Source organism: Erythranthe guttata, chromosome 6 (assembly GCF_056151865.1).
Source record: "Erythranthe guttata isolate IM_541 chromosome 6, IM_541, whole genome shotgun sequence".
Lineage (NCBI taxonomy): Eukaryota > Viridiplantae > Streptophyta > Magnoliopsida > Lamiales > Phrymaceae > Erythranthe > Erythranthe guttata.
This window is the reverse complement of record NC_142538.1, coordinates 18,403,023-18,461,013: the sequence shown is the minus strand read 5'-3', so window position 1 is coordinate 18,461,013 and position 57,991 is coordinate 18,403,023. Positions and strand designations below refer to the sequence as shown.

General features: G+C 34.9%; 9 protein-coding genes across 13 annotated transcripts; 4 read left to right on the top strand and 5 right to left on the bottom strand.

Moving 5' to 3' along the window:
• Window positions 1–433: 433 nt before the first annotated feature.
• Window positions 434–2,671, top strand: LOC105955526 (putative aquaporin PIP2-1). The gene is made up of 4 exons (XM_012979265.2): window positions 434–841; window positions 924–1,219; window positions 2,156–2,296; window positions 2,382–2,671. Exons 1-4 carry the CDS (start codon window positions 553–555, stop codon window positions 2,499–2,501), a joined length of 846 nt encoding a protein of 281 aa, XP_012834719.1. The 5' UTR covers window positions 434–552; the 3' UTR covers window positions 2,502–2,671.
• A 1,322-nt stretch (window positions 2,672–3,993) lies between these two features.
• On the bottom strand, window positions 3,994–15,581 carry LOC105955527 (vacuolar protein sorting-associated protein 53 A). 2 transcript variants are annotated; one of them, XM_012979267.2, is made up of 26 exons: window positions 15,258–15,581; window positions 15,072–15,145; window positions 14,518–14,612; window positions 13,736–13,792; window positions 13,432–13,582; window positions 12,289–12,359; window positions 11,955–12,079; window positions 11,548–11,708; window positions 11,294–11,435; window positions 10,719–10,782; window positions 9,901–10,083; window positions 9,756–9,797; window positions 9,268–9,372; window positions 9,111–9,170; window positions 8,587–8,664; window positions 7,822–7,929; window positions 7,677–7,742; window positions 6,902–6,979; window positions 6,679–6,812; window positions 6,506–6,599; window positions 5,923–6,000; window positions 5,658–5,720; window positions 5,061–5,129; window positions 4,893–4,988; window positions 4,305–4,636; window positions 3,994–4,216 (listed from the first exon to the last, which is right to left on the bottom strand). In XM_012979267.2, the coding sequence occupies exons 2-25, from the start codon at window positions 15,127–15,129 to the stop codon at window positions 4,346–4,348; spliced, it is 2,469 nt and encodes an 822-aa protein (XP_012834721.2). In that variant the 5' UTR covers window positions 15,130–15,145; window positions 15,258–15,581; the 3' UTR covers window positions 3,994–4,216; window positions 4,305–4,345. The 2 variants fall into 2 exon arrangements, with proteins under 2 accessions (XP_012834721.2, XP_012834720.2); XM_012979266.2 differs by having other exon boundaries at window positions 3,994–4,636.
• A 568-nt stretch (window positions 15,582–16,149) lies between these two features.
• Window positions 16,150–21,146, bottom strand: LOC105955533 (U-box domain-containing protein 35). The gene is made up of 11 exons (XM_088820129.1): window positions 20,781–21,146; window positions 20,302–20,423; window positions 20,071–20,189; window positions 19,716–19,942; window positions 19,157–19,211; window positions 18,752–19,031; window positions 18,541–18,642; window positions 17,899–18,321; window positions 16,937–17,713; window positions 16,754–16,841; window positions 16,150–16,607 (listed from the first exon to the last, which is right to left on the bottom strand). The coding sequence occupies exons 1-11, from the start codon at window positions 20,968–20,970 to the stop codon at window positions 16,591–16,593; spliced, it is 2,400 nt and encodes a 799-aa protein (XP_088676255.1). The 5' UTR covers window positions 20,971–21,146; the 3' UTR covers window positions 16,150–16,590.
• A 1,297-nt stretch (window positions 21,147–22,443) lies between these two features.
• Window positions 22,444–24,035, top strand: LOC105955532 (uncharacterized). The gene is made up of 2 exons (XM_012979275.2): window positions 22,444–22,796; window positions 23,836–24,035. The coding sequence occupies exons 1-2, from the start codon at window positions 22,550–22,552 to the stop codon at window positions 23,865–23,867; spliced, it is 279 nt and encodes a 92-aa protein (XP_012834729.2). The 5' UTR covers window positions 22,444–22,549; the 3' UTR covers window positions 23,868–24,035.
• An 888-nt stretch (window positions 24,036–24,923) lies between these two features.
• Window positions 24,924–26,465, top strand: LOC105955531 (caffeoylshikimate esterase). The gene is made up of 2 exons (XM_012979272.2): window positions 24,924–25,819; window positions 25,952–26,465. The coding sequence occupies exons 1-2, from the start codon at window positions 25,172–25,174 to the stop codon at window positions 26,303–26,305; spliced, it is 1,002 nt and encodes a 333-aa protein (XP_012834726.2). The 5' UTR covers window positions 24,924–25,171; the 3' UTR covers window positions 26,306–26,465.
• Window positions 26,466–28,062: 1,597 nt separating this feature from the next.
• Window positions 28,063–32,588, bottom strand: LOC105955528 (uncharacterized). 2 transcript variants are annotated; one of them, XM_012979269.2, is made up of 3 exons: window positions 32,506–32,588; window positions 29,120–30,577; window positions 28,063–28,770 (listed from the first exon to the last, which is right to left on the bottom strand). In XM_012979269.2, exons 2-3 carry the CDS (start codon window positions 30,537–30,539, stop codon window positions 28,397–28,399), a joined length of 1,794 nt encoding a protein of 597 aa, XP_012834723.1. In that variant the 5' UTR covers window positions 30,540–30,577; window positions 32,506–32,588; the 3' UTR covers window positions 28,063–28,396. The 2 variants fall into 2 exon arrangements, with proteins under 2 accessions (XP_012834723.1, XP_012834724.1); XM_012979270.2 differs by having other exon boundaries at window positions 28,240–28,770; window positions 32,509–32,588.
• Window positions 32,589–38,097: 5,509 nt separating this feature from the next.
• On the bottom strand, window positions 38,098–42,420 carry LOC105955530 (uncharacterized). 2 transcript variants are annotated; one of them, XM_088820128.1, is made up of 3 exons: window positions 42,320–42,420; window positions 39,273–40,736; window positions 38,098–38,803 (listed from the first exon to the last, which is right to left on the bottom strand). In XM_088820128.1, the coding sequence occupies exons 2-3, from the start codon at window positions 40,696–40,698 to the stop codon at window positions 38,430–38,432; spliced, it is 1,800 nt and encodes a 599-aa protein (XP_088676254.1). In that variant the 5' UTR covers window positions 40,699–40,736; window positions 42,320–42,420; the 3' UTR covers window positions 38,098–38,429. The 2 variants fall into 2 exon arrangements, with proteins under 2 accessions (XP_088676254.1, XP_012834725.2); XM_012979271.2 differs by having other exon boundaries at window positions 42,317–42,418.
• Window positions 42,421–42,815: 395 nt separating this feature from the next.
• On the bottom strand, window positions 42,816–46,195 carry LOC105971637 (uncharacterized). 2 transcript variants are annotated; one of them, XM_088820127.1, is made up of 3 exons: window positions 45,950–46,195; window positions 43,448–45,353; window positions 42,816–43,222 (listed from the first exon to the last, which is right to left on the bottom strand). In XM_088820127.1, the coding sequence occupies exons 1-3, from the start codon at window positions 45,965–45,967 to the stop codon at window positions 42,864–42,866; spliced, it is 2,283 nt and encodes a 760-aa protein (XP_088676253.1). In that variant the 5' UTR covers window positions 45,968–46,195; the 3' UTR covers window positions 42,816–42,863. The 2 variants fall into 2 exon arrangements, with proteins under 2 accessions (XP_088676253.1, XP_088676252.1); XM_088820126.1 differs by having other exon boundaries at window positions 42,816–45,353.
• A 1,128-nt stretch (window positions 46,196–47,323) lies between these two features.
• LOC105955316 (protein disulfide isomerase-like 1-3) lies at window positions 47,324–51,469 on the top strand. Its single transcript, XM_088820125.1, has 12 exons — window positions 47,324–48,206; window positions 48,706–48,835; window positions 49,010–49,175; window positions 49,248–49,366; window positions 49,460–49,540; window positions 49,705–49,791; window positions 49,933–50,007; window positions 50,093–50,161; window positions 50,290–50,370; window positions 50,467–50,601; window positions 50,918–50,974; window positions 51,083–51,469. Exons 1-12 carry the CDS (start codon window positions 47,656–47,658, stop codon window positions 51,248–51,250), a joined length of 1,719 nt encoding a protein of 572 aa, XP_088676251.1. The 5' UTR covers window positions 47,324–47,655; the 3' UTR covers window positions 51,251–51,469.
• Window positions 51,470–57,991: the final 6,522 nt, after the last annotated feature.

Here is a 57,991-nt window from a genome sequence, read left to right as displayed (position 1 = left end):
TTTTTTTTATTTTTTACCTTTTTAATAAAGAAATCCACAACCAACAACCAACTATATAGTTGTATTGAATAAATCTACACTCTGGTATAATAATACTATGACTTCTCACAATATAGAGGATACCTCATAATGATGTTCATAATTAAGAAAAACAATTATCATTTTTTTTCGTAAACTTTACCTTAGGGAGTTTTTCGTAATTTTGCCATATAATTTATTATAATTTGGGAATTTGGTGAATATGGATCGCACTAGAGAATAGGTAGCCGTTAAAACACAGAAAATGATGGAAAAGGTGGTGGGCCCACATCTCTCGTGGGTCGGTGGCCCATTGGACGGCCCAATTTCCACCTCATTTTAAATTAATAATATATTAATTAATTAACATAATCATATTACATTATTACTACTAATTATTCACTTAATCTTTTCCACCACCCATAAATACCCCCCACACCACCCCCCTTCTTTGCTTCCATACTCTCTCTCTCTCACTACAACTACACTCTCTCTCTTTCTCTCTCTAACTTTTTTCTCTCTCTAAGCGGCGGGATGGCGAAGGACGTGGCGGAGCAAGGCTCTTTCGGTGCGAAGGACTACCACGACCCGCCGCCGGCGCCGCTGATCGACGCGGAGGAGCTGACGAAGTGGTCCTTCTACAGGGCTGTCATAGCTGAGTTCATAGCCACTCTTCTCTTCCTGTACATCACCGTCGCGACGGTGATCGGGTACAAGAGCCAGGCGGCGGTGGACGAGTGCGGCGGCGTCGGAATTCTCGGCATTGCATGGGCCTTCGGCGGCATGATCTTCGTTCTCGTCTACTGCACCGCTGGAATTTCCGGTCTGTCGTACTTTTTTTTCTTTCTTTTTTTTTAATTTTATTTCCTAATAATAATTTTAATTAAATATTTATTTATGTGAAGGGGGGCATATAAACCCGGCGGTGACATTCGGGCTTTTCTTGGCCCGAAAAGTGTCGTTGGTGAGGGCGGTGATGTACATGGTGGCGCAGTGTTTGGGGGCGATTTGTGGAGTTGGGCTTGTTAAGGCGTTCCAGAGTTCGCTATACAAGAAGTACGGCGGCGGCGCTAATGGGCTGTCCGCCGACTACAGCACCGGAGTTGGGCTCGCCGCCGAGATCATCGGAACTTTCGTCCTTGTCTACACCGTTTTCTCCGCCACTGACCCCAAAAGGAGCGCCAGAGATTCTCACGTCCCTGTAAGAACTCACTTCACACACACACATAGTAACACGTGTGTAAATATATATATTTAAAAAATACATATTTCTAGTACGTGTAGATACACCACCCACTACGTGTGAAATAGTGTAAATCTGAGTCATATTAAGAAAAAAATGTGCGTTGCAACTTTGGGATGCATCTTTTCAAGAAATTCACTCCTCAAATTCTGTAAAGTGACTTTGGAATTTAGTACCATACACACATATGAATATATAGGCCCCCACTTTGTTGTATGTCACACTCTAGGTAATTTTATCGGGTTTTATTACATATTTTTCACACATTCGCATGTGTATCAGAACTTCTTTAGGTAATTTTATCGGGTTTTATACACATTTTACACACTTTCACATATACATCAGACCTTCTTTAGGTAATTTTATCGGGTTTATTATATATATTTTACACACATTCACATGTATATCTGTGATTCTATTATCATTGTGTATAAATCATATATATGTGAAAATATTTCAAGAAAAGTATAAAGAAAGAATGGAGTGCATTTAGTTTTTGTCATGTGGTATGAAAACTAGGTTGTCCTTTTGTTAATTAAATAATAATTACCACAATCCCTAAATAAATAAAATAACATGTTTGCTAAATTCCACAAAGATAATAATTTAATGGTTTAGAAAATCTTACGCATACGTTGTTTGTCATAAAAGTAATATAATTTAGTACATAGCGATTTTATTATTTTATTTTTGGAATTAATATAATAAATAATAATTTGAGAATGCCAAATAACCTCGATCAATCGCTTAAATAATATTTTGTTTCTGGTCCCGACTCGGTAAAAACATATTAAATTATTAGTTCAGTAATTTATTATTTCACTAAATTAATAGAATTTTTTATATTCGACTCTATTAATTTACAGAGGTTTAACCGTGTATACAAATATTTAGGTATTGGCACCTCTACCCATTGGATTTGCAGTATTCATGGTTCATTTGGCCACAATTCCGATCACCGGCACCGGAATTAACCCAGCTAGGAGTCTTGGAGCTGCAGTTATCTTGAATAACGATGCCGGGTGGAATGACCATGTACCAAAATTACTTGCATCTTTAAATCAATTTCATCTGGTTATTTAATTACATTTATTTATTTAATTTATGAAATGTGTTGCAGTGGATCTTTTGGGTAGGGCCCTTCATTGGTGCAGCCATTGCAGCATTCTACCACCAGTTCATATTGAGGGCAGGAGCAGTTAAAGCACTTGGTTCATTCAGGAGCAGCAACCATGTTTAATTATTATTAATATTTACTAATTATTCCTGTTATTATTATAATTTAAATCCCTTTTCTTTTTCTTGTTTTTCTTTTTTCATGCTTTGTTTTCGAGTAGAAGAAAAATGGAACAAGAGACGAGATCCTTTTCGTGTTAATTATGAATAATCGTTTTTCGTTTTTAATTTTAATCTTGTGTTTTTAGGTTTTAATTTTATGCATGTGAAATTAATATAGAAATTGTTAATGGACAAAAGAATATTCTTAATGACAAAAGAGACAACATATATACTAACAAAACCAATATTTAACCTGCTTAGCACAAGATCCAAGATAAACTACCTGCCAGGTATAACAATCATGCTTACTTAACTGTTATTTTTAATGCAGGTCCTAATCATCATCACACAAATTAAATGGGAAAATAGAGGGTTAATTAATTAGCACAAATTAATAATAAAAAATTAGGGTAAATTACACCAGCAACCCTGAAGTATGCTTAAATAACTTTAAGGTCCTTGTTGTATCGATAATTACACCCACCCCTGAAACTTAGTTAGAAACTCCAATGGCATAATGCATTGGATACATTATTCCGATAGAGTTCTAACGGACTATTACTTTTAGCTAGTGGTGAAGACAACGTAGAGTTTCTAGCTATGTTTCAGGGGTGAGTGTAATTATCGATACCACAGGGACCTTAAAATTATTTTAGCATACCAAAAGGGGTGCGGGTATAATTTACCCTAAAAAATATCAATAAATTAAAATAAATTTATTTAATAAACCGTAGATATATATATATATATATATATATAGGGTTGATGTTTCAGCCTACCTAATTAAAGACAGCCATAATCCATTGTCACAACTTGACAAAGATTTATGTAGTGGCTAGAATTATAAAGCACGGCCCCTACCTATTTAATTAAGTGCTGCTAAAGCAAAACTTAGCTTTGTGTCTTAGGTTAGGCTTTTAACATATTTATGTTAACCTACTTGCTAATAAAAGCTCGATATTAAAATGTGTAACGATAAATATTATTTCAAATTTCTAGGGCGTATTTCGACTAGTTTCATGTACGGTTCAGTTGCTGGTACGTACTATACTTGGATTTTAAGTTTCGATTACAGTTAACTCCCTACCTACACTGAAATGTCGGGAATACCCTTCACTTTATATATCAGAATTACAACTACACTTCATTTCCACTTAAAAAAGACGCGTGTTCTAATGAAACACATTGCAATACTTATTTATTTACCTCGAAACGTGTTTCAATATTTCTTTTTCGCCAAACAACGTTTTTCAAAGACGTGTTCCGACAAACATTTTCGAAAAAAATGTGTCCAACAACATTTTCGGGCATCAACACAAGAAGGATCTGAAATTAGAAGTCGGAGAAGAACGGAAACTATGTTCTGGAAAAACGTAAATTAAAGTATAAAATCTATATAAAGCAGTTGGCGAATATGACTAGCATACTCAACTTCTAAATATATGGACTGCACATGATACTTTTCAACTCATCAAAATGTTGCAAAAAAAGAGCCATACATCGCATATTAGTACACAAATAAATACATTCTTAAGTTCGCAAATAGAAAACTCGAAAAAAAAAAATTACTAATCAGGAAGCTGCATATCAAGAAATCCCCCAAAAAAAAAAAACTCGAGAGAAAGGAAAGGAACCTAACCAGAGTAGGCAAATGATGTAACTTCGTCACTTCCCATACTATAAAAAAGTTTCTTATGAGTAAATATAAAGACAATAAGTTAGAAAGATATTATACGGCACTCCAAGAGAGGAAACAAAACCTAACCAGAGTAGGACAAATGATGTTAACGCCTTCACGTTTTTTGATCAACCAGTGAAGAGCTTTCTGAGGGGTCCATCTTTACGGTCTCTGGTAGTTGACTCGGTCAAAGCTAGAATTCTCCTGATTCCGTTTGTGGCAGCACCTCTCCCAAGTGCAGCAGCTCTTGCCACTATTTCTTCCTTCAGAGGAATTATTCCTGCATTTGTCGATGGATTAGGTGCAATTGAGGTGTTAGATGTGGCTGGATTTGCTGTCTTCATGGATGGTTGATAAGCCCCTGCTCCACGTTTGTTATAATCGTCTAGTATGCTTTGTTGGTCAACCCTTTTGAGGCCCTAAAATAGTGATTAAATGAAAACAAAAAGATAAGCAAGAAGATAAAAATCTTAGCAAAATAACAAAATTATGATGCAAAATGTCGTCATTATACACCAGCAACGTAATATATATAAGATAAGAGGAACCCAAACTTTTCATCGAGACAAGCATGTATATGTCACGAGTTAGCGAAAAGGAAATATTTTGAATTATTGATTTAGAGTATTTGCTGAAAAAACAAATTCAAGAAAGTTGATGACGGGAGAGAAGAACCTTTAGATCGAGAATCCGCTGGAACTCTCCAGGTGTACCCTCAGGCAGCAGAGCACAATATGTATCTGCTACAGAGTCTATAGGGGACAGTATGACCTGTACGGGGAAAGGGTATGGATAAGCACCACTTTTAAGTAACACAAAAAACTTAGTGTAATGAAATTGTACCTTTAAGAGTGCTTCAGCTTTGCTCATTTCGCGGCTTACGAATTTTGAGTAGCCAGTAACAGCAGATACCTGTACAGAGAAACAAATCATTCGTTTTCAGGGCGTTCATCTCATCATGGTGAAAAATGATACCATAATTTAGAACCTTTTAAGACTGAAGTTTTGAAAAGGACTTTCGGAATTCAAAATTTTGATGTGGTAAAAGCAGAAGGAAGGGGAAGACTTAAGATTAGTATGCAAGTTTATAGTTGGTGCCGTTCTACTGACTTCCAGTAGCTCACACTCCACAGAAATCTACAGCAATCAGCCTTTAATCACTTAAGATATAAATTGCCATTTTTCAAGTTAAGTCTTTATAAGGAGATATCTATGCTTTATTTGGCCACTCCATGGATGAACAAGTAGGCGAAATTCGGAAGATAAGGATAGATGTGCAACTCCTACTTGCCTTCATTTGCAGAAAAATGATAAAAATCGAGAAAATAGTAAGCCCTTCAAAGATGACGTGACAAAACAATGATGTTTAAAACATGTTTTATTTTTTTGGCAGTACTAAATATAATTAGTGGCTGCCCTCTTTAGGTTCTGCTATCTTACCTGTTTTCCAAGGGAAGGAATTTCCAGAAGAATTGTTTTTACAGCTTGTGTATCGAGCAGCATCTGCATATTTTCAGAATATAAGTTTCATACTTGTAAATGAAAATAACAGCTAAATGCATTTTCGGTTCACTATACACTAGGACATAATCATTTGGAAAAATTATCACATAAAATCAGTTGCCTGCTGATTGAATTGCCATATGACCAGGTGAACTCGTGCAAAATATTGAAAGGAAACAGAAAGAGTTGGAATAATAAATACTTGTTGCGCTCCTGTCTCAGATATTTGCTTGCATTTGAAAATATTGAGGTAGAATCGTGGACCAAGAGATGAAGCAAGCTGCAAATATCAATACAAGAATGAGCACTGAATCATAGAAAATGTAATAGCGAGTGAATAATCATGGATCAGTTTCAGGCAATTGCTGTTTATTAGTAGTACATGTGCCTGTGAAATTTCCAACTCCAACTATGTAGTACTTGGTGAAAGAAAAGAGCTTTACTAATTAGTTACTCGGAACATGAAGACGAAAATAATGCAGCAATGATTATTTCTCTATTCAAACCCTCCCTTGCATAGCGACAGGAAGAATTTACAAATCTAACCTATTCAGATCAAACAGACAGATTTCTACAAAGTACACCCAGGGAGAGTAAATAGTAAGGGATCAAAAAGAAGTTCAAGTATAGTTTCAAGTAAATTCAATAGTTTAGAGAGCTGACGTTTTTTGGGAATAAAAACGTACTTGCACAGGAAATAAATAGTCAGCACCTACAAGTTTTGTACTCAGACTAAAGAGCAGCAATATAAGTGGATGAACAATAAAAAATAGTAATTTATTCACCTTATCAAGAAAGAATTGGAAGTATATAGGAGAAAGAAGCCTTCCAAGTACAGGAATGCTAGCACCCACAATTGTGTTTATGGCATTCACATATCTGCAGGAATAGAAATAAGATTATTAACAGATAAAAGGGCATATTCGGCTTCTCAGCTATTGACTTATGGGCATCTTACTCAGATTGGTCCCCAACATTCTCAAGCGTGCCCCAAGGAACACGTGTCATTGCAGCCATTTCAGCATCAAATTTAGTTTCAATACCATTTACAAGTGTTATCAATGCTTTTGTTATAACTGCTGAGAACTCGTCCTGCACCGTACAAACAGTAGCTTTATAAAATGTAGGCCTGAGAGAGAAAGGAACAGCGGTGAAACACAAACACGAGAATATTTTTTTACCTGTACTTCAGACATGTCAATCCTATCTGCGAATTGCGGATCAACTATTTTGGACACGTTTTCAGCCAACTCCTCTGACTGATGAATATAAAATAGGAATGAGTCTTATATAAAAAGAAATAAAAGGAAATAAAATCCGTGATATCACATTTAACCACTTTATTCTCATATGATACAAGACTAAAATCTACAGCAGACTTGTTGAACATCCAATCACTCCATATTATTGATCAATCAGAGAATACCACTAAAATCAATAGATGTTTTCTAATACAAGAAATCTATACAAGGTCAGACATCAAGTGCCCTGTTCACTTGATATTTGATAGATGAATGCCATTTACTCTAATAGAACACCAAATCTTTGCTGCAAGACCCAATTCTGCAGTAACAGTCACATTCGCCCGTAAAAGCTGCTGCTATTTTTGCTACAACTCTATAATTAGGAGAAGTGTAATCAATACTTACATCAAGAAAACATAAAGTTTACTTCCCAGACATCATTTGAGGTTCAGTTAGCAATGATTCAATGACTAATTGATGCAAACAATACATGGTTGAGAAGCCTGTCTTGAATGCATGAACTCCATGACAAGAAATCAAGATTCTCTTGCCACTAAAATCCTAAAGTTACTATTTGAGGTACTACTAACAAGCAAGCCTAGCTATTTGTGAATTACATCTTTCTGTATCTTGTGCATTTAAAAGCAATCAGCATGCTAGTTTACAGAATTAATTTGATCATGACCAATAAAGGTAGCATTTAGAAACGAACCGTCTTGTGGCAATATTCAGCTGTGTTAACTATATAACAGATAAGACGTTCATCCTTGTCAGATGTCTGCAGAAAACAGCCAGTCAGTGGGAGCATAAATAGTAAGTACAGCATAATATTATAATAATAAACAACAAAAGGGTACTTTGATTTGGCCATCCATCCCTGTGGCAGCTGCTACAATTCCTGTGCCACCCTTCGGCAATCTTGCAAAAAGTTTCGTAGCATATGCTTTAAGAATTCTTTGGAATACCTAGTTACAGAACAATGGAATCTCAGAATATGGACAATGGATCTATGTGATTGAAGACCTACAGTGGAATCATGATGTAAAAATGCTCTACAATTGGTTGGAAATACCTAGCTATAGAATATATGCAGAACTAGAACGTTGCCATGCATCACTTATTACAATAACAGCGTAAAGTTGAATATCTTTAAACCCTTGGAACAATCATAAGTAGAAGCTCATTATAGATTCATTTCAGTGCAACTAAACGAGATGACTGTAAAGACATCATTTCTTCATCAAAATCATGTGAGATATTAAGATTTTGTAAAGTTTTTATCTGTATTCCTTGATCTGTCAAAATCTTATTACAAGTTTCAATTTCAAGAAAAAGGTTATAAAAGTTTGCCGAACGAAGTTTGTCATGAAGCAGGAAAATCAGTGCTGACTTACATTGAAGGACTGAAATTATAATGAGCCTCTAATTGCCTTTCTTGGTTGGAGCAAGGCTATTCAATTAATACTAAAATACTAATTAAATGCAAAAAAGTTAAAAATCTGCATGGATAGCAACTATCAGGCTGGCCAAAATCTTTAATATAATAAATTATGCTTCTTAATCTCTAGAAAATTTTCATCTATTTTATCCATAGGCATATTAACATAAATTCAATAGCGCACCTTGAACAAATTAAACAACGTCTGGCTTTTTGTCAAAGCACTGCATCTCTTTAAGCTCCTCCTAATAATCAAAAAGACCTGCATAAAACAAGAAGCAAGGATTTAGTACACGTTAAATTATCACAGAATTCAATAAAAAGAAGTTCACATATTCAAATTCACATAATTTTATCAATGTTTTTGAAATTCACATATTCCATCAGCGTAATTTAAAAGGACAGTTGAGCCCTTACTTTCAGAAGTATGAGGACCTCGAACAATAAAATAATACTTCATTTACATTTTTGTCTTAATTACGGAGAAAATAGAGCAAGACACACAAAGAATGCATCGCAATATGTTTTCTCCAACCCCGTTATGAAAACAGATTCACTTTTTCTTGCGATAAAAAAAGGGATAGAAGAAGAAATAGTGCCTAGACACACATAAACAAAATTGAATAAACTGATATATCCTGACATGCAATAATTAAATGATTGTTTGTTTGAAAAACACCATAGCCACTATGTTTTCCTTTTCTTTACCTGCATACTGCTGGATAAAATATTTGTTTGACTTCCCTCTTCAATGTCCCATGTTTCTTCCTGTAGTATAATATACGAAGGAATGTTAGTCAGGAGCAAGTAAACATGGCAGCAATTAAAAATTAAGAAACCAACAAAGAATTACAATGACCAAGACCTGGATAAGTTTCTCCAAATGCTCCATAAGTGTCTTCTCTTCCAGTTCCACATATACCCCCAAATAAGCTTCAAAGCATGACGAAATGATCCCTCTAAAATTGAACTGCCAGGTAAATCAATAGCAGTCCACACAACATAAATTAGCACCTTCATTTTTAGGTTCATGTTAAAAATGAAAATCAAGCTGCATCCTCATATGAAACAGATGGACTTGTTGTAGCAGGTTGTAGAACAAACTAAAAAATACTGTTAAATCCTAACAACTGCCAAAAAAAATAAAAAAACAGTATGAGTTGGAAATAGAATCCAACTCCTCTCAAACAAGATATAAAATTCATGTTTACCTACTCAATTATCTAAGCCCATGAATGTAAAGATAATAAACTAATACAATCATACTTAATAGGGGGAAGGATTGTGTCTGGTCGTAAAAAAAATTCTGGGCATGCATTTGTTGCTCAAAAAAAATCATAAATGAGAAATTACCCCAGCACCAGGAACTGAAAAATCTTTGTAGCCATCCTTTTCCTGATGACGAAAATAACAATGTTAGGCAGGAGCAACATGATGTAGCATGTAGCTTTGACTAGTATCTGAGACTGACTAAGTCAAGTTACAAATTCATGCATACCTCATTCTCACTTCGGTTATGTGCACCAAGTTTTTTCTCATATTTCTTTCGAATGTCTGAAACAATCTGATTGTTATCTCCCACCATATCTTCTCCAATTTCATTTCCTGATTCTCTGCTATGACTTCCACCACCAAATTTCTCTGCTAATTCTTCCTCAAACTCTAGAGTACGTTGCAATGCCTACAAGCGGCCATCAGTTAGAAGCATCACATACGTAAAACTGCTAGATAAAGTATCATCTGGTGGAAAATCTTAAATCTATTTTTGAATTGTAAAATTTGGTAGATGTCGCTTGACAGGCAAAGTGTGCAACAAGCAATGCAACATAGAAAATATGCAACCTCAAACTTCTACATGCTGATCAATAGTTCCATAGAAAAAATAATGATTACGTGTAATCAAAATATTGAGATTTTTCACATGTATCATCATTGGTGGAGCAACGTAAAAGGCTACATTGGCAAATTTTTTGTATCTTTAGTTCCTCGCATCAACAGGAAAAAAAACAACGCCATGCAGATCTAAGAATATATAAAACTTATAAGGACTTACAACGGGATGAATAAACATACACTAGGGGAAGGGGAAAAAACATGATAAACCGAAGGCTAAGTTAAACACAGAAAGCACAAAGAAGCATACAGGTGATCCTAGACTTTACAGAATATATCCCCTGATAAGTCAGTATGCAAAGGCATCAATACAGAGCAAAAACTTCAATTTGGGAACTACTTCAATGAGTTATACACCATGCTGGCAAAGAATAATCAATTTGGGAACTACTTCAGGGAACAATGTATCGAAAAGGAACTGACCAGTAACAATATGCCAACATCTGGCTTTTCTCTAAGATTGTTCAGGATATCCACAATTTGTGTCCTGCGTAAAAAGAAACCCTACATGAGTTATTATGATATCGTCTAACTTAGAACAGTCTATAATATTTTGTCAGAAATAGAAGTGGTTGTATTTTATAGTTAATAACCTCAAAAAGCCAGCACACAACCATTCAACAAATTTGTTATCACCAACACTTATTCCATGAATAAGTCAATAAACATACATCCATATTAGCACATGATATAGTTAAGGACCCCACTCTCCCTAGAAAAGAAAAGAAAACATTTTTTTTTCTAGTAATAACCTCGCGGCATATCATGTGGTCCACTGGTCCTACATGATTTAGACCAAAATTATATATATAATTTGCTGCTACATGAGTTCCAATTCTCAAGCGTAGAAAAGGATGAGTAATTGCTTGAAGTTATTGCTAGATGTCATCATATGGGTCGAACTAGGATTTGAACTGAGGGGGACAGTTTGGCCACAATTTTAAGCACTGAAAATAAGGGTTTAACCTGTGAACTCAAATGAGAGATAAATCACCAACCTCGTCAACTTGCAGAACTGGATACATAGCAGATAGGAAACATGCCATGAAGATGGGAAAATTTTCCAAATCTCCTCATTGCTTCTTAGACGACGTTTGATCCATGCATATCTTCTTTCTGTTTTGTCCAGCTTTGCCAATTCTGCCAAGTATAGAATATACCAAAAATAAGTGATAAGTCATATGTCATCAAACTCAACTTCAGAAAAGATTGAAACTAATAACGGAAATTTACATAAAGCAATTAGACAAACCTGCCCCCTCAAAAATTTGCTGATATGAAGTAAGTTCCCTGCTGCAAAAATTCTTTACCAAGTCTTCCCTGACTGATGGCTCCAACGCATCAACAACTAGGCATGCATCTGATAGCTGCTGTAGTAAATTAGTTTCTTCAGTCTCTTTCCCTGTGCCTAAGCTGTGGAGAGAAGTTGGCAGGAGGTTTGACAAATTAACAGAGAGGATAAGGAGGGCAATAAAAGGAAGAAAGTGAAAACAAAATAAAATGGACAATTCATGTATCACATAAAATGAAACCCCACCAAATAATATGTTTAGGAAAGAATCCAACTTTTATTCATGTTGCTACTTTCATAAACTTGACTTTTGGAAATAACATATAAACAAGATTCTGCTCAGATAGTAAACTTCAGGTTTAACATACCTAGAGAAGTCCGAGAACACATGTGACTTCAGAATTTGTTTGATGCTCTTAAACTTCTCCCTAAGCTCTGTGATCTTCTCAAAATCTCTATAAGCTTCAAAATGGCTGCACAGCTGGTTGACAGCCTGAAATGTATCCACCAGCAATGAATTACAGGAAAATTTAAATTAGATTAAACATATTAGAATAATTTTAAGGATATGGGCATGATATTCTTAAATCGATAAATATAGAGTTCGACCCTAAGCTAAGATTCATGTAGCTGAAATGTGTGATCTGTGTGGATCAATGAATGGCAAGAAAGGATGCAAAACATGTGCACGCCATGTAATACCTCGAGCTGTGCAGCTGCCTCCTTGTATTGTCTTTTAGACGCCATAACTTGAAGTTGTTCTACAGCAGATACTGTGATAGATAAAGGCGAGATTAGTTCTCGCCAAACCGACTAAATTTTAAAAGAAAAAAAAAATGAGTAGCTACTATCTGATGTACTCTTTAAATAATACAAAGCCCGCATGTTTCTCAACTAAACAAAAATGCAGGATATGGATTATATTAGACCCTTCAGAAACACTCAACAGGCAGTTCCAAGTTTAAATCACAAGAATTGACCTCAATTATGAGTTATAAACTCAGCTTCTTCTAGAGCTCATGAAAAAACTACTCTCGCTTTAGTCTTTGCATGTGTTAATATATGAGATTGGCCCAAATGAATTTCCAGCGTGACAAAAAGAAAAGATTTAATTACATTTTTGCAGAAACAAATCAGATTTCAACAGAATAATACTTGGGCCTGTAACAAGTGATATACGAGGAAAGGAATTCACAAGTGTTAAATGTGAGATTGAAGAAAAGTTGTCAAAATGATGGTAGAATGATGAACAAAGAATAGAAATGCAGGGAAGGAGAACAAAAAAGATATGTTGATGGTGACCCATAAGCATATTTAGCTCTGTTTATCAGATCCCGATACCATAGTTTATTCCCGACATTCATATACATCTGTTAATTTTCCTTTCTTGGGCTCTACAACCAGAAATACTTGAACATGTATCTTGTTTGCTGGCATAAATAAATATAAGCTGACAGTTATCTTCCATGTTATCCATGAATTTCTCGAACCACTCAAAATCCATCAAAACTTAAAATGGCAAAATAGCAATCAAACTAATCCCGTCACTGTCAAAGCTCTTGACAATTGGTTTTGATAAACTGAAAATAGCAAGAGAAACAAAAGGCTCTTCCCAAATTGTCAAATACCAAACAAAAATGTATGAACAAAACATGAAACAAATATCTTCAGTCTAGGTGTATCCAAATGCTCAAGCATTAAGAGTTCAACAAGTAGTCAAGTTGGCTGTATTTTATCTAAAAGAACTGAAAAACTTAAAGCCCAAACATGACCAGATATACATTTTTTTTTATAAAAGAGCCAAAATCAAATTCTCCTCAAGAGAATCAAGAGTGGAAAACTAACCTAGCATAGTAAGACGATGAAGGGCTGTAATAGTTGTAGTTATATGCTTCTTCGCAAAATCCAGTTTCTTGATGTCACGGCATATTTCCTGAACCATCGTTTCACTTTGTTCTGCTTTGGTTTTTATTTCTTGCATTTTATGAATGAGTTCCTGGTCCACGTGGTAAAATCAAATTAGCCAACAAGCAGCACTAGAGAGAACCTAAAGCTGTTGTCAGAAATGACCAAGTTACAGTAGAATAAAAGGACTCTTGCTAAACAAAATTTCTGCAGGGTAACTAACTCATGAAAGAATGAGCAAAACCTGAACCGCATGAGTTGCTGCAGCAAGATCCTCACGGGCCTTGCTCCCTGAGTTACTCTATAAAATGAAATAGACATCGAACAAGTGTTACAACAATCGAACAAGTGCCAACAAGAGGAAACATTATTGACAACAAAAATTGTGTTTCTTCTACAAGAAAGAAGTCAATAGCACCCACCAACGTGATTAACTTGTATGCATGAATCAACGTGATTAAGGTCTATGCATGGATCAATAACAAAAAAATACAACTCATCGCCTCAAGTCAAGTAATATATTATCATCTATGGATAATCCAACAGAAGAAGTTGCACATCCTGTTTTTTACATTGAGCCAATAAGACTTGTAATATATATTAAACTTTTGAATTGGGATAGAGTTACCTGACTTTAAACACTCAGTTAACTGACATTTGCTAAATGAGTTAAACTCAAAGTTCAAACCAGTCCCAAATATTATGAGTTTGACCAACTTTGAAACTTAACCACTATGAACTAAAAACGGATATCGAGTGAGCTTACATGATCTTATCCCATTGAGCCACTAGTTTCTAGTAACTAGTAACATATGATCTCATGATTCGTCTATAGAATCCAAACAAATCAAATACTGCAAACCAGCCAGTGCATTAACGTTCTTCTGATACAAATTTTTTATGAGAATTATCCAATTACAGGTTACAAGAATGTAATTCAACCAATCCATCGACAATAAAAAAAAATAGAAGTCCTCCATTTTGCTGTTTCAACGCATACAGAACCAATTAAATAGAAATACTAACCTGCTGCCGAACGGCTGTCAAAATCTCAGCATCTACTCTACGAATTTCACTATGTATTTTTTGCATAAGGGGATCAACACCAGATAGAGAAGTCTCTGCAAATCAACCGGCATCCTCATCGTCAACAAGCAAATATCTTAAATTGCTAAGAAGTACAAATATGTGAAGGTTCAAGACACCACAAGCAAGACAAACTCTACCAATTTTATAAGCCAATTATCAGACAAAAAAATCTTCAATATCATTTTCAATTACATGACAAATATAAAGGAAGTTTTGCAAGAAAATTCACACTTCAGTTCATTTTTTCATGAATACTAATTAATTCTAAATTATTATCACTGTGCTTTGTTTTCCCACAGAGATGAAAAAAAAAACATCTATTCTATTCCAATTCCTAGAAGGCAAAGATTATGCACTCCACATGAATTCAATAATTCAGAAAGACAAAAAACCAACCAATTAAAATCGGAAAAAAAAAATCATCAAATGTGTAACATAAACATCTCAAAATACGAAACATAAAGTGCGCGTGTGAATGAATATCACGTGACCTGTTGGAAACATCTGGTTGATGAAATCCAGAGCACTCTGCTTGTCAGTTGTCGCCATTGTTCGCGAAGAGAAGCTGAAACAGATCATAAAAACAGCGGATAAGCAGCCATTGGATCTGAATCGTGCACTTAATCCGCAGCTTTACTGAATTTAAAAAAAAAACATCAAATTGAAAGATATACTACCTGCTAAATTATCAGTACTCGTTCGCGCCTGATAATCACAGAGTATCGGAACTCGAACGGAAGAGAGGAAGAAGATGATCGCTCTTCTTCAATGTCGGGCGGTTCGTGTGGACCGGTTTTGCTTCAGAAGGAGTGTTCATGAAGGTCCGGTTAAATTAGTAAGGTGGAATTTTCACTTCACAGTTCTATCCAAATTAGCAATTAATATTTTTACAAATTTATATTTATTTGTACTATTTTTTTATACAATTTGTGATGATTTAGTTCTTTTTAATTTAATTTATTTAATTTAATTTTTAAAATTATGGGTCAAATACGAAATTCGTAATAATGAATCGAGCATAAACGAATTTAAAATGTGATGCATTATTTAAAAAAAAATAGTATTGCATAATTAAAATAAATAGGGTAAATTACAAACACCCCCCTGAGGTATGGTCAAATTACAAAAAACCCCCTCTTGTTTGGATAATTACATCTACCCCCTCAACTATGATTTTTTCTTAGACCTCCACCTTTATGGTGCCAAATTCAACATAGTCATCTAGATTCCGTGAAATGTGATCTAATTTGTACTCTTTTTGTGTAAAAAATACAGTTTCCGATGCAACACAAACTGATATATACAAGCTAAAAATCACATATTATGATCATCTTGCTTCATAATGTAGAGTTTGAATGGGATAAAACGGGTACAAAAGTGATAATATTCCATATAATCTCGAAGATTCCACTAAATTTGATGAGTTGAGGGGGGTGGTTGTAATTATTCAAACAAGAGGGGTGTTTTTGTAATTTGACCATACCTCAGGGGGGTGTTTGTAATTTACCCAAATAAATATTATAGAATTAATTAGTAGCTTATAGTTTCCACAAATAAAAAGGTACATAATTTTATGAATAATTATTTATTTACAATATTGTTTTTCATACTTACAATTATTTGAATTGCTAAAAGCCTAAAACTAAAGCCATAAAAAGAAAAATTAATGTAACATGAACCATTAAAAGTGATTTTTTACGCGATAAGATCCCTACTAATGAATACAAGATCAAAATCTTTACAAGTGACGGAGTCAGTATATGGCCGGGGCCGTGGCCCCCTAAACACTTCCCGAAATCTCTATTAATTCATATGAAAATATTATGTAATCGAATTAAAATCCTGGCTTAGCTAGTAATATTACGTACAAGGATTATTAACAGCCATTAAAATCTTTACAATCCTCACTAATCTAAACATATACTACCATAATTACCAAGCTTCTGAGCAATTTTTCAGCCCGAGCTCACTTTTCTTCTACTATTAACCCAACCATGGTTAAGAGTTTTTTCATTCATCATTAGTTCCTGCATAGCAAAAAATGAAACTAATTTTAGAGATCATTTCTAATCCTTTACAACAAATTAGTGCATTCTAAATTACAATTTTTTTCACGCGTAACATTCAACCGAAAATTGACGAAAATACCCTCGGATAAAAAAACGGATCGTACCTTCTAACTTTTCCGGCAGCGATGCCGAACTTACACATTCGTTACCGCAACTATAAACTGACGGGAAATGCGGATCGCTCTTGACTTCCTGCACGAACGTTTTCTTTTTTCGAGTTATTTTCCAGCTCATTAATTTTTTTCGAGGTCCTCGAAATACGACCATATTACGAAAACAAAATGTACCTTTGTAAGAAGATTAGTAGGAGTGACAAAGCTATGGCTAGGAGAGGGATTTGCACTACCACCACCACCAACTAGAAAACATGCCATATTCTCTTCACCAACTTCTCTCAATTTATAAAGCTCGGGGACGACAACTCGGCCAAGATCGGGCCGATCTTTCCGCCTCAACTCGGCGCACTGAAGAGCCAGCTTCGCAAACACCATCGCCTCCTCCATAGGCCAATCGGGGACCGTCGGATCGAGCATATCCGCCAGGTTTCCATTCTCGATCGCCCGGTCAACGTGGTGAGTCAAGCCCATGGCCGGCTTGGCCGTCAGTATCTGCAGTAGGACGATCCCGAACGAGTAGACGTCCGACTTGACCCCGAGCATCCCGGTCTGCTGGTACTCGGGGTCGATGTAGCAGAACGTCCCGGCCGTCGACGTCATCCTGTACTGGGTGACGTCATCGGCCAGGGACGGCGGGACCAGCCTCGCCAGTCCCACATCGCTGATTTTGCTGACGTAGTTCTGGTCGAGGAGGATGTTCCCCGGCTTCAGGTCGCGGTGGACTAGCGGCTCGGGCTTCGTCTGGTGGAGGAAGTGGAGGCCCGTGGCGATCTCAGCGGCGATTCGGAATCGGAGCTGCCACGTGAGTGGGCGGGTGTTTCCTCTTCGGAAGAGACGGTCCTCTAGGCTGCCGTTGGCCATGTACTCGTAAACGAGGCAGCCGTATTCGGGACATGCCCCGAGGAGTAGGACCATGTTAGGGTGTCTCATGCAACTCAACACTTCAACCTGCATTACAATCAAAACGAAATATAAAACACATTCCGAAATAAAATGATCGAGAAAATCGGAATTTTGAAAAATGTATTTAACAAAAAACTTGTTTCAAAATCGGAAATTTTCGGTTCCAGTTTATAATCACCTAAAATATAAAATACATAATAATATATATACAAGTTTTGTTTTCGACTTACTTCTTGTTGAAACTGCGATCTCCCTTGAGCGGCATCGGGGCGCAACACCTTAACCGCAACCGGTGTATGATCGAGATAGCACTTAAACACCGGTCCATAACCGCCTTCTCCAATCTTGCGCGACTCGGCGAAATACTCGGTGGCCTCCTCGATCTCTTCAATCGGATACCTTCTATACCTCAAAGTCGCCACACTCAACACCCTATCCCCCTCTTCGGTCGTCTCGCGGAGCGCCTTCTGCTCCGCGATCACTCGTTTTTGCGACTCCATTTCCGCAATTCTTTGAGCCGCTTGAGCGCTCTCCAATGCCGTCTTGTACTTTGCCTTCTCTTGTTCCGCCATTTTCCGCGCTGCTTCTTCTGACGTACGAGCCTCCTCCAGTCTTCGCTCCTCGTCCATTCTCCACCGATGAAGCTCAACAGCCTATACAGTAGAACCTCGATATATTAATACTCAATAAATTAATAACCTCGCTTTATTCGATAATTTAATAATTCTCTAAACTAATAGAATTTCTCTACTCACGGGATATATTAATTTATAGAAGTTTAACTGTATTTATTAATTAATTTATTTACTATAATTATTTCAACAAAAACATTGTTTTTAGATTATTAAAAAAAAAAAAAAAATAGCTAGTACCTTTTGTTTTGCTGTTAGAGCTTCCTTACAAGCTGTGCTGTAAAGCTCCATTGTTTTCTGCAGCTCAAGCTTTAGCCTTTTCATTTCTGCTTCCACTTCATCCTGCATAATTTTTTTTTTTTGCGAATATTTATAATACGAGGAGTTTTTTTAATAATTTAAAGTAAACACAAGGGTGTTGAATGCAATAAACACGATTAAAACGGCTTACGTTTTCGAGCGAGGAAGACGAAAAATCCGTGCAAGAGCTTAGTTCGCTGAATTTGGTGGCCGAACGAGTCGATCCAAAACTACTGTCGGAGCTAGTCGAAATCCTCGACGAAGTTCGGCACGAATCAACGCTGTCGAATAGCATATTTGACATGGGATCAATGACTATACTACCCCTGTCTGTACTAGGCCTGTCTGAGCTTATGAATGATATATCAGTATCATATTCTGGCAGCTCAGAAAACATGTTTGGATTGTACCCTCTTCCCACAAAAGGTGACCTGTTTTAATTATTACAAAACCACATATAAATAAATTAATTAATCAATTAAATTTTATATATATATATATTGGAAGTATAATAATAATAATCGATATGGGACGGGGGTGTAACACGAGGACTTACTTGATTAGAAAATCGGTTTCGTCAACCGTGCTCTTTCGCGGTGTCCTTTCTACTCCTGTTCGAACAAATTTATATGTAGAGATTTATTATGTCAGTAAAAAATATACGTCATATTATCTAGAGGTGAAAATCGAACGAATCGGATCAGAATAAGCACTTTTGAAAGAAAAAAACACTGACTTTTTTTTTGGGAGTGAAAAACTAATCCTAATTATTTTACAAAAAAAAAAAAAAAGTCGGATAATCGAAAATTGGAATGAGAAAACTCGTTCCAATATAGGAAATTTTCGGTTCGAAATTGGTGGAATTCGGAAAAATCAAATGTTTGTCACCTATAATATTCGTATCATATAGAGTAATTTTCCGGGAGAAATGGAATCTTCGGGTGTATTTTCGTATCCTATATAAATTCCAATTCCGATAAAATAAATTCGGGATCGGATTTTTGGAATTCGGCATGTATAACATTGTTTCGAAATCGGATAAAAACCGCAAAAATTGGAAATTTTATTCCAATTTTGAACGTAATAGTATACTTAAATAAAATAAATAAAAATACCTCGCATGCTAGGGGTTTGTTTGGGGCGTGGCTCGGGTGGGGTAGGCTCTGGGGTAGTAGGTTTTTCGTGCATTTGCTGTATTTGATTAGTGAGAGGAGAAGCGAACGGTGCTAGACGAGACGCGTTTTTAACGGAGGAGATCTTCGATTTCGAAATAACGTAAATAGTGCAGAAATCGGGTGCCCCCTTCGATACACTAGTGGGAACATCTACCATCTTCAATCTTCTGCTACAAACAACATTTGTGATTATTTTTTTTTTTTGTTAGAGAATCTTTATTTTAGTACAAAAATAAATAAATAAAATATTAAAACATTTGTTAGTTTATGTTTGCTTAGAAGTAAGAAAACTCGCTTGATAAATCCGTGACGCGAGGCGCCAAGAACCAAGTTTTCGATCGCAGCATGAGCGACGTATTCCGTTATTGCTTTTGATATATCGGTGTCTTCAAGCACAACATCAAAGCATTGTATCTGTTATAAAAAAAAAAATTAAAAAAAAAAATCGGATTCTTGATATTCGAAAGAAAGAATATAAAAATAATAAAAAATAAAAAACCGAAACGTTACGTTTGTTTGAGCTTACATCTTTGCGAGTGCAAAAGCAATGGAAGGTGAGGAAAATCTCTTTCGTCGGCTTATCGAGAACTTGCTTGTTGACACAACCTGTTCTATAGAGACCATTAACACCACCAAATGTGCTGCAATCTGCATAATTTTAGGACAATGAAAAAGAATCATAGTAGTTGTTAGAAAACTCAAATTTAATTAGTGTGTAAGTAGAAAAGGATTTAATTTATATATATATACATATAAACAGATATGCATAAAATTCTGGCTCCGCCACTGAAAAACAAGCAGTTTCAAGGCTCTTACATTACATAAGACAAAATCGAATTAAGAATATATAATCACACATCACTAATACACAAACAAACAACACTTTATTTTTCAAATTCAGTCTTCCAAAATATAAGATTCTTCGAAAACGGAAATATAGCCGTGGGAAAAAGGGCCAACCATATAACCTTAAAAAATGCGTTAAGACAAGATACTTTTACGTACATGAAGCCGAAGAAGATCTTTGGATAACGTGAATGAGAATGACGGTTTGGCCCTTGTTGAGGAGATTCTCAACGGCCCATTTGATCGCATGCTGGCTCGATTTATCTTTGTCTATAGCTACTGCAACGAGGCCATTACGACCGCCTTTTTTCCCCGTATTATTAGTCCCCTTTGAGCTTTGAAGCCACATTTTTTCACTTTCATGGACAAAAGTTTCTTCTTCACTTGTGATTAATCATGTGTTGTAATAAAAGGTTCCCTTTCTTGTGTTGTAGAAAATGGGAGATGATATTTTTTATTTTTTATTTATTTATTATTATTATTTTTTTTTTTTTGGTTTCTTTCAGTTTTGATAGCTTAGAAAGTTTGTTGGTTAGAGAAATTTGGAACCATTAAGAAGAGAGCAACAAAGGGCATGCCTGAAATATCTCTATTTTCTATGAATAGCAGAATAAACGGCACCACTGCCTGAAATATCTAGGGTAAATTACAACCGCCTCCTTAAAGTAATATCTATTTCTGAAATAACTCCTTCTATTTTTCATAATTACGTTCCTCCCCCTTTAATTTGTATATTTCTTACATGAGCACCCTTTTGTAGGAGGTGGATGTAAGAAATTTACAAACTATAGAGGTTTGGGTGTAATTTCTTAAACATAACCTTTTTTGTACAATTACACTTTATTTCAGGGAGGTGGTTGTATTTAAGCCTTGTTTTGGGACAAGGATTGGATATCAACTAATATAATCAAACTTGGTGAAACATTTGAGATTTATGCTTTAAATCTATAATAAATAAAAAATATAAGCTTGAATTTTAATGAACCAAATATATGAAGGATATTTAGTTATAGTCTTAATACATATTACTAATACGCAATTCTGATTTTGTCTTTCGGATGAATTTTTAAAGCTAATGATGGTAATTTTATATTTTTTTTGGAATTCTTTTAGAATGTCAAATTCAAATTTATCAATCCTTTTGAAACTACAAAGTGAAAAATAAAAATCTTCTCGTCTACATATTTTTAAAAAAATCACAAAAATATATTTTACAAAAAACAAAAAGAATCATTCAGTTATTTTGTTATCAAGTATATTTGAAAATTATATTTTCTTTCAAAGATTTATACAAAATATTTTCACTAATTAATATAAAGATCAATCAATCGAATAATTTAGTGAGAAAAAAAATATTTTTTTAGTAAGAAATATAGTTTTTTCAATAATTATTTTTCGCATTTTGTACAATCGAAATTATTTTTCAACAAATTAATTTATTATTTTGCACCCTAGAAATTAAAAAAACTCATTAAAAATGAATTTACCCTCATTAAGTTTTAAATATTCAATTATGGTGGCATATGTGCACGATTTATTGTGTTTCAAGTGTGCAAAGTACTGTTAATTTTTTTCAAGGGTGCAAATTAACAAAATGCTACTTTTCAAGGGTGCAAAGTGGAATTAAGCCAACTTAAAATTGATTTTACCGTTGTCTTTGCCAAAAAAGCCAAAAACACCAGCTAATTCACTTAATACGTCACTAGTTTTGATATTAGCATCTTTAATTGCGCAATTAAAAGAAAATGACAGCTGCTAACCTACTGCAATTGGGGGTTTCTCTTCGACCCGTCAAACGCCATTAACGCCATCACTTCAAGTTTCAAAATTCGAACCATCCCCAATTATTTTTTTACATCGTTTTCGAAAATCCAAAAATTGATTTTTTTTTTCTTTTTTTTTTTTTCTGCAAAGATTTGCTTAGAAAGATGCACTTATGGCCGTCGATGAGGCTGAGGGACTCCTTCAAGAACAACTACTTGAAGAAACTCGAATGGAATCTCAGTCGAATGAACGATGAAAATCAGCAAGCAAATCGGTCCGACGGCAATCAGCAGAAGCTGTTGGAAACTGATGAAAATGGTTCGGAAAAGTCAGCGTCTAGAGGAATTGGTCTTATTTGCAGAGAGGTCCTCATGATTCTCTCTTGCTGCTACTGCTGTTTCTGCTGCGGAGGTAACCCTAATTTATTCTGTGTGTTTTTAATTGAATAAAGTTGATGAAGGTGAATTGAATTTTGTTTGTGCACACCAACTGTTTGTTGATATTACTCTGGGTATGTATGAAAACTTCATGAAATGCGAAGTTGGACCATTCGAGTTTTTTCCGATTATTCTTTCAAATCTCGATTAAATATTCGAACAAGGTTGAATAATCGTGAATTAGCTTCGTTTACACTCCTAATTCTTGCTAATTGCTTTGTTCACGCGTTATGATTTAGAGGTTTCTCGTAGTTATATGTAGGTTGTAGGTTGTGAAGAGATTAATAAGTGATCACTAGACCATCGTATATTCAATAATTATTCCTTTTGTTTTATAACAACGATCGCACGTCTGTCTAGCTTAACGTTGAAAATTTATGTCGAAGCTATGTATGTATGTATGTATGTATGTATGTATGTATGTATGTATGGACACCTAATAGTGAACTTGTGGGAAAAAAGGGCATTGCCCCGCCATATGAGAATGTGTGTAGAAGTGTTTAACGGATCTCGATATTTATCAATCATTAAGTCACGGGACCAAATGAATAACTATTGTTTTAAGTGGGGTTACGTGTATAGAAGTTCGTTTGTTGCCTGATTTTTAAGTTTATTAGCCCCCAAAACCCCACTAAAAGTTCGTTTGTTGTTCTCTGCGAATACGAATACGAATACGAGAGCAACTTTGAAATAACTGATCAAATGGGATCTAATTTGGGAAAATGACTTGAGGTGTAAGTCACTTAATTAGAAGATGTTATTTTTCAACGGGGAGTAGAATAGTGTTTCGATGGGTTTTCGGTAGAATGATTACGAAGGTGAATAAACTCATCATATCTTCGTTTCTCTGTTAATCTTTACTTCACTTGAAATAGACAGACAATTGTTCTAGAAAGCGATGGGTATTTCATTTAGTGTTCTATATGTTTGTTCTAGTTGTAATTTGTAATCGTATGTGCTAACTAACAATCGGAAAGTGCGATCTTAATAATTACCTTTTTGTCCTCCTTCAGCTTGTATTGAAGATGATGAAGAGAGCAGCTGAAACAAACAGCAGTAATGGAAGTTTGGACTTGTACAGATTTGTTGTATTCAAATAGATGAATTTTCATATTGTAATATTTGGGGATTTTAATTTTGGATTTTAGACCTAATATTTTATAACTTCTTACTGGTTTGTGGGTAAATAACACTTACCCCCTTGTGGTTTGAACTTTGTGCACATGACCCCTTGTACTTTCAAAAGTTTCATCTTCCTAATGAGTGTATGATTATTTACCAAGTGGAATCCTATAGGGGTTATGTACTTATATTAAAACTGCATGGGGTCATGTGGTTATATTGAAATTACAAAGGGTCATGTGCATAAAGCTCAAACCACATGGGGGTTAAGTGTTATTTACCATTTTTTATTAATAAGTTGTTGTTGCCGGTAATATCACAAGGGATTGATGTCACTAGGCTCACTACATTCAAAAAGTATGACTTCTTACCTAATTTCACAAGTTAATTGTTTGCTGATAGTAGTTGAATTATTGATTTTATGGGTAAATTACAAACACCCCCTGAGGTATGGTCAATTTACAAAAAAAACCCCTCTTGTTTGGATAATTACATCTACCCCTCAATTATGATTTTTTGTTACACCTCCACCCTTATGGTGTCAAATTCAACATAATCATCTAGATTTCGTGGAATGTGATCTAGTTTGTACTCATTTTGTATAAACATACAGTTTCTGATACACCACAATTTGATATATACATGTCAAAAAATACATATTATGACCATCTTGCTTCAAAATATAGAGTTCGAATGAGATAAAACGGGTACAAAAGTGATAATATTCCATAGATTCCACTAAATTTAAGGAGTTGAGGGGGTGGTTGTAATTATCCAAATAAGAGGGGGGTTTTCGTAATTTGACCATACATCAGGGGTGGTTGTAATTTACCCTTGATTTTATAGATGCGTTCTACTGTAAGTTTTCAAACCTAAGGGGATCTAGGTGTAATTTGTCCTAACCTCAGGGGGCTATGTGTAACTTCCAAAATTAGGGCAATTCAAAATTTGGGTATAATTAATGCGAGAAGGCCCATGCTGGGGGTTGCAACTTGCAACCACTTATATTTCCATTCGATGAAAAAATAATAATAATAAAAATAATCAATAATTAGGGCACCTTCAATAAATTATGTTCCAGTGCACTCGGTTACACCAGATCATTCCTCCAACAAGAACCAATAAAGGCCGATTAACTAAGCAGCGTTAGTTTCAATTATTCACCTTCCTTCCTACCTTACAGCTTCTCTCTCTACTCTTCTTTCTCTCTCTACAATTTACAAAACAATGTCGAAGTACAAGCACCCAATAGCAGAAGCCAACGAGACGAGCCCGTTCGGCTCGCTGAGTCAAGACGAGTTCTACGCCCACCACTCAGTGAGCCACGGCTCCGAGTACATCACCAGCAAGCAAAATTTGAAGCTCTTCACCCAGTGGTGGGCCCCACTGCAGCCCGCCGGCCCGCTCAAGGGCGTCGTCTGCGTGGTGCACGGCTACACCGGCGAGTCCAGCTGGTTCGTCCAGCTCACCGCCGTCCACGTGGCGAAGCACGGCTTCGCCGTCTGCGCCATCGACCACATGGGGCACGGCTTCTCCGAGGGGCTCGTCGCGCACGTGCCGGACATCGACGCCGTCGTGGACGACTGCATTTCGTTCTTCGACGGCTTTCGGGCGAAGCACGCGCCGGATTTGCCGGCGTTCCTGTACGCGGAGTCGTTGGGCGGGGCAATCGCGTTGCTGATCACGCTCCGCCGCGAGGGGATTGTGCCGGAGAGGGGGTTCGACGGCGTCGTTTTGAACGGGGCGATGTGTGGGATTAGTAACAAGTTTAAGCCGCCGTGGCCGCTGGAGCACTTCCTTTCAATTGCGGCGTATTTGATCCCTACCTGGTGCGTGGTTCCCACGCGCGGCTCCTTGCCGAACGTCTCCTTCAAGGTAATTTTAATCCTTTCTTTCAGATTTAATAAATTTGAGTAATATATTTTGAAATTAATTGGATAATTACTGCGGAAATGAAGATATATATATATTAATTGAATTGTTAATTAAATTAAAAAAAATAAAAAGGTGGATTGGAAACGAAAACTGGCACTAGCAAGCCCTAGGCGGCCGCTGCTACGCCCACGCGCCGCCACAGCGCAGGAGTTGCTGAGGGTGTGCAGAGAGGTGCAAGACAAGTTCGCCGAAGTAGATGTCCCGTTTCTGATCGTGCACGGCGGCGGCGATATCGTCTGCGATCCAGCTTGCGCGGAGGATCTCCACCGCCGCGCCGCCAGCAAGGACAAGACGCTGAGGATTTATCCCGAAATGTGGCACCAGCTGGTGGGGGAGCCGGAGGAAAATGTCGAGCTCGTGTTCGGAGAAGTCGTCGATTGGCTGTTGACTAGAGCTGACCGCGCGCCGGTCTCGCCTCCTGAGTGAGACGAGAGGAGGCGCGTGGTGATCGACGGCGGTGAGTATTTAATTAATAATAAATAATAATTTGTAGGTGGTTCACAATCACCATTGCCGGAAAAACTCAAATTGCCTGTAACAATGGACAATGTATAAATTTATCTTCAAATTTCTAGTTTTGTAGCTACACCACTAATAATGCATGCAAATTGCAATATGTGCACTTTACTATAGTAAAAACCGAAGGAATCGGATTGAAATTAAACACTTTAGGCCTCGTTTGGTTATGAAAATTAATCATTATTAACTAAATAATTGTACATTGTTTGATGTATGATATTTTCAATGACTTATCGAGTCGACCCGCCAATATTACGTGATCATGACTTATCTTGCCTTTTAGAAGATTTTTTTGTTGGACATCTCGGGTCCAGTAAAATAATTGGGTTTTCATTAGATTATTTAATCTTATGTTAGCTAATCTTATCTTGTCAACCAAATGAGGCCTTAGTGAATAACAATCACCCATTAAGTAAGATTTATTTACAAAAAAATCCCTCATTTTCTATAATTACATCAATAGCTGTAGTTTGTAGATTTTTTATATTAACACTCTTTTATGGAGTAGTGGATGTAAGAAATTTATAAACTATAGAGGCTCAGTTTAGTTTCTTAAAAATAAGGGATTTTTTTGTAGTTACATTTTATCTCAGGAAGGTGTTTGTAATTTATCCAACAAAAAAAGTAACGTACTTAATTTCGACCTGTCACGAAATTTTATAGAAAATTCGGAAATCAAAATTTTAATTGTTATTAAAAAACATACTTCCTTCGTTCCAAATTAACTGTCGCTTTGGATATTTTTTCTTGTTCTATATTATCTTTCACTTTAAAAATTTCAATGATGCATTAATTATTGTTTTCTCAACTATGCACTTATTATTTATTACTCTTAATTAGTTCAGATATAATTAATTACATGGGTATTTTAGTCATATTATATGTATTTTCCTAAAATTCACGCATATTTATTAGTTTTTTAATATGTGCGCAACAACCTAAAACGACAATTATTTTGAAACGGAGGGAGTATTTCAAAAGCAAACAAAAGCAAAAGTTTTCGGATTGGAATTTCAATTTTCTTGTCACCTAATAATAAAAAAAAATACATAATAATATTGACATTTAAAGTGTACTTTTTTTTAAGGCAAAACTTCCAAAAATGTTTTCGGAAATTCAAATTGAATCGTAATTTGGAGTATAATTAGTATTCTTAGAGGTGGGTTTGGTAGGGCAATCCTATCAAATCCATTATATGAAAATCGTTTCTGAAATTTTTGTATTATGAAATTCATTATTGTAGCCTTACCAAAAATATTTGGTACGCTAAACTTTGGTATACCAAAAAATCAGTACAATATAATAATGATAATTACCAATTTATAATTGTGCTAAAATTAAAAATCATTTTTTGTAAAGCTTTTCAAGACGCACATACACATGATTAATATACACCGAAGTTAATATAACATAAGATATGATATATTTATAAATATATATGAATCATGTGTATCTTTAAAAGTTAAGTTCATGATATAAATATTTATTAAAATTTTAAATTAAATATTCTAAAAATGTGTAGACTAAAATATTCTTTAAAAAAAAATATAAAAATTAGAAATTCGTTAAAAAAAAGAAAATAGTTACAAAGATGTCATTTACAGAAAGCGGAATAACAAAAAAATGGAAGATCATACGAAATAAAATTTCTCAAAATAAAGAGATAAGACAGAAAAAAAAATTAATTAGAAAAATGAACAAAAATAATTACAAAAATGCCTTTAGGTTGCCCTATAGTTGCACTAGGATTGCCCTATGATTAGTTACTTATACATATATAAACTTCCGGATTTCGGAACAAAAATATTTGTTCCAAAATCGGAAATATCGAAATCGACATGTTCGGTTTCCAATTTCCCTCCCTAAATAACAATCCACTCAAATTGCATTATCCACCATTTGTATAGTATCTAATAAATCCCGAAGAACTTAATCAAAATCGATGTCCAAGAAAAAGGTTTAAAATTCTATAAAATTTTACAAAATCATGATATAAGCTTACGCAGGCTCCACTTTGGGATGAAAATCCGACTGTCCTCCCGAGTTTAGGGCACCTTGATCTGTCGTATTGGATGCTGCCCCGTCGTTTCGTCCTTGATCAGCTATCCAATCGTCCAACGGTTCGATTTCGTCGGATCCCGTGCACCCTACCTTACCAGATCCGAAATTCTGCAGCTGCATATTGTATTCGACAAAAACAGCATCGGCTAGCGTGTTCTTTTCCCTTCGACTTATTCTCGTGTCGAGAAGCTTCTCCACCGAACTTCTCCTCAGCTGAAATTTCGATGCGCCCTCACACGTTTGGCTCAGTATTCGAGTCGCCAGCTTCTGTAGATCCGGACATTCGACCCCATATTTCGACCACCACTTTGCTGCATTTTTTAAAATTTAACAATTAATAAATAAATAAAATCAAGAATTAATTAATACCGTGCTAAATGTCATTTAAATTTTTTAATACCGTTTTCGACTTCAAATGTGATTTTGAACCCTAATTCAGTCCGAATTACGCAAAACTCGAAACATCAAATTTGTTGTTGGCTTTCTAATCCAACTTAAACCAATTATATTGAAATTGCATGTCGGGTGTATACCGAGTGAATGTCGAGTGCATATCGAGTGAATATCGAGTGAATGTCGGGTGAAAGAGATATGCATGAATGAATGAACATTAAAAAATTCGAACATATATTTAAAAAAAAAAATGAAAATTAATCGAACCCGGAGAAATATTCGATCTGTGCTCCTCCGCCCACCCCAAGCCAAACGCGCCCTTGGCATTCTGGTACATCTCGATCTGGACAGTGACCCGATCCTGAACCCTCGGATCCCGGGTCGTGCGCACAACACAGCAGAGCAAACCCGTCGCAACTTCCGGGTCGATAAACATATCGCTAGAGTAGAAAAGCTTCGGGTTCAAATAGTAACCCGCCGCATGAATCGGGCTGTACAGTACACCCGTCCAAACCTCGTCTATCTCTTTCCAAAACCTCGTGTACTGCGCTTTGTTCCTCTTGAACCCTTCTTTTATAGCCTCCTTCGCTTGATCCATCGTCTCGTAGATATACCCCATCTGCTCCTTATTATTGCACCCCTTCATCCATTCTATTACACGAACGAGAGGAATAGCCGCCTTGAGCACGTTCGACGCCGCCTTCCAGAAAGATTCGTCGCCCACTAAATCAGCCACCTTTTCCCAACCCTCGTTCATCAGAAAAAGAGGAGAGAGAAACATTTTCGTCAATGTTTTCTTCTCCAAGACGATGTTTTCGAGGGTCAAGAAAGGCTGCGTCGACTTGATCTTCGAACTCTGCTGAAACAAATCACGGCCCTCCGTTTTTTCCTTCAGATGCTTCAGCGTGTCGGGGTTTCCGTAAATAAACCTCGTAATTGTTTTCGCCTTCTCTAGGGTTTCTTTGATTACGTCCATTTCGATCAACTTCTCCAGCATGAGCTGCATGCAGCAAGAACCGCTCACCGACCAAAATATCTGTCGGTATTTCTCCGACAACTCCTTCCCCACTTCCTTGGTAAACACCGAACTCGACGACGTAATAACCTGGACCACATTGTCGATCCCTACCTCGTTCAACACTTTCTCGAAGAATATTTTCATTTCGTCATTTTTGCCAACAAAGTCGGAAATATCGTACGAGCTGAGATAGACGGTTCCTCTCGGCGAGTCAACTAAAACATTGACCAAATCCCTCCCAGTTTGACCCTTCCATTCGTCGAGCAAGATAGTGCACCCGGTGTGCACCCACGAATTTCTAGCCTCGTTGAAATATTCGTTAGTTTCTTTTAATGCATCTTTAAACAGCGGCCCTTTTAGCTCATCGAGGGTGGGGATTTGGCAGTTTGCGGGACCCATCATGGTATGGAAGCTCGGGGAATTTATTGACTCGAAATCGAGCCCGTTTTCGAAGAAGAATCTTGCTATGCTCTGTTTGGATGTCTTGATCGATTGATCTTCACATGTGGTGGAATTTTGTGGATTATTATTATTATTTGGGTTCAGCGAGGTGGAAGATGACTCGATTCGGCTGCTGTTTTCTGATGAATGTTCGGTTTTGAGACGTTTGTTATTAGAGGATGAAGCGTTTGTCTGAGTGAGCTCTGAGTTTAAACCGGTCCTCTTCATTTTCGAGTATTTTGGAGAGTCGAGTTCGAAATGTATAGCTGTCAACATAACATAGAAGAACAATGAGAAACATCGAAATCGAATTTCATCGTACTGCACAAATAGTGCAGAAATACCGCACAAATAGTGCAGAAATACCGCACAAATATGTTACGTGGTAATTTGAGCAAGAAAACATAGTTTCAAGAATTAGGAAGAAATTGAGAGATATGAATTAGGAGGAGAATTAGAAGAAGAATTAGAGACGAGAATTAAGAGAAGACAGAAGGAGATTAATTGATTCTTAAACTTCATAATACTTCATATCACGTGACATTCTAATTACCCTATTTATAATACTCATAAATAATAATTAAACTACCATCCCACTAATCCCTTAACTACACTATCCCACTAATTTAATTCATGCCCACTAATAAAAAAAAACTACCCACTAACATATAATTTGACTAATTCTAATTAACTTAAATAATAAAACATATCAAAATACTGCACAAAAGACGAGATTAGCCGAGATAAAACTAAGTAAAATACTGCACAAAGATGAGATTAGCCGAGATAAAACTAAGTAAAAATACTGCACAAAGACACTCGAATCGGTCAACAACAAATGGATCCAACATTGTGTAAAAGTAATACAAAAAAGGGAAAACGAAAAATGGAAGCTTTTTTATTTTTAAATAAAATATTAAAAATTAGATTTTTTTTTAAAATAAGTTACTAATATTGGAAAAAACATACAAAATTATTACGTCCTCCGTTTTATTTTTAAGTGTCGTTTAAGGTATATGCTAGAATCCTAATAAATGACGTTCATTCTAATACAAAATCCCGAAACTACCCTTTACGCATATTAAGAGAGCTATTAAATGATCTTTTCTATCGACAAAAATCGTTAATGATTAAGGACAAAATAGGTAAAACGAAATTAACTCGTCTAAGGCGACACGTAATACGGGATAAGGTTTTATGGCTAAAGAGACAATTAAAAAGAAAACCGAGTGAGTATTACAACTCCGAAAATCATACTATAACAATCTTTTAAAACCTCTAAAACGGCAAAAAGGGTCCGAAAATATAAATGTAGGTAGTAATTTTTAGTTTAAAACATTTCTTTATTTTAAAACTACAAAATTTTGAAACATTTCTTTATTTAAAAAAAAAAATCCTAAAATTAAGGGACTAATTTGTAAAATCCAAATTTTTTTCGAAACCCTACTAGGTTTTCATTCTCGAAAACTCCCCGCTTCGAAACCTAGAAAAATCCGCCGCAACAACAATTTGCCATTTTCCGCCGCTTCCACACACACACACACAAACACACACATTCCGATCTAAAACGTTTTAGATCGGAATTTTCAATTCCGGCAACTATAACCGAATTCCGGTGAACCATGATCACATATAAATAATGCATTCCAAAATTGAATTTCCCTAGATTGTAAAAATAAAAAAAAAAATATATTGAAAAGAAATCTAGCTCCATGTTTCAAATCGAAAATTTATCACCCCGAAAATCCTACACCGCTACGGCGATACCCTGTCAGCCGTTTCGAACCTCAATTAAACACTCTGTTCATATAATACAACACAACATTTAACCAATGCCTATCAAGAAAACATCAAATTTACCTTAAACTCTCATGAAAAACACCCCCAATTTTTTTTTTTAATAATTTCTCGAAAATTGAAATGGAAAAATAAAATTATTCCTACAGAACCCATAAAATGTAAAAAATCAAACAGCAACATAAAAACCCTTAAAAACAGGGGAAAAACTTAGGTTCATCTCTCTTACAAAAACCCCATGAAAGTGAAGCTTTTGGGAATGGTACAACATAGACAAGCAAACAAAAATCAAATGTACAACTGCAGAAGCACATGAATAACCCACAACAAATCAAATAAAATAAATAAATAAATAAATAAATAAATAAATAAAGAAAAAGGTATGAAGAAAGCTTACCACCTAGTTTATCCTTATAGCATGCAAACCCCTCTATTTCTTTGGCTTTTGAAATGTAATGAGAGAGAGAAATTTATTTTTTAGTGAAATAAATAATATAATGTATTATGTATGAATTCAAAGGATCAGGCATTTATGAGCTACTGTCCACGCTGGCAAAACCCGTCTGACACGTGTGTTCAGGTGTTCCTTTTTCGTGTACCTTTTACCTTAGGGTGTTGCTATTGGCAGCGGAACTTTTATTAAAATAGACTTATTTGCTGCGGAAACTTTTTCATTAATTTTTTTTTTCAATTTCTCTCTCCTCTTGCCAAACTCTCTCTAAAAATTTGAATTTCGTAAATTTTTTCGACTTCGAAACCGTAGCAAACGAGGCTCGATTCCGGTACATTTTCAATATCCTACTACTTTTAATAAGTTTTATTTTCAATTTAGGTAAAAACACATGTTTAGGATTATATCTAGCAAAATTTCGAAAATAAAATAAAAATTGAATCTCCCGTTTTCTGGAGCACGGAAACTCGAAGGAAATTCAAGTTTCCGTGCTCTGCAGAACGGGAGATTCAAACGACTTGAATCTCCGTTCTGCAGAGCACGAGAACTTGAATTTTCTTCTAGTTTCCGTGCTCCAGAAAACGGGAGATTCAAAATTTCGTGCTCCAGAAAACGGGACCTTCAAACTGTTTTTTGAATTTTTATCTTTGGAGAAATAAATAAATTTAAATATGAATCACCCGTGCTGTAGAACACGGGAACTGGAATAATCTTCATGTTCCCGTGCTCTGCAGAACGGAGGACTCAAAAAAATGAAGTTCCCGTTCTGTGGAACACGGGAACTTGAAGATTATTCAAGTTCTTGTGTTCTGCAGAACGGGAACTTAAAGTTTTATTTATTTTTTATTTTTTTTAATATTTTTTTTAAATATCGAATTTTGTAATTATTTGAGGAACATGATAACACATATTCGGATTATTGTACTTGTTTGTACATTCATCGTCAATTTTTCGACTTTTTTTAGTTGAGAGAGTACGGTTATTTTAGAAAGTTAGAAAATTGACAAATGAGACTATCGCTGCAAATAAGTCAATTTCAGTAAAAGTCCCGCTTCAATTAGCATTTCAGTTTACCTTAGGGAGGTGTTTTCGGATTTTCACTAGTATTTGGCCCAAAGTCATAGCAGGCCCAAGAAGAGAAGTTAGGACAAATTTGCTTATTTCTTACCCACCAAGTATCCTCACATATAACTAGGGAGTTATTCTCAACGTTTCAAGGATATACTCTCTCTTACTCATTACAATCGTTCATCTATGAATATTAACTGACTTGATCGTCGGAGCTTCTACGCCGGAAAACTCCTCCCGGCGTTGCAGGTACCCTTCCGGCGTTTTTTCAATATCTTCCGAAGAAGACACGTCATCATCTCGACCATTTTGGGGCAAACCATACCTAATTTCAACCCATCACGAAATTTTGTAGAAAATTCAAAAATCAAAATTTCAGAAATTGTAATAAAAGAACCTATTTCAAAATCAGAAGTTTTGGGATCATAATTTCAATTTTTTTCTCACCCAATAATAATAACGATTAATCTATGTGGCCAGCTGGCCAGAAATGGCAATAATGTAAATTTACAAAAAATCTAATACGTCCAATTACAAATCCATCCTTGAGTTATAATTTTAATTAATTTGAATTTAAATTTGAGATTATTTTTGTCTCTCTCTTCTCTCTAATATGATTACCATGATCCCAAATTTCAATGTATTAACATTAAATGTCATATTACAACTTTCAATGAAATAGTATTAATTCATTTCATCACCTTCTTTATTTGATTTGATGTCTTCTTCTATTATTTTTTCTTAATTTATATTTGAATATAAATATGGGAAACACCTTACTATTTCATGTAAACACTCATGAGCTTAAGGTCTAATTAATCGAGATACTAATGTAAATGTTAAGCTTAAGGTCTAACATAAATTAGAAATTTCACATAGTTCGTGTATATATATATATATATATATATATATATATATATATATGTATGATTCGTCCCAAAATATGTTGGTAGATCTCTAGACACGGATGGTCTTTACTCTGGATTCTGTAAAGTAGAAAACAAGGAAAAAGAAATCGGGCTGATGCCGGAGTTAGCACTCCGACGACCAAGTTAGTATATTTCTTGTTTAAAGAATATTTGCTATTGAATAATCAGTTATATGTTTATGAAAAAATGATAAATTTTAGCTGGATTAACTTCGTACTATTTATAGGAAGAGAAATTAAGGCCGGACCTGAATTCGGATTCCACTCCTATTTCAGTTGTCACATCAAAATATTCCGGACTTCAAATAACTATTCAATTAAGCTTACCTTGTCCCTTCGATGAACAGTGTTGTGTGCTGCTTAATCCCTAGACTGCACATTCTTTGACATTCTTGACATTTGAGGAGAGGTGCATTAAATGCAAGTCGATTGTGTCGATCTCCCATAGACCATATCTTCTTTCTCTCGCCCTTTCCCTCTCGCTAATTATAGAATGGCCCTCTTCTCGCCCTGCGGTCGACTCTCGAGAGGGCCAAACATAATAACATAATTTACTCTCGAGAGGGCCAAATATTATTCTTATCATAATTTACAAATTAATAATAACATAAACAATTTATTACATTGATGTACAAACAAAAAGTAAATAATAATAATAATAATAATAATAATAATAATAATAATAATAATAATAATAATAATAATAATAATAATAATAATAATAATAATAATAATAATAATAATAATAATAATAATAATAATAATAATAATAATAATAATAATAATAATAATAATAATAATAATAATAATAATAATAATAATAATAATAATAATAATAATAATAATAATAATAATAATAATAATAATAATAATAATAATAATAATAATAATAATAATAATAATAATAATAATAATAATAATAATAATAATAATAATAATAATAATAATAATAATAATAATAATAAACATATACTTTCCCCAATCGTAATCCAATATGATATGATTGTACTATATCAGTATATTGTATCTTTGAATTTCCATGAAATATTTTCTATGATTCATCGTGAAATTACATGTATACTATTAAATTTGCAATATAAAATGCTTAGAATTTTAAAAAATATACTTAACCTACACTTCAACTACATTAATAGTTATAAAATCTCAATTGATAAATAATCCATACTAGTAGTAGTGGAGTTGTAAAATATTATACAATTTGTGCATGCATTACAAAAAGTATTCATAAGATTGTAAGATAAGTTTATAGTTTTGAATTGTTGATTGTCCGATGCAATTTTTTATCTTTTAAACTTTTAAAGTCATTTATAAAAAATAATGTTCGATGTAATTTTTCTTTTACATTACTAATAATATTATTATTTTTATTTATTTTTTAATGATTTCATATAAACTCTGTTAAATTTTATATCCAAATTCCTATTTAGAATTTGTGATGATTTTTATTTTGTATTTTTTTTAATTGATTTATTTTATTTCAGATTATTATTTTATTTTCTTGCATGTGAATTGATTAATAATATAGTAAAGGGGCATGCTAAATCCCACACTTAAATTTACTAAATCTCACACATAAATTAAAAAAAAATCTCTTTCTACTTATATTTTCTCTAACTTTTTTCTATGATGATTTTTTCCAAGTCACTCAAAATTCGTTAATCTTTCACGTGAATAATCTTAAAAAGTGAGTTTATGTTTATCTAATATTTTTCAATTTCATTATGCCCTTTTTAATTATTTAAATTCATATCAATTCGATTTTTTTTTCTCAAATTCCAATTTTATTTTAGTTTGAACACGTGAAGATTTTTCTCAAATTCGAACTTAGAATGATATGGACGTTTTAGTTTGTGATTTTGTGAAAAAAAATAGGAAAAAAGAAGAAGAGTGAGGAAGGAGAAGATGGTTTTAGTTTTTATTGTTTATTGTGAGAATATGTACAGTAATTGAGTTTATATTTTAGTCTGAAGGTAACTTTAGGAGGGAAATATTTTGCAGGAAAATTAATAGAGCCAAAGCTAATGGGGGCATAAATGGTATAAACTATAAAAAATAATAATAAAAAATTGATTTCTGGCCGGCCAGAATCTGGCAATTTAGCATTGTCAATAATAATAATAATATTGACATTGAAAGTGCACTTTTTTTAAGGCAAAACTTCTGAAAATGTTTTCGGAAATTCAAATTGAATCGTAATTCGGAGTACAATTAGTATTCTTAGGGGTGGGTTTGGTAGGGGCAACCCTATCTAATCCATTGTACGAAAACCGTTTCTGAAATTTTTGTATTATGAAATTCATTACCGTGGTCTTACTAAAAATTTTGGTACACTAAACTTAGGTATACCAAAAAAGCAGTACAATATAGTAATGATAATTATCAATTTATATTGACTACTAATTGTGTTAAAATTAAAAATCATTTTTTGTAAAGCTTTTCAAGACGCATACATGATTAAAATTAGGACCGGCAATTGAGCCGGGCCTACCCGAAGCCCGATAGCTCGGCTCGATTTTATTTGAGCCGAACCCGATTAATTGTGAGCCGGGCCGAGTTTGAGCCATTTTCTTAAACCCGATTAAACTATGAGCCGAGTTTGAGCTTACCATGGCTCAACCCGAATAAAGCCCGACTATATATATATATATATATATATATATATATATATATATATATATATATATATATATATATATATATATATATATATATATGTATATATATATATATATATATTCTTTTTTCTTTATTTTTTATTTTAGGTCTCGAGATTTTCAAAAAGAGTTAGGACATTTAGAATTGCTTGTAGTTATTTATTTTATGATTTTATTCATTTTGGACTCGGATGCATTTTTTCGTTTAATTAATTAAGGATTAAACATGTGCAATATTAAGCTTCATTTGTTTTAATGAACATACTATGGTGTTTTTGTTTTTTAATCTTATTTTGGTTTTCAATGAATATTCTAGATTTTTCTCTTAGAGTGTGAGGTTTTTTTTTTTTTGTTTTTCTTTAACATGTCCGACCGCAAAGTTGTAAAATATGTAATTTATTTATTGCCCGATATAAGCCCGATATGAATCCGAAGCCCGAAAAAATACGTGAGCCGAGTTTGAGCCTATAGACATGAGGCCCGATGGTATTTGAGCTTGAGCCTATAATAATGAGGCCCGATGGTATATGAGCTTGAGCCGACCCCGGCTCGGCTCACACGGCCCGATTGCCAGCCCTAATTAAAATACACCAAAGTTAAAATAAAATAAGATATGATATATTTATAAATATAAATGAATCATGTGTATCTTTGAAAGTTAAGTTCATGATGTAAATATTTATTAATTTTTAAATTAAATATTCTAAAAATGTCTAGACTAAAATATTCTTTAAAAAAATATAAAATTTAGAAATTCGTAGAGAAAAAAAAATTGTTACAAAGATGTCATTTACAGAAAGCGGAATTACAAAAAAATGGAAGATCGTTCCATTGAGATACGAAATAAAATTTCTCAAAATAAAGATATAAGACAGAAAAAAAAAATTAAAAAAATAAATAAAAATAATTACAAAAATTCCTTTAGGTTGCCCTATAGTTGCACTAGGATTGCTCTATGATTAGTTACTTATACATATATAAACTTCCGGATTTCGGAACGAAAAATCTTTGTTCCAAAATCGGAAATATCGAAATCGACATGTTCGGTTTCCAATTTCCCTCCCTAAATAACAATCCACTCAAATTGCATTATCCACCATTTGTATAGTATCTAATATATCCCGAAGAACTTAATCAAAATCGATGTCCAAGAAACAGGTTTAAAATTCTATAAAAAATTACAAAATCATGATATAAGCTTACGCAGGCTCCACTTTCGGATGAAAATCCGACTGTCCTCCGGAGTTTAGGGCACCTTGATCGGTAGTATTCGATGCCGCCCCGTCGTTTCGTCCTTGATCAGCTATCCAATCGTCCAACGGTTCGATTTCGTCGGATCCCATGCACCCTACCTTACCAGATCCGAAATTCTGCAGCTGCATATTGTATTCGACAAAAACAGCATCAGCTAGCCTGTTCTTTTCCCTTCGGCTTATTCTCGTGTCGAGAAGCTTCTCCATCGAACTTCTCCTCAGCTGAAATCTCGATGCGCCCTCACACGTTTGGCTCAATATTCGAGTTGCCAGCTTTTGTAGATCCGGACATTCGACCCCGTATTTCGACCACCATTTTGCTGCATTTTTTAAAATTTAACAATTAATAAATAAATAAAATCAAGAATTAATTAATACCGTGCTAAATGTCGTTTAAATTTTATGATACTGTTTTCGACTTCCAATGTGATTTTGAACCCTAATTCAGACCGAATTATGCAAAACTCGAAACACCAAATTTTTAGTTGGCTTTCTACTCCAACTTAAACCAATTATATTGAAATTGCGCGTGTCGGGTGCATATCAAGTGCATGTTAAGTTGCATATCGAGTGCATGTTAAGTGAATGTCGGGTGCATATCGAGTGAATATCGGGTGTTTATCGAGTCGGGTGTATATCGAGTGAATGTCGGGTGTATACCGAGTGAATGTCGAGTGCATATCGAGTGAATATCGAGTGAATGTCGGGTGAAAGAGATATGCATGAATGAATGAACATTAAAAAATTCGAACATATATTTAAAAAAAAAAAAATGAAAATTAATCGAACCCGGAGAAATATTCGATCTGTGCTCCTCCGCCCACCCCAAGCCAAACGCGCCCTTGGCATTCTGGTACATCTCGATCTGGACAGTGACCCGATCCTGAACCCTCGGATCCCGGGTCGTGCGCACAACACAGCAGAGCAAACCCGTCGCGACTTCCGGGTCGATAAACATATCGCTCGAGTAGAAAAGCTTCGGGTTCAAATAGTAACCCGCTGCATGAATCGGGCTGTACAGTACACCTGTCCAAACCTCATCTATCTCTTTCCAAAACCTCGTGTACTGCGCTTTGTTCCTCTTGAACCCTTCTTTTATAGCCTCCTTCGCTTGATCCATCGTCTCGTAAATATACCCCATCTGCTCCTTATTATTACACCCCTTCATCCATTCCATTACACGAACGAGAGGAATAGCCGCCTTGAGCACGTTCGACGCCGCCTTCCAGAAAGATTCGTCGCCCACTAAATCAGCCACCTTTTCCCAACCCTCGTTCATCAGAAAAAGAGGAGAGAGAAACATTTTCGTCAGCGTTTTTTTCTCCAAGACGATATTTTCGAGGGTCAAGAAAGGCTGCGTCGACTTGATCTTCGAACTCTGCTGAAACAGATCACGGCCCTCCGTTTTTTCCTTCAGATGCTTCAGCGCATCGGGGTTTCCGTAAATAAACCTCGTGATCGTTTTCGCCTTCTCTAGGGTTTGTTTGATTACGTCCATTTCGATCAGCTTCTCGAGCATGAGCTGCATGCAGCAAGAACCGCTCACCGACCAAAATATCTGTCGGTATTTCTCCGACAACTCCTTCCCCACTTCCTTGGTAAATACCGAACTCGACGACGTGATAACCTGAACCACATTGTCGATCCCGACCTCGTTAAGAACTTTCTCGAAGAATATTTTCATTTCGTCGTTTTTGCCAACGAAGTCGGAAATATCGTACGAGCTGAGATAGACGGTTCCTCTCGGCGAGTCAACTAAAACGTTGACCAAATCCCTCCCCGTTTGACCTTTCCATTCGTCGAGCAAGATAGTGCACCCGGTGTGCGCCCACGAATTTCGAGCCTCGGCGAAATATTCGTTCGCTTCTTTTAATGCATCTTTAAACAGCGGCCCTTTTAGCTCGTCGAGGGTGGGGATTTGGCAGTTTGCGGGACCCATCATGGTATGGAAGCTCGGGGAATTTATTGAATCGAAATCGACCCCATTTTCGAAGAAGAATCTTGCTATGCTCTGTTTGGATGTCTTGATCGATCGATCTTCTTCTGTGGTGGAATTTTGTGGATTGTTATTATTATTGTTATTTGGGTTCGTCGAGGTGGAAGATGACTCGATTCGGCTGCTGTTTTCTGATGAATGTTCGGTTTTGGGACGTTTGTTATTAGAGGATGAAGCGTTTGTCTGAGTGAGCTCTGCGTTTAAACCGGTCCTCTTCATTTTCGAGTATTTTGGAGAGTCGAGTTCGAAATGTATAGCTGACAACATAACATAGAAGAACAATGAGAAACATCGAAATCAAATTTCATCGTACTACACAAATATTGCACAAATTACGAAATACTTTAGCACAAAAACTGCACAAAAGACGAGATTAGCCGAGATAAAACTAAGTAAAATACTGCACAAAGATGAGATTAGCCGAGATAAAACTAAGTAAAAATACTGCACAAAGACACTCGAATCGGTCAACAACAAATGGATCCAACATTGTGTAAAAGTAATACAAAAAAAGGGAAAACGAAAAATGGAAGCTTTTTTTTATTTTTAAATAAAATATTGAAAATAAGATTTTTTTTAAATAAGTTAATACTATTGGAATTTGAATAGAACAAATATATAAAATATTACGTCCTCCGTTTTATTTTTAAGTGTCGTTTAAGGTATATGCTAGAATCCTAATAAATGACGTTCATTCTAATACAAAATCCCGAAACTACCCTTTACGCATATTAAGAGAGCTATTAAATGATCTTTTCTATCGACAAAAATCGTTAATGATTAAGGACAAAATAGGTAAAACGAAATTAACTCGTCTAAGGCGACACGTAATACGGGATAAGGTTTTATGGCTAAAGAGACAATTAAAAAGAAAACCGAGTGAGTATTACAACTCCGAAAATCATACTATAACAATCTTTTAAAACCTCTAAAACGGCAAAAAGGGTCCGAAAATATAAATGTAGGAGCAAAACTACAAAACTTTGAAACATTTCTTTATTTTAAAAAAAAATCGTAAAGTTACGGGGCTAATTTGTAAAATCCGATTTTTTTTTCGAAACCCTTCTAGGTTTTCATTCTCGAAAACTCGCCGCTTCGAAACCTAGAAAAATCCGCCGCAACAACAATTTGCCATTTTCCGCCGCTTCGAAACCTAGAAAAATCCGCCGCAACAATTTGCCATTTTCCGCTGCTTCCACACACACACACACACACACACACACACACACACACATTCCGATCTAAAACGTTTTAGATCGGAAATTTTCATTCCGGCAACTATAATGGAATTCCGGCGAACCATGATCACATATAAATAATGCATTCCAAAATTGAATTCCCCTAGATTGTAAAAGTAAAAAAACATAATGAAAAGAAATCTAGTTCAATGCTTCAAATCGAAAATTTATCATCCCGAAAATCCTATACCGCTACGGCGATACCCTGTCGGCCGTTTCGGACCTCAATTAAACACTCTGTTCATCTGATACAACATAACATTTAACCAATGCTGTCAAGGAAACATCAAATTTACCTTAAACTCTCATGAATAACACCCCCAATTTTTTTTTTAAACAATTTCTTGAAAAATAAAAAAATTACTACAGAACCCATAAAATGGAAAAAAATCAAACAACAACATAAAAACCCCTTGAAAAAAAAGGAGAAAAAACTTAAGTTCATCTTTCTTACAAAAACCCCATGAAAGATGGAAGCTTTTGGGAATGGTACAACACAGACAAGCAAACAAAAAAATCAAATGTACAACTGCAGAAGCACATGAAAAAACCCACAACAAAATCAAATAAATAAAGAAAAAGATTTGAAGAAAGCTTACCACCTAGTTTATCCTTATAGCATGCAAACCCCTCTATTTCTTTGGCTTTTGAAATGTAATGAGAGAGAGAAATTTATTTTTTAGTGAAATAAATAATATAATGTATTATGTATGAATTCAAAGGATCAGGCATTTATGAGCTACTGTCCACGCTGGCAAAACCCATCTGACGCGTGTGTTCAGGTGTTCCTTTTTCGTGTAAGAATTTACCGGGTCGGGTTATGAACCACCCGGTTTGCCGGTCTGAATTAGCCGGTTATACTTCCATATTTAATTGACAATTTGGATTTTATTTTTTTTAATAATAAAATGGCCCATTTCGTTTGTCCGGGCTCCCAAATTGGATTTTAATTGGGTCAGAACCTAGGCTACAGTCCAGATACGGATTATTTTTAGGGTATATTAAAAACCAACCCTGAGGTCAGTGGCGGATCCAGGTTTTACGTCAAGGGTGTGCGAAATTTAATAAAAAAAAACATAAACATGCAAAAAAAAAATGTACAAGACATTAAAAATGTACATTCTCTTACATACAAATATAAAGTTTTTAGAATATCTTTCGGCGTGGTCCCATTTCTTGAAAAAAATTCATCACCTCATCAATACTAACGCCGTTCAATATATCTTTTTCAATAAACGACACCAAAACATCATTCAACATTTGATCCCCCATTCGATTGCGTAGCTCCAACTTAACAATCTTCATTGCAGAGAATATTCTTTCAACTGATGCGGTTGCAACCGGCAAAATTAATGACAACTTCAATAATAAGTACACCAATGGATAAGTCACATTTTTTCTCTTGGCAACCAACTTCTCAGCAAGCCTGCTAGCTCCACTCATATTTGAAAATTCTTGATCACTTTTAACATCCCTGATATAATTCTCAAGCTGGTTTTCAAGGGCTACAAGATCATTATCATCAAACTCTTCAGGATAAAATTCATCTAATTTCACCAAAGCCTTTCTATCAAATGCAGAGAACGAATTACTTGGATCAAAACATGATATCATACTAAGTAACTCCGTATTAGTATTGTCAAAACGATCATTCAATTCTGAAAGTTGAAGATCGATCACTGTATAAAGCACATCAACCTTATAATGATTCAAGTTTGTAATTTGCGTACCTTTTCGCGATACTCTGCCATCTCTCGAGTAAAGTACAAAATCATCATTCATATTTGGAATGAGAATGTTATTTTGAACACAAAAGGATGAAGTTTCTCGCAACAAATCGTCCCACCCACCTTCTCTCAACTCTTGCAGTCGATCTTTAGCAAAAATAACAAGTTTCATGGCATTTGCAAGGTCCTGATCCTTCCTTTGAAGTGCTTGTGACAAATCATTTGTGATCCCTAAGATCGATCTCATTAAGTGCAAGACAAAAGCAAACTCGAAACACACAATATTCCTTAAAAGCATTGAGGCTTGTCCACAATGAGAAACATCATCACTATTATTTTCTAAGTACTCTAGTACACCAACCACCGAAGGAAACAATTTAATCATACTCGTGATTGTGAAATAATACGAATTCCAACGTGTATCTCCGGGCCTTTTTAAAGTGGACTCTTGATTCAAACCACTACCACTTACAAAATTATCAAAAGAAACTCGTTCCATTAACTTCTCAAATTGTTTCTCCCGAAGCAACTCTTGACGTTTACAAGAACCTCCAATAACGTTAGCCAACAATGCAAGAGAACCAAAAAATTCTGAAAGTTGCTTATTTTTCTTAGTAATTTGCACAAGAGCTAACTGAAGCTGATGAGCAAAACAATGAACATAAAAAGCAGACTTGTTTTCTTTCAATATTAAACTCTTCAAACCATTAAACTCTCCTTGCATATTACTAGCTCCATCATAACCTTGGCCACGCACTCGCGACAAACTCAAGCCAAATGTTGTAAGAAGAGACTCAAGAGAAGCTTTCAGACATCGTGAAGTCGTATTTGGAACATGAACAATGCCAAGAAAGCGTTCAATAATTTTCCCTCCCTTGTTTACATAACGTAAAGCAACCGCCATTTGTTCTTTAATGGAGACATCACGTGCCTCGTCAACTAATAAAGCAAAGAAATCATCTCCAATATCAGAAATAATAGTCTTCGAGACTAAATGAGCAAACGCACCAATGATTTGTTTTTGAATTTCTGGTGCTGTCATAATACAATTTCCTTGGGAGTTATCCAAAACAACTTTGTTAATTTCATCATTATCTTCCGCCATAACCTTTATAAGTTCCACAAAGTTACCTTTATTTAGCGAACTCTTTGACTCGTCATGCCCCCGAAATGCAAGTCCTTGCCTCAATAGATATCTAATGGCCTTCGTTGTTGTACGCAACCGAATGTAGTAGTCGCGTTTAGATTCCTTAGTTTTTCTCTCAAGAGGAACATCTATGTGACATTTATTATTCATCAAATCTTGACAAGCCATATAGCAATGATGATGAACACTGTCATGATTTCCCTCGTGTTTTCTCAAATTTTCCTTCTTGTACCAGTTTCTATAACCTTCACTGACGAATTTACCACCGCCCCCTTTGGCACTTTCTCCAACCTTAAATAGATAGCAGCATAAACAATATACCGCGTCTTTACTTTCACTATATTCCAACCAACTACCAAACTCATTGTACCAATCTACAATAAATTTGCGTTGTTGTCCATAGGAAGTAGTTTGAGGAAATTTACAGAGTCGAGGTTGACAAGGACCTTTTTGTAAGTAAGCTCTTCGAACAATTTCAAGCTCTTTAGAAGTTTTGGCAAGATCACTAATAGGCAATCTCAATCCCGGGTCAGCTTCAATAGCACTCAAATTAACCTCTACTTGCGATTGATTGTGAATACCTTGAGCATGTTCTTCAGGAACGCTATCATTAATTGGCGTTTCTTCTTGGATTCTAACATTAGTCTGCGTTTCTTCTTGGACGTTATCATTAGTCGACGTTCCATTTGTGATATTATCATTTGAAGTAGATGATTCTCCTAGCCGATGACGTTTAGTTTTTATCACAAATCGATCCATATTCTACAAATAAATAGAATGGGCAAGAGTTAAAGATAAATTCGCATCAATCGATATAAGTCTCATATAACAAAATAAATCAAGAATTTTTAGCAGTATTAACTTGTTAATCCCCAAATATTATTAATTGATAATTGTTACTCTGACTCACATATAATAAAATACTTGATTTAATTGAATCTAATTACTCACTTAGAATATGTATTACAACAAAAACCAAATATAATAAGACACTAACAGAGAAACAGTCACAAACATGGCCCACGTTTGTGGCAACCATATATTTCAACTCTCAATTGAATTTAAAGAAAATGTATTTCACAAAATTCATTAAAAATTGATTGTTGTTCTGATCGAAATAATGTTGTCTTTTTCTTCACAATCTCTCTCTCATTATGTACACACTAACAAAATATTTATATAAACGCACGTGCAGTGCAGTGCAGCCCCACAAAACATTCTATGCCTTTTTCTCGACTTCCCACTTAGATATTTGAGTTCTGCTATTTAAAAAAACCAAATATCTACAAAACTCCAATTAATCAAAACCCCTTTTTCCAATCCTTAAATCATAAATTCTTGAACCCATTGTTGCTAACCTGTTGTCGTTTAGCCATTGATTTGAGTGGATTAGATGCGCCTCGGTGAGCTGGCGAGTGGCGGCGATGGCTAATTTTTTTCCAGTGTTGGCGGCCGGTACAATGGGGAGGGATTTTTGTGGGTAAAGAAAAAAAAAAGTTTTTTTTGTTTCTGTTGCTTCTGCTACCGTGACTTCTGCTGCCGTGAGAAATTGGGAAAATAAAGTGAAAAGCATTGTGTTGACTTTTAAGTAAATGTGTTATATTTTACTTATTTTCACATTAGTCCCCTTTTAGCTTAATATATTAAAAGTTGCCTTAGTTATTTTATATATATATATAATTTTTTTTTTTTTTTTTTTAAATTCCAAGGGTGTGCAAGTGCACACCCTAGACCTATTATACATCCGCCACTGCCTGAGGTATGGTCAAATTATGAAAACTCCCTCTTATATTTAGATATTTAACTCTACCTACCTCAACTATGAATCTTCTTACACGTCCACCCTTATGGTGTCAAATTTAACATAATCATCTAGATTCCGTGGAATGTTCTCTAGTTTGTACTCGTTTTGTGCAAAAATACAGTTTTTGATTTACCAAAATATGATATATACAAGCCAAAAATATACATTTTATGTTCATCCTACTTCAAAATGTGGTGCTCGAATGGAATAAAGCGGGGTACGAAATTGAGAATATTTCATATAATCTAAAACATTCCACTAAATTTGACACCGCAAGAGTGTACATGTAAGAAGATTTATAGTTGAGAGGTGGTTGTAATTTACCCTTATTATTATTATTATATATAATTTTTATTAAATAAAGTCTATATTGGTATATACTATTTATCTATCCGGTACCAAGGTCTTCTAAATGATGCAAACTATTTATATACGAATTACAAAATAATCTCGATAAATTAATAACCTCGCTTAAATAATATTTTTTTCCGATCACCGTGAAAACGTGTTAAATTATTAATTCGATAATTTATTTTTTCACTAAATTAATAGAATTTTGTTCGCTCAACTGTATTAATTTATAAATGTTTAACTGTAGTCTTCTAAAATGGATTAAATATGCACCAAGTTTTCACATTTAATTTACACACAACTATGCATATATTGAGTAATCTATGCATTCATTTGTACATACAGTTGAACCTGTATAAATTAATATAGTCGGGACTGGAGAATATCTATTAATTTAGTAAATTATTAAATTATCGAGTTAATAATTTAACATATTTTCACCGAATCGGGACCGAGAGAAACTATCATTTAAGCGAGATTATTAATTTATCGAGGTTCTACTGTATTTAATTCTCTGGATGTAGCATTGAACAAATCCTAGTTCAAAGAATTTGTCAAGTCTCTAAAATGGAGAAATAACAACTAAAAGTAGACTAAGTCGCATTTCACTTGAATAGCGACTCTGTGCACACTCGCTAAGCGAGAAGTCAACCATAGTAGAACCTCTAAACTCACTCTTTCCACGTGGAGTCACGTGATTCGTTCTGACTCGTCATCCAGCAACTTGTATTCGTCCACGTGTCACATCTTCCACAGCGTGCTTTTCCTTTTCGTGCACCCGCAGTTACCGGTACCGCCATTTTCACCATCTTCACACTCTCGTTTCACTTTCCCGATCACACTTTTCCCTCAGACGGATAATTTATGTGAAATTAACTCGCGGAGAAATTCTCAGCTGATTTCTTTTCAATGGCGACGAAGTCTCTGGTTATTCTCTCGGTTTTTCTCTGCTTGATCTGCTTGAATATTTCACCATGTTCGTCGAAATCGGAAGAAGACGAAGATCTCAGTTTCCTGGTGCAGCAGGAGCAAAACGACGCCGGTAAAATTGATGACGGTGCTCACCCGTACGGCCACCCGCGCGACTACGAGAACTACGACGATCTGGTGGAGGACGATGAGTCGGCGGCGGCGTACGCCGACGAGGACGGTGGATACAGTTCGGCGGTGGTGGACGAGACTCACGTGGTGGTTCTCAAGGAATCGAACTTCACCGAGTTCGTGCAGAGGAACAGGTTCGTGATGGTGGAGTTCTACGCGACTTGGTGCGGCCATTGCCAGGCTTTGGCGCCGGAGTACGCGGCGGCGGCGGAGGAATTGAAGGATGAGGCGGTGGTGCTTGCGAAGGTCGACGCCACGGAGGAGGCGGACCTGAGCCAGAAGTTCGACGTTCAGGGGTTTCCTACCATTTACTTCTTCGTGGATGGGGTTCATAAACCCTACCCTGGTCAACGAACTAAGTAAGCTGTCTGTCTAATTTATATGCATTTGAATTTGGATTTGAATTCGGATTCGCTTAATACTTATGGATTATGTAAATTTGATTAGAAATTCAGTTAATCAAAACTTTCCATTTAATTTTATGAATCATATAATCATCTACTCGTACAATGCTGGATTATCTCTTGTGTAATATAACTGTAATCTTTGAATTTGAATTGTTGTTGAAACTTTTATTTTAGTTTCTTCATTTTGTGATCTGAGTATTTGTGCCCACAAAGTGTTTGTTAAAATGTTTCTGAAGTGGTTGGCTAGAGTAATAGTAGCCTACATACCCGGTGGAAAGATAATTCCAAAGAACTTTTCGGGATGTGGAAAATAATATAGATGATGGAGACTTTTTTGCGTTAGAGCTCAAAAGATGTTCATACTTTTTATGTGTAATGGAAATATCTGAATTATATTTTATTTACCAATTGATGCGACTGTGGTGATTTTAACGAGATGTTTATATTTCAGAGATGCTATAGTTACTTGGTTGAGGAAAAAGACAGGTCCTGGTTTACACAACATAACAACAATTGAGGAGGCAGAACATATCCTGGCGAACGAGGACAAAATAGTTTTGGCCTATCTCGAGAGTTTGGTGGTATGATTGAGCTCGAGTTTCATTTTTGAATTTTAGGGATTGTTATTAATTCCTTTTATTACTGCATATTATCACCTCGTTTTTTAAGTTTAAACTCTTGTTGAGGTGGCTCATGAGCTCGACTCATTTACACTTGCATTGTGTCTAACCGATTTATGTAAAACCAAAATATAGGGTCAAGAGAGTGAGGAACTTTCTGCTGCTTCAACTCTTGAAGATGAAGTTAGCTTTTACCAGACAACAATTCCAGATGTGGCAAAGCTCTTCCACATTGACCCACTTGTCAAACGCCCATCATTGGTCATTCTTAAAAAAGAAGCTGAAAAACTTACTCGATTTGGTGAGTTCACTAAATCTGTGATAGCTGAATTTGTAATCACCCATATTTCTTAATTATTCCTTATCTGTTCAGGTGGTCAGTTCACTAAATCTTTAATAGCTGAATTTGTGTACGAGAACAAGTTTCCTCTTCTCACAAATTTGACTCGGGAAAGTGCTCCCGTGGTGTTTGAGAATCCAATAAAGAAACAGGTATTGTGTGATGTTTGCTTACTTCTTTAATATACAGGAGCTAATATATTTTTATATCCCCTGTTATAATTTTGTCCTTTTCAATTTTCGTAGTTGATTCTTTTTACAACGTCCAATGATTCGGAGAAATTTTATCCCATATTCCAAGAAGCAGCGAAATCTTTCAAGGGAAAGGTGAGTGATTATTCGTAGCTTTGCATTACATGATCATAACAGCTTGACCTTTTCTCATGAACAATGTAATCTCCTAAAATACGAAAATATATTGTCATTTGTTGAATCACAGTTTGTGATAAGCTTTCTCTCTAATAATCATCTGAGAAATATTTTGATTGCAGCTTGTATGTGTTTATGTGGATTTGGACTACGAAGATGTCGGAAAACAAGTTTCAGAATACTTTGGCGTGACCGGTGACGCTCCAACTGTAAGCACAAAACTTAAGCCCTTGCTAAATTTTGTTGTTGACTCAGATTTTCCATTGAAGAATTGAATAAAGTGTGAAGATGAGAATGTTGGTTACATTTAAAGATCGAGTTATTGGTTATAACGAGAATGTGGAATGCAGGTTATTGGATATACCGGAAATGATGATGCCAGCAAGTTTCTATTGGATGATGAATTAACCATCGACAGCATTAAGGTTATTCCTCTTACTTCCTTAAAAAATATGTACTGGTTAAAAACAATGTGAGATGTGGTCTAAAAGATTCTATTTTGATGTGTAGACTTTCGGACAGAAGTTCTTAGACGACAATCTTAAACCTTTCTACAAGTCCGACCCTATTCCAGAAGACGTGAGTTTTCTTATCCATTATATATATACATGTGTGTGTGTGTGTGTGTGTGTGTGTGTGTGTGTGTGTGTGTGTGTGTGTGTGTGTGTAAGCTTTCTTCCAATTCTTTTTGTTATTTTGTAATCCAGAATGATGGAGATGTGAAGATAGTGGTTGGCAACAACTTTGATGAAATTGTGTTGGATGAGTCTAAAGATGTTCTTCTCGAGGTATTCATTTGTTGTCACCGATGGTATCAAAGTATCGTTTATTAATATTCAATTTCTTATTGAGATTTACAAATTATCGTATACGATATAATATAGCTATATGCTCCATGGTGTGGCCATTGCCAAGCTTTGGAACCTATATACGAAAAGCTCGGAAAACATTTGAGAGGTATCGATTCTCTCGTCATAGCCAAAATGGATGGGACTACAAACGAGCACCCGCGAGCTAAGGTCTCTCTCTCTCTCTCTCTCTCTCTCTCTCTCTCTCTCTCTCTCTCTCTCTCTCTCTCTCTCTCTCTCTCTCTCTCTCTCTCTCTCTCTCTCTCTCTCTCTCTCTCTCTCTCTCTCTCTCTCTCTCTCTCTCTCTCTCTCTCTCTCTCTCTCTCTCTCTCTCTCTCTCTCTCTCTCTCTCTCTCTCTCACACACACACACACACACACACAATTATTCATATTTCAGAAAAGAACATTTTTGTTAATTTTTTTAGCACCCTTTACCCCAGGAGATACTCTCTCACACAAACACACACATTTAATTTTTTTTTCAGCCCGATGGTTTCCCTACGATTCTTTTCTTTCCGGCTGGCAACAAGAGCTTCGATCCGGTTAGATATTACTTTACTTCCTTATCCGATTCTTTTAATTTTTCTGAATGCTCCTTAAAGAACGGATGTTATGAAATTAATCGGAATGTGAATTTTTTTTTATTACAGATTACTTTTGACAACGACCGAACTGCAGTAGAATTCTACAAGTTTCTTAAAAAACATGCATCAATACCATTCAAGCTTCAAAAGCCAGCACAGAAGAAGCACACTACTGTTTCTGATACTACTGAGGAAAGCAGCAGCAGCAGTAGTTCTGTGAAGGATGAACTGTGATTGCATTTAAGGTCGTGTTTGGCTTGAGAAGCTCGATTGTTGTAAACGAGATTCATACACTTAGAAAGCGGATCCGCGAATATGGGAAACAACCAAACAGCTTCGATCAGGTACTAGAAAATTTTGTGATACTCAGTTTTACATACAGTAGAAAAGACAATGATGAAAGACCGTTTTCAATTAAATTTTTAATATTAATTTTTAAGATCAATTATGTCACATGGAAATTTGCATGATTAGTCACTTTATCGACGCAAAAGGATAATTTAGAATAACTTGAATCAAATTTATTACTGATTAATACAGAAATAGCTAGGGGCAATCACGTATATTTGTAATTGCACGATACATATAAACCAAGGGCAACATCACTCGATGTATGAATAGATCTATTTTTTTTTCTCCCTCAATTTATTCACCGATGTCTCTGCAATAACAAACGGGGCCATCTTTAAATCTTGGATCTTGTATACACTTGCCTCCTATACAATAGTGACCCCCACAACCTTCTTTCTTGCATAAATAGTCGCACAATTCATCACCGCATGGAGTCGGAGTAGTTATAATAATGAACCCCTTCCCCTCCACACGAACATAACCGCAAAATGTTGCAATAACTAGAAAACAAACCAAAATATTCAACCGAATAATTTTCTTGCTCTCCATTTTGTTCTTAACTTTTTTTTGGAGAAAGAATATATGTGAATATTTGTTGGGAAATGTGATTATTGTATGCATTAGTACTCACTAGGTATAGCTATTATATAGTATGTGGGAGATGGATTATATGGAAAGTGAGTTTTGGTAATCATATGTATTATGTGAATTAGGAGAGTACTTACCAAATTATATGTGAAATAGTGAGATGCCATCAATTTGCTATAGGATGATTGTAGTCGATTTTGGAAGTACTAGTAATTTGGAAGATTTTATTCTCGATTTTCTCTCATTTATATTAGTCTTTTCGATTTAGATGGAAACAAAATGTGATGTTTAGAATTGAGTTAGTGAAATTTTGCGAGTCAACGGTTTCCTCGATGTATAGAATTGTATTTTTCTTGTTTCGAATTCTATGTAGATTTTTCGTTAAATTTTCAGTTACAATAATCTAGGTTTTGAACTATAAATTTTAATTTAATAATCTGCATTGGTCAAACAGTTGTTGTTATATTATTTAACCGGTTCGTCGGTTTCTGAGTTTTACCCGGTCAAACGGGGTTCGGTCGTTTGACCCGATTTTCTAGTTTTCCAGTTTTCGTGGTCAGACCGGACTGCCTCATCGCCGGGTCTCGGTCGAATCGGTCTGATTTTGACAACATTACTATTCGATCAAATTACGTCGTTAAACCGCAAATATAAATTAAATCCCACAACATTTAAATTAGAGATGTGCTATTTCCACCATCAAAATATCTTATTTCACAACCAAATTAAATGTATTTTCCATTTTTACCCCTTTCTTATTTTTTCACCTATATTATTTACAAATTTATAAATCGTCTCTACCACTAAACTAATTAAAATGTTTATAAAAAAAACCCCACCATTTTCATTGGAAATCTCACCCTCACCACCTCAAGTGAATAATACTTTCGTCAGAGAAAAACATTTCCGAATGTCAAAAAGAGCATCATTTCACGTTTTTTGAGAAATAAATTAAGAGTGCGTGTATGGAAGGTCCTGAACATACTCTGAAATTGGTCAGTTTGGCTAAATATTATTTTGTTTCCTAAAAAAAATATACATGAACCGCAGGGCATCTGATATGAAAGTTTTAATATCTTGTAATAACTATTTCATTGCAAAAAAAAAATGGAAATAACTTAGAACACATGATGATTAAGTGAATATAAGGAAGAGTGGTAAATTATAAATTTGAGGGGTATTGTGATATTTTATAATTTTTGGTGGTGAATTGAGATACGTGGAAATAACACCACTTTTTAAAGTAATCTGAAATCAACCTGAAAATATTTGTCTACAAGAGATCTCGCAATAATATTAAAAAAAAAAAAATCGAATTATGAGAAGCAGCAATGATACAAAATACCAATCCTTCAATGGGATTACTATAAAGTAAATCAAAATTTGCAATATTTTTATTATTATTATTTATTTATTTAGTATAACAATACTTTAATTAATTAAAACACTCACAAACAGGTTTAACTTGTCCAGCAACTTTTATACAATGACCACAAACTTTGTGTCCACTTCCACAGTCTTTTTGCGAACCAGTCTTGTAGCACACATAGTCACAATAGTTAGGGGTGCACGGAAACGGGTCAGTTGTGATGATCCGCCCGGCAGCCCGACCCGGCCCGCCTGCAAACAACATTGCTACAAGTAGGAAGTAACCCCAAACGGTGAGTTTCACAATCTTCTTTCCTTCCATCCTTTTTAAATGAATACTTATTTTTTGATGGGAAATTAGAGATGTGACATTTGATTTGTGAAACACACAAATCTATTTATAAATCACAAGGGATTAATTTAGTTAACATATTGATGTTGTCCAAATCTAGGATGGGGATCACATGTTATTATATATGTTGTATCTATTAATGATGATGAATAACAAAACTTATTGGTGTGATTGCATTTTGATGCATATTTATGGTACATTATCAAAGATTCTTTTGGCCAAATTATAGTAAAAGTTGGGCCTAATCCAGTCAAAATTCACGTAACCCAGTAGCGAAGTCAGCATAGAATCGGCCCAATACTTTTAAAATCCTTATAATTTTATATTGGAAATTGAAAAAACTCGTGTATGCATCATCGACACCCCCTAAACAAAACTAGACAAATTGTTAAAAGTCGGTAGTTTGCAACACTTAGAGGAGTCGATTTAGTTTTCTCATTTCCCTCGCGTTTATCGTGATGCGATATAGCAATTATACATAAGTAACTTTGACCCTCTGGTGGTACTTTCACCACTTATCATTGACTTGAGTCTTATTCGTAGGAGGAGATCAGAATGGAGACGAGTAAGACACAAACAAATGAGATAAACTTAAAATTATTCTTCCACAGATGGAAAAAAGAAAAAGAAGAAAATAAAATGTATCTCATCATGTAACACGTTTATCTTATCTTCCCTTAAATCATAAATCAGTATTTTATAAATAGCACATGAGAAAAATATTATTTGATAATTACTTTTAATATCTTAAAAAAACAATTTATTAGTATTCGTGGGGGCATTATTGTCAATTAAGGTTTAATCTCTCACACATAGACGTGTCCAACATTTAAACGTAATATTTTAAACCAGTTTATGGTCATAATCAGGAGAAAGATTACCGTTACATTTATTTGACCAGAGCCCAGTGGGGCCCATTTGGGCTGGACCACTGGGACGGCAATGAATGACGTCACGGTCCGTTTTGTTGCTGGGACCCGCCCCGTTTCTAACTCTGACCCACGTTTTTGCATGTCCACTTCACCACCATTTCTTACTATTTTATGATTCGCCAATAAATTTTTCCATACAAATTCTAAATTAAAAATTAATTTCCATTATTATTATTTATTTAGTTATATATATCGAATTTGGCTAATTTTGAGATTTTAAGTTTCGAAAATAATTCGTAAAGTATATTTTCTCTGCGAATTTACATTTATATATCAAATTTATCATGAGTTTCTTATTAAGATTAATTAAAGAAAAGACTTCAGACCATTACGATCCGATTTTTTTTAATGTTGGAGCATGTACGATTTTCAATTTTTTCAATTTTTTAATAGAAATTGGAATTGGGTTTTCAGTTGTTTCTTTTTAAATGTTAATTTCGATTCGATGTATCCGATTTCCACCCTAGTTATTAAAAAAATTATATTATATCTCAATTATCATTCCTATAAGCCTATAGGCAATTTTACAATTTAAACTCAGTCACTATCACCAATATTTATTATTTACTTGATATATATTAATTTAATAAAAGAATACAAAATAAATGAAAGTAGAAAAAAGAAAAGGCACAAATTAAAATAGTGCGTCTCCATTCTGCTGCCGACGATTGTGCGTAACGGTGGACCCCACTTCCCATACCCCACACGTCATTCCTAATCACACCTCTTATCACGGGGAACGGTTCTTAAACTGATCTACACCGTTGAAAATTCATCGCACCGGCTATGATCCAACGGCTCTGATCTCACCACGATCAGTCATCACAACAAAGTGCAAATAAATATAAAAAACTTCAATTAAACAAATAAATTCACTTAAATACATGATATACAATTAAACATTTATCAACACTTAGAACCAACATAATCCTATTAATTTAGGGATACACTAAATTTTCTATAAATTAATAATTATTTATTTATACATTAATTTGCATAGGAACTAGAGATTTATTTAAATCACGTGTTTAAAATAAATTAATTACACAGAAGTTGTGTATTAGTCATGTCAATTACATAATTAATTAAAAAAAATTGTGTTTAATACAAAGGAGGTCTCACTAATTATGAAAAAGGGTTATATCTACCATAATATATGTAAATGATGTTAATACAAAGGAGGTCTCACTAATTATGAAAAAGGGTTATATCTACCATAATATATGTAAATGATGTTGGGGTTCTCACTAATTATCCCTAATTAATAACTTATTAATTTATAAAATTATTAATATTATTTTTATTATAATTATTATATTCAATAAATATTAAAATAACAAAATTCATTTTGCACCTGAATTATGGGGTGTTTCACAAACTCATCTCTTAATTACGAAATGTACCAAATACCCCTCATGTTTAATCTGATAATTATGAAAGTAAATATAACTTACACAAAATTTATTTCGTACTGCAATGGATAAAATAAATAAAAGGGGCTCTTTGTCATAACTCCCATTACTTTTTTTAATGGGGATATGCCCAAAATATTTTAGACCATTTGGGAAAAGCCCAATTCCAATTTCAGCTATTATGCTTTCCAAATTTACCCCCGCCTGCTACCTCATCACTAGGTCACGCGCTCCGCGATTTTTTTTTTTCATTTTTTTAATCGATTATGAAGCATAGTCGATTAGTCTTAAATCGACTGTGCTTCATAGTCGATTAAGAAAATTCTTTATTTTTTAACTTTTTTTTTTGTTTCTAATTTTGTTTTTAAATTTTTTTTTTAAATTTTTTTTCTCTATCAGGTTTATTAATGGATAGTCGATTAAAAATTTAACTATTAAAAATAACAAATCACAATTACAAAAAAAAATACAAAATCAATTATATTTAAAAAAAAATACAAAAATTGTAATTGATTTATACATTGGAATCAATAAACAAAAAAAAAATTAACAACTAGATTCAGTTAACCTTAATCGACTACTGAACATAGGCGATTAAGCCTTAATCGACTATTGAACATAGTCGATTAAGGGTCCTGCCTGCGCGAATTTTTTTTTTCTGCGCCGTCTTCCGCCTCAATCCACCAAAAACCCTAGATCTGTTCTTCATCGTCACCACGTCGTCGCCACACCACAGCATCACCACCCCACTTCAGCCCCCGTTCCGAAATCACCACCACAATTGACAGCGAAAAGAGGAATTCTCATCATGGATCTACGATGGTGAATAGGTTTTTGGACGCGAATGGATACGATGAAGAGTCTAATTTCCTTCTCCGATGACAATCATAGCTGACAACGGGCTGTTGTTGCTCCGGGCAGCCGTACGTCGGTGGTCCGGGCTCGCTTGAGCGCTGCCAGGGCATAGGCCATAGAATATCGGAGGCTCGGCGACTCGGCGGTGTTGTTTTGGAGTTTGGTCGCCGCTCCCATGGGAGAAGTTTGTGTCTTCGCAGGTGTTAGATTGGGAGAGAAATAAGAGACGGAATAATCAGATTAGGTTTGTGAAAGGGCATATTGGGAAATTTAATTTAAGAGGAGAGTTGAGTTAAAGACAAAGGGGTTTTCTCAAATTATTTTTATGAGAGGATTTTTTCTTAACTACATTTCATACATTGAGGGGTTGTTGCTAATTATCCCTAAATAAAATGAGTATATACTACATATATTCATTGACACAGAAAATGACAAATACACATTTATACTTGTGTGTTCAACCAATATTAACAGGTTGTTGTGCTCTCACGTTGCAATTGGATTGTTGATTTTATAGTTAAAAGATTTCGTATATATTTTTATTCACATGTATTATAAAAAGGCATAATAACATTAATATATAAATGTAACTCTCAGAATTTGTTTATGTTATATTAAAAGAAATTAAAATCCAATTGTAAATTAAGATTAGATATATATAATACAATTTCAAAATCAAAATCAAAATTAAAATCAAAGAATTCATCAATAGGATTTTTGGAACTAAAAGTAAAAAGTATCGTATGAAAAAAAAACTCAATTCAAATCAACGGAATTTGTAAATTAAGTTTCAAAATATGGACAAATTACGGTCAACTCACAAAGGTAAAACCAAGTTATGAAAATCTCATATCTGTTTGGATAATTGCAATCAGCTCCCAATTTACTTACTAAATGAGGAGTTATTAATAAATAAATAAAACATAATTAAAGGGATGAATGTAATTACTCAAAATATAAGGATATTTTCGTAATTTTAATTCAAAATATTGATAGAATGGAATGGTATAAGTCATGCAATTGGCGCGAGAAAATGAAAATCTTATTATATTGAAATTTCTTTGGTGGCGGTGTGCTTTTGTATATTTATTAATAATTAATTAATTTAATATTTATT

What these genes read in the sequence shown, in the direction of transcription:
- LOC105955528 (XM_012979269.2), bottom strand. Translation starts at nt 30,539, where the DNA reads ATGAAGAGGACCGGTTTAAACTCAGAGCTCACTCAGACAAACGCTTCA. An exon ending in CAGATCGAATATTTCTCCGG is followed by an intron (nt 28,771 to 29,119) that starts GTTCGATTAATT and finishes TAAAAAATGCAG; the next exon opens with CAAAGTGGTGGTCGAAATAT.
- LOC105955526 (XM_012979265.2), top strand. Translation starts at nt 553, where the DNA reads ATGGCGAAGGACGTGGCGGAGCAAGGCTCTTTCGGTGCGAAGGACTAC. An exon ending in CTGCACCGCTGGAATTTCCG is followed by an intron (nt 842 to 923) that starts GTCTGTCGTACT and finishes ATTTATGTGAAG; the next exon opens with GGGGGCATATAAACCCGGCG. An exon ending in CCAGAGATTCTCACGTCCCT is followed by an intron (nt 1,220 to 2,155) that starts GTAAGAACTCAC and finishes ACAAATATTTAG; the next exon opens with GTATTGGCACCTCTACCCAT.
- LOC105955530 (XM_088820128.1), bottom strand. Translation starts at nt 40,698, where the DNA reads ATGAAGAGGACCGGTTTAAACGCAGAGCTCACTCAGACAAACGCTTCA. An exon ending in CAGATCGAATATTTCTCCGG is followed by an intron (nt 38,804 to 39,272) that starts GTTCGATTAATT and finishes TAAAAAATGCAG; the next exon opens with CAAAATGGTGGTCGAAATAC.
- LOC105955533 (XM_088820129.1), bottom strand. Translation starts at nt 20,970, where the DNA reads ATGTGGCTTCAAAGCTCAAAGGGGACTAATAATACGGGGAAAAAAGGC. An exon ending in AAGATCTTCTTCGGCTTCAT is followed by an intron (nt 20,424 to 20,780) that starts GTACGTAAAAGT and finishes AAAATTATGCAG; the next exon opens with ATTGCAGCACATTTGGTGGT. An exon ending in GATCGCAGTTTCAACAAGAA is followed by an intron (nt 17,714 to 17,898) that starts GTAAGTCGAAAA and finishes ATTGTAATGCAG; the next exon opens with GTTGAAGTGTTGAGTTGCAT.
- LOC105955527 (XM_012979266.2), bottom strand. Translation starts at nt 15,129, where the DNA reads ATGGCGACAACTGACAAGCAGAGTGCTCTGGATTTCATCAACCAGATG. An exon ending in AGGCAGCTGCACAGCTCGAG is followed by an intron (nt 12,080 to 12,288) that starts GTATTACATGGC and finishes GATACATTTCAG; the next exon opens with GCTGTCAACCAGCTGTGCAG. An exon ending in TTGACATGTCTGAAGTACAG is followed by an intron (nt 6,813 to 6,901) that starts GTAAAAAAATAT and finishes TGTACGGTGCAG; the next exon opens with GACGAGTTCTCAGCAGTTAT.
- LOC105955316 (XM_088820125.1), top strand. Translation starts at nt 47,656, where the DNA reads ATGGCGACGAAGTCTCTGGTTATTCTCTCGGTTTTTCTCTGCTTGATC. An exon ending in ACGAGCACCCGCGAGCTAAG is followed by an intron (nt 50,602 to 50,917) that starts GTCTCTCTCTCT and finishes TTTTTTTTTCAG; the next exon opens with CCCGATGGTTTCCCTACGAT. An exon ending in GCAACAAGAGCTTCGATCCG is followed by an intron (nt 50,975 to 51,082) that starts GTTAGATATTAC and finishes TTTTTATTACAG; the next exon opens with ATTACTTTTGACAACGACCG.
- LOC105955532 (XM_012979275.2), top strand. Translation starts at nt 22,550, where the DNA reads ATGCACTTATGGCCGTCGATGAGGCTGAGGGACTCCTTCAAGAACAAC. An exon ending in CTGCTGTTTCTGCTGCGGAG is followed by an intron (nt 22,797 to 23,835) that starts GTAACCCTAATT and finishes GTCCTCCTTCAG; the next exon opens with CTTGTATTGAAGATGATGAA.
- LOC105955531 (XM_012979272.2), top strand. Translation starts at nt 25,172, where the DNA reads ATGTCGAAGTACAAGCACCCAATAGCAGAAGCCAACGAGACGAGCCCG. An exon ending in TGCCGAACGTCTCCTTCAAG is followed by an intron (nt 25,820 to 25,951) that starts GTAATTTTAATC and finishes AAAAATAAAAAG; the next exon opens with GTGGATTGGAAACGAAAACT.